The sequence below is a fragment of the Clupea harengus genome, unplaced genomic scaffold (genome assembly GCF_900700415.2).
Source record: "Clupea harengus unplaced genomic scaffold, Ch_v2.0.2, whole genome shotgun sequence".
Taxonomy (NCBI): domain Eukaryota; kingdom Metazoa; phylum Chordata; class Actinopteri; order Clupeiformes; family Clupeidae; genus Clupea; species Clupea harengus.
Window position 1 is genome coordinate 97,651 of NW_024879603.1, and position 62,021 is coordinate 159,671.

General features: G+C 41.5%; 4 protein-coding genes and 1 long non-coding RNA gene across 7 annotated transcripts; 3 read left to right on the forward strand and 2 right to left on the reverse strand.

The window, feature by feature from the left end:
* Positions 1-6,570: 6,570 nt before the first annotated feature.
* On the forward strand, positions 6,571-20,000 carry LOC122129162. 3 transcript variants are annotated; one of them, XM_042704213.1, is made up of 8 exons: positions 6,571-6,640; positions 6,809-6,888; positions 13,546-13,617; positions 13,836-13,885; positions 17,463-17,848; positions 18,513-18,647; positions 18,745-18,803; positions 19,156-20,000. In XM_042704213.1, the coding sequence occupies exons 3-8, from the start codon at positions 13,604-13,606 to the stop codon at positions 19,418-19,420; spliced, it is 909 nt and encodes a 302-aa protein (XP_042560147.1). In that variant the 5' UTR covers positions 6,571-6,640; positions 6,809-6,888; positions 13,546-13,603; the 3' UTR covers positions 19,421-20,000. The 3 variants fall into 3 exon arrangements, with proteins under 3 accessions (XP_042560147.1, XP_042560148.1, XP_042560149.1); XM_042704214.1 differs by having other exon boundaries at positions 13,839-13,885; XM_042704215.1 differs by having other exon boundaries at positions 18,513-18,633; positions 19,156-19,311.
* A 1,993-nt stretch (positions 20,001-21,993) lies between these two features.
* On the forward strand, positions 21,994-24,461 carry LOC122129165. The gene is made up of 3 exons (XM_042704217.1): positions 21,994-22,856; positions 23,219-23,392; positions 23,508-24,461. Exons 1-3 carry the CDS (start codon positions 22,635-22,637, stop codon positions 24,075-24,077), a joined length of 966 nt encoding a protein of 321 aa, XP_042560151.1. The 5' UTR covers positions 21,994-22,634; the 3' UTR covers positions 24,078-24,461.
* Positions 24,462-29,667: 5,206 nt separating this feature from the next.
* LOC122129166 (tetraspanin-18-like) lies at positions 29,668-44,980 on the reverse strand. The gene is made up of 6 exons (XM_042704218.1): positions 44,888-44,980; positions 32,780-32,846; positions 32,009-32,164; positions 31,610-31,681; positions 31,222-31,323; positions 29,668-30,529 (listed from the first exon to the last, which is right to left on the reverse strand). Exons 2-6 carry the CDS (start codon positions 32,822-32,824, stop codon positions 30,482-30,484), a joined length of 423 nt encoding a protein of 140 aa, XP_042560152.1. The 5' UTR covers positions 32,825-32,846; positions 44,888-44,980; the 3' UTR covers positions 29,668-30,481.
* Positions 44,981-51,001: 6,021 nt separating this feature from the next.
* LOC122129167 lies at positions 51,002-54,309 on the reverse strand. Its single transcript, XR_006151749.1, has 3 exons — positions 54,258-54,309; positions 52,309-52,468; positions 51,002-51,185 (listed from the first exon to the last, which is right to left on the reverse strand). It is a non-coding gene; the product is annotated as an uncharacterized LOC122129167 (long non-coding RNA).
* A 2,027-nt stretch (positions 54,310-56,336) lies between these two features.
* LOC122129163 lies at positions 56,337-60,525 on the forward strand. The gene is made up of 2 exons (XM_042704216.1): positions 56,337-57,423; positions 57,591-60,525. Exon 2 carries the CDS (start codon positions 57,600-57,602, stop codon positions 59,688-59,690), a length of 2,091 nt encoding a protein of 696 aa, XP_042560150.1. The 5' UTR covers positions 56,337-57,423; positions 57,591-57,599; the 3' UTR covers positions 59,691-60,525.
* Positions 60,526-62,021: the final 1,496 nt, after the last annotated feature.

Genomic DNA, 62,021 nt, shown 5'->3' on the forward strand with positions numbered 1-62,021 from the left:
GTCTGGCCATATCTTATAATAGTCAGCTGCAGTACTAGTTGTTCCACAGTAAAAGTGCAAGGGGAACCATAAACATGGTGGTAACCATGGCAAGAGTAGAGGATGCTATTACAGATTCCCTCTTTAGAGGCTTTCAGGTCTGCTGAGAGCAAACGTCATGTGTGTTCCTTGAACTCTTGATGATTCGCCGAAAAAGACACACGTACTCACAGGTCACCATGGCGCCTTTGATGTGAGTTCACTTCAGTGTCCTCCATTTAGAGCTAATTCTGTTTGGACAACAGCTGAAACAGACTTGTTGATCAGGTGCATCAAAGCTAGGAGAGCAAGCAGTAGTTCCCCCCCCCTCCGGGGCACCAGTGCTGTCTGAGGCTTTGGCCAGAGAGAGAGAGAGAGAGAGAGAGCTGCTCAGAGAGGGACAATTGGGAGAGTAGAAGAGGGGGGGATGTAGACAGGCAAGACTTGAAAACCCTTGAAAAGCCCTGAAAAGCTTTGACAGGCTCAAGGCAGTGTGTGTGTGTGTGTGTGTGTGTGTGTGTGTGTGTGTGTGTGTGTGTGTGTGTGTGTGTGTGTGTGTGTGTGTGTGTGTGCGTGTGTGTGCGTGTGTGCGTGTGTGCGCGCGGGTGTGTGTGTGTGTGTGTGTGTGTGTGAACATCATATTTAGTAGCAGTCCTGGCTCGCCCTGTTCCCACTAGGCAAACAATATTGTGTGCCCTCTCCACTCCCCTGAATGTGTTCCAAAGGGGATTGGTGCTTTTTTGTGTGCCTTACCGGATAGGTTGCTCATTCCAAAAACATAATGATTTGTACTCAATTTGTATTTTTAAATAATTATCTCAGTGCTGAAGCTTCATCTGAGCTGGTCAGCCGAAGGTAATGTTGCCCATTAACTCCAGATAGGCACAAAAAGGCCAAGGAGAACCGAATCATTCCACCATCATTATGGAGCAATAAGTAGACCACTCATATATATATATATATATATATATATATATATATATATATACCGCATGTATATTCATAAGAGCAGTTGCCAGGCGCTCCATTAAAGCACTGCAATTACTTCTCACGTGATGTACATTTTACTGCGCATGAAAGACTGCTATGGGGACCTGTCACATGAATTCCGTATACTTTATGATGGCTTTAAACGGAATAGACTCTCACACTGTATAGTAGAGTATAATATGGAAGCCATATGTAGTACACACTGTTGGATTGCATTTGAGTTGAGTTGTAATGTATATTTTACATGTCTCTGCCCTCGTCACAAACAGCGTTCTCGTTTCCTTTTCACCTGCTTTTCACCCTGGTTTATTGTGGCATTATTTACTCCCCCTAAGTGTGGAGCTGGGTTGTTGGCCTTTTTTCTCCTCGCTGTGAGCTTTGTGTTCTCTCTGCCTCATTACACTGCATTACGGAGCTGAGGTCGCTACTGAACCGCGAGGTTAATGATTGCCTGCGGATAGAACCTGGGGGCTGGGTTCGTATATCGGTGAAACGGGATCTAAATAGCGCTATTCACGTCTTATGTTTCTCCAGGACTCACCATCTTCAGGAGCCTCAATGGAAAAAAAAACGTTTGGTCACATCCACAGATGTGACACTAACCTGGGTGCAATTTTACAGAGTAGTGGAAAGAGGAGAGTTGCTATGGACATCATGTACCTCTGTGTGATACCCATTAACAAAAAGGCTGTCTGGGTGATGGACTCGATGGACACAGCTATCTCCTTGATGCATCTCCTGTCACCCTTGGTTGTCTCTACACAATATGAGGCCATTGACAATGTAAAGAGGTCTGTTCCCTTCTCTGGAAGGATCTTGGCCTAATTGTATCTTACCCGTAAAAAGTAAATGTTTTCAGAAACACACTTTATTTTTGATACCCTTGTTGTTGTTACATTGTAATTGTCAGGGATAAGACCCTCAACAGTTAGTTAGCAGATTAAAAACACTAACCCAGCATGTAAGTGAACTGGACGGTTTTCGAACGGGCCCCGACGGAGACAGACACCTTAAGTCTGTCTGACGTGCCATGCTGAAAACAAGTCCTTTTATTCAAACAATGTTTACACAGTATGACAGTCAAGACGCTGGGATGCACTTAGGATACCTTCAGCTCAGCTGAATTTCTACTTCTGCTTAGCAACAAGTCATTTCACAACCCGCTCTCTCCTTCTTATCTTATGTAAACATATACGTGAGGTTTCTGGGTTAACATTCTTGACTCTTCTAATTGTCTTCCAAAGTCCAATCTACATGGAGAACGCAGGGCACACAGCATTTTGGAACAAACCTTAAAACAAAAAGACATTCATGATAAAATATACTAATACTTTCTTTAACATTTCCCTCCTGTTTATCATGAAAATAACACTAGTATGATGGTTCATCTTGATGGTTCAAGACAGCAGTAGACAGTGAGACAGCAGTACACCCTATACAGATGTTCGTACAAGACTAGACATGATAACTTTGACACATGTAGAAATACACATCATAAAAATACAAAAAGTATACAAATTGCTACAATAGAGAGCAGACTTTTCAACATCATTTACCACCATGTACCAGATGTAAACCAAGCAACCAGATTTCACCACGGAACATTAACCACTTTGTCTTGTAATAAAGCATCACATAACAACCTTCATTTGCTGTAAGGCTTCAGTCACAGAGACACTATGAATATAATCCAATATCCAAATATAACAGATATCAGTCACAAAACTCCCCCACTAGCAGCAGTGAGTCTAACACTAATCTATTTTTCAGCACCATCAGCCGAATCTGCGAGACCTCATCATTAAGGCCGTCCATGCTGACTAAGGTGGCATTAACAAACAATTCTAACTTATAATTAAGGGTTGCCATTCTTAACATGACTTTTCCTACTCCTAGGGCCTGAAACAGAAACAAAATAACCTTGGAGCTGGTGGTCCAAATCTTTTTAGTCATCAGGCAGTCAGTCCCCCATACGCTGTCATGCTTCTCAACAGCAAATCTCTTCTTACGAGATTACTCTGCTGCGAGATAGCACTGACAACACAAAAATGGTCCATGACCTGGGCGGGGGCGCTTACGCCACCCCAGTGTGGAGGGAGGTGACTGTACAATTTACTACCACACACCCACAATACCTCTCTCAACGTCGGAGTACCCCTGCCAGAGGGGGCAATACCCTGGATTCCATTCCCAACATAAGGAAGGGTGTCCCCATGGACAGGGTACATCGTTGACTGAGGGAGCGATGTTTGAGGTCACTATAGTAGCAGGGATGACAGTTTCGCTACACTGTTTCCGTCTCAGAGAGCCTAATCTAGTTGTTCCACTAATAGAAAAAATACATTAGGAATATGGAATGAACTGCCACTTAAGGTGACAGCTAGGTTGTGGCATGTTTTTTAGTTCTGCTAGTGGGTGGGTATTGTTACACGGATCCTGCACCCGGGTACCGTCTGTATCATAAAATGGCTTACTGTAGCCCCAGTTGTCTGGGGCACACTTCTCTCCAACACAGATCGTTGCTTGGAATGAGAGTAGCCTTGATTTAAGTCTAGGGTGAAAGTAGGATGTTGGCATTAAGGTACATACATAGCAATTAGTCCTATCAAGTCTGCTCGCTTGCAAAGATGCATATCTATATCATGAATTAGTAGAATACAGGTGAGTAACATTCCCCAGGACCTCATGTTCCCCATATGAAATCCACCTCTTATGGATTCTCACATTTACACTTGTGGAGGACCAGAGACCCATTATTACTCCTGAAGTAACCACTAATAGCAGCAGCTTAGACATTGTTATAACGGAGTGATATGATGTATACAGAAAAACAATAAACACAAATAAACAAGAAAAACAAAAAACACAGATACACCTCTACTATGTTGAGCAGCATCTCTAACCCTCAGGGCCCTCCCTGGAAGTTAGGTGACGTTCAAACGACCAAGATTTATACACTTAGCCCCCTGCTGGCGCCACAAAACGCTACTCAACGCTAGTGGTGGATCCTGGTAATGTTCTGAATGTTCTGAATGTTCTGAATGTTCTGAATGTTGCAGGGTGACAGGTGAATCCAGGTGGAGCGTTCAGCGATCTTGACGGCCGTTGGGGTGGCAAGTAATACTTGGTATGGCCCCTCCCACCTGTCGTCAGACCAGCTCTTTCTTTTGATGACTTTGATGAACACCCAGTTTCCCACCTTCACCTGGAATGTCAGGGCTTCTAGACGAAATCAGTCTTTCTGCCTAGAGCCTCTTGGGATATCATTTTGACACTGATAGCTGCCATTGTGAACTCTAGTCAGCTCCTATAGTTTGTCCGAGTTAGCAACAGTAACTAAGGGGGGCGGGGCTTAGCGATAGGTCAATTGAGAAATGTAAGTTTGTCTTTCACTTATATTGTTATAATAAAAAAATAAAAACAAAATTAAGAATTTCTTCCCAACAACACCACCCAGTCCAATCGCAACCGCCCAAAACAACGTGGGGTGACCGCCCGGTCCCTCACATTTGGTGGCAGTGGTGGGATGGTGACACTGACGGAGACACTGGGGGGAAGAAGGAAGGACCGCACGACCCGCCCGGCAGGAGTTGGACAACCGGCAGCTCAGCTGGAGCTGCAGCAGGAGCTGGAGCGGCAGCAGGAGCTGGTGCCAGAAGCGTGGTGGCCGACTTGTCTTGCCACCGTGTTGCGAGACTCCAGAAGGGGAAGGAAGTGTGAGAAGGTGAAATTTTCTTCCCCTTCTCACTGTCTCAGGAGGAGTTTGGCTCTGGTGTGGGGTGGACTCCCCCACCACAATGGTTCGATCCGGGCTCCCCCACCATAGTGGCTGGCTGAGCTGGCTGCCCCTATTTAAAGGGCGCCTCATGTTCATGGAGGGAGACTTTTCTGGAGATGGCCATGAGAGAACTTTGCAGAGAGCTTTTGAACAGAAAGCATTGAGAAGGCATTTGTGAGCAACCCTTACCTGTTGTGAGGTGGAGGGGAAGCTGTGTCTAGCTGTGATGACACCTTGTGCCTTGTTATGTGTGCTCTGCTGAACTGTGATCAGTAATAATTGTGCTCAGTGAGAATCTGTGACTATAGTTAACATATAACATAACGTAGTGAATTGTGCCTAGTTTGAGTCTGCGTAGTGAATTGTGTCTCATTTAAGTCTGCGTAGTGAATTGTGCCTAGTTAAGTCTGCGTTGTTAATTGTGCATAGTCTGATTCTGCTAAGTGAATTGTGCCTAGTTAAATGTAGCACTGTGAGTGCGTTTTGTCTCTGTGATTTATGTTTGTTTATTTTGTGTGCAATGGTTTGGGGTTTATGTAGAGAATCCCCCGGTTAATAAAAACAAAATATATTTTTATATGAACTCCACCATCGCCTGCTTCCTTCTTCCCCACAACACCACCCAGTCCAGTCGCAACCACCCCAAAACAACGTGGGGTGACCGCCCGGTCCCTCACACCTACAGTATTTAGTAGTTATGGACGCTAGCTATGAGGCACACACACACACACCCACACACACACCATAAGCAGATATATATTTTACCAACAATGTGTTGGATTTTACGGTCAAAATGTGTTACGTTGGCTTTTATATTAGCTATCTTACCATAATAATGTATAGGCTGCCTATCCACCTGATAGCGACCACAATTTACCCAACTTGTAGCCTAGTCAGCCTACCAAAATGTATGTAGGCTATAACTTAGTTAGTTCTGATTGGCCTTGGGGTACAGCCAAACACAAGAGAGTGGGAGGGACTAGGTTCCTTTAAAAAGTCTGACCAGACATTCATACATTGAGATCGAGCTAATCCATGGACCATCTCCTTTTTGTGGCTTAATGACTATAATAAACCTCAGATCAACACATGTGGCCTCTTGACTATTGATTGTGGAATTGAGAGAGAGTGGCTGGTTTTTTCCGCGACAAAAAAAAAAGATTAATTTCATTGAATAGTTTTTTAATAGTTTCTATAGTTATTGTAGGATAAGCATATCATTTGTTATAGATTGCTATTGACTATTTTCCCCCAAAAAGAATGCATACCATGACGGAGTAGTGTACCTGCCTTTGTGCCAAAAGCAAAAAGTAAGAAGCAGGCCTCTTCCAGTAGGTGCTCTTCATGTGGTATTTTGAGGCCTAGACCACGTGCTTATGAAATAACCTAAGCGGGGGTGGAGGTTTCATATTCGTCTGTGTGCGTGTGCGCGTGTGCGCGTGCTCATTGCATATCTGTATATGACAAAAATACCAAAGAAATACGAAATTATTAATTGAATTGAATCGTTTTTAATAACTTCTATAGTTTATGTAGGATAAGCATGTCATGTTGTTATAGTTATACTGAATATTTTCCCCAAAAAATTATGATTACCATGATGAAGATAGGTTTGCCATTATGAGGGAATATATACCAGAGGGCAACCGGATCTTTGCAAGACATGTTGTTATGTTTGAAACGGATGAAGGCGAGGGGTTGCACGTCTGATGTAAACCACAAAGCCTTTTGCAGTAAATAAGTCACCCTTTCCAAGAAGTATATACCCGTCACAGTTTTCTCCTCTAGGTAGAGGTTTCGCACTGAGTGAGTTCTTTGTTCCGTCTCCGCGTCTTTTGTTGCTGTATCAAAGACGTAAGTTTATATGGCTATATGGCTTCCTAATATATTAACGTCTTTTGTGATTGTGTATCATCCTTTTGTATGTCAGAAGCATATTTTTTAGCATGGACATTTGTGCGTTGACTGTATCAATGCGTTTTAAAACCAGCGCAGTTTTAATTTCATTCGTTTTCTTTAAAGGTTTGCACTGATCTCAACATTCCTCGACGACTTCAGAGCAGTAGTGTGTGATTCTTCCGTCAGCACGCTCTTTACCGAAGGTAGGTTGCAATTTTATGAACACATAGGCCAGGGCCCAGGGGTATTTAATTAAAATTCAAAGAGGTCCAGTTGGAGAAAATGTCATCAAGCAGGCGCATAACTATAGACAGCGATTGCACTGGTGGGGAGGAGGGCCTGTAACAACTGCGACAATACGTTCCTCGGCAGATGACCGTCCTAGGCAGGCACGTGCACAGATAGACTCCTAGTGGTGCTCAGGCACCTGCCCGTTTGCCCTGGATGAGAAAAGTGCCCCTTCTGCTGGAGCCAAATTTGTTCTTCATTCATCAATATTTAAGAATGAAAATGACTCTCTCTGTCATCAATGCCCCCCAAATGTGTTTTGATATATGACGGGGCATTTATTTGAGTTCTTCTGAGAATTTCGCCCCGACATGCTACCCGGCGCTCACAAGCCCCACGCGCCCCTCCCTCCTCCTCCTCCACTTAGTGCTCATGCAGTGCTGAGCGCCAGGCCAAACGGCTGCACCCTACTTCTTCTCTGACCCGCAGCATCAGACAAACAGGTAATGACGGTGTTTGTGCAATCCCCCGACGTTGTTTGGTGATAAATTAACCACAACATTAGCGCCGCTGAAAACATTATGTCGCAACTGGTCCGACGTTTCCTAAAAAAATAAACAAACACAAAACGAAATCCATGATTTCAAAGCCTTGTCCAGCTGTTTACTGACGTTTGTCATGTTTAATGAAGAGAGAGAGATACAGGCAGACAGACAGGCAGGCAAGCAGGCAGGCAGAGAATTTAAAGGCAGTAGCAATATATAACACAATCTATAACACAATGATATGGTTATCCTACATAAACTATAGAAACTATTAAATAAACCGATTAAATTATTTAAATAATTTCTTATTTTCTTATGTATATTCATATGTATCTTGTTGTTCAATGTCAAGTCTTTATTTGATCATGTGAAGAAAAAAACGTCGGGGTACGTAGTTGGAGATTGAATGTCTGAAGGGGTACGGGACTGTAAAACGTTTGGGAATCACTGGCGTAGGCTTCTTGACTGTGCTCTATTTGGCCCATTACCTCCTCTTAATGCTGCTTCCAGCGGTGAATCCAAACATGAATACAGGTGATGTAGTTAAGTGACACGTACATTCCACTGTGCTCTATTTGGGTGTATTTTACTTTCCAACCGTGGAAACTGCAGTGACTCACATGCGCACTACGCACGGGCATAAAAGGTTTTGTCGCACGCAATGACCAACCAATCCATCAACCATTCCGGCCCCTTTGAGACGTGCGTCTCACTCAGTTTCATCAGCAAAGTGTGAAACGTGTCACATGGCCCTGCCATTGAAGTTAATGCCTTTTCGCCTGTGTTTAGGCCTATGTTTACAGTATTGTGGAGCACTCAGGGACGCGAATCTCAACTACTTCACACATTTTATTTAATGTTTTGAGTGTCCTGAACATATTCCACCCCCCTTTCATTGAGACACAATCTTTAGTTTTATCAGCAAAGTGTGATACGTGTCACATGGCCCTGCCATTGAAGTTAATACATTAGATATTTCCACAGAAGTGTAATGTTTCTTAATTCCAAGAAACAAACTAGTTCCTTTAAGTACCTTTTAATTACAAAGTCATTGTCATGCAGTTACATTGCGAACTTCTTCATATCTACCCCTGGCTGGTCACTGATACATATGTCATGCTGCCACCTAGTGGCATATCTAATGAACTACCTATCAGTACAAAAAGTAGTCCTCCGTGTTATTTCCTCCCCTTTAGGAAGCCCTGCCTAACCCCTAAACTCTCTCTGACAAAAATAAACAAATAAATAATGAAATGAAGGGAGAACAAAAAATATATAACTGAATCAAGATTTGTGTGTGGTGTTAATTTTGTAGGTTGTCCTTCCACCTTACAACCAGCCATGTCTGGAAGTCACTTGAATACATAACAATGTTGGTGCTTAAAGATGCTGGAGTGAAAATCAAATCTACAAATACATAACAGGGCATTTTGTCATAATTATTATCTAAATTACTCTTACTGTAATACAACCAGCAATGTTTTAGTTTATTCAATCACGTCAGGGTTGTGACTTAGTGACAAGTAGTGAGTCAGTGGACACACACACACAGCTCCTCTTTGCCAGTTCAACCAAGTGATATAGTATACAGTTGTAATCATAACCCTGTGTGATTCTAATCTGTCATCCAACAAACAAAAATGCAGTATCTCGCAAATATAAGGACAGCTCAAAACAGTATTGCCTACAATAAACATGACTGCAAATGCCTTGGACGAAAGCATAGATTTATTCTGGTCGTCTCGTCTGGTGTTCAACCAACCGAAGAGGGCACACGTCACCCCTCTACTCATTGAGCTCCACTGGCTGCCGGTAGCTGCTCGCATTAAGTTCAAGTCACTTATGCTTGCCTACAGAGTGCTTGCTGGTTCTGCTCCCACCTACCTAAATGCGCTTGTAAGGGCAAATGTTACACCCAGAACGTCTAGTGAGCATCGTTTGGCACAGACTATTCTCATTTGTAGTTCCACGTTGATGGAACGAACTGCCTAGTAGTACCAGAGCAGGGGCGTCCCTCTCTACCTTCAAGAAGCTTTTGAAGACCCAACTCTTCAGAGAGCACCTCCCTTCCTAAACTGGCACCTTGACTAGCGCTTAACTTGCACTTCAGCAGTTACATTCCTGCACTTATTTTTCTTTCTATGTCGTTTTTCTATTTTCTTATGTAAAGTAGTATTTATTGTTAAACCAGGTTTCTATTGCTCTTAGCTTGACTGTTCTCTGCCTTGTACGTCGCTTTGGACAAAAGCGTCTGCTAAATGACTAAATGTAAATGTAAATGTTTCCAGAAGAGATGGAAAGATGTTATGTTGACTGGCAGACATAACATCGGTACTATGCTTCGTCTCAGTTGCATGTGTGTATCCAAACACAGGCAGCACATTCTATTAAACATTGTATGAAATATTCACTTTTTTAGTGCTTCTACGTGTTAATTTGGGTATCTGGCATGTCTACCAACCCAAAAATGTTGAAAAAAACCAACCCGGGCGGTTTGTTAGGGTTCCTCTATGTCAGAAACGATACGCTTGAGCGAGCACTTTTGATCTTCCGGCCTGGTTTTAGTCAGAACGGGCGCTTTCACAGGGAGTCTCTCTACATAGCCTTGGCCCGCTCCGACCCCACTCGACCCACCCACGGGATAGATACTACATTTGCAAACGGAAGACGGATCAGTGCCATTTATCCATCGCAGTACTGCTGACGAGGGAAATGTAAGTATTTTTTTTTTTATAACAATGTGTTGGATTTTACTGTCGAATTAGTTACTTCGGCTATTGTATTGGGAAAGTAGACAGGTCAACGAGAAAGCGATCAGAAACATGGATAGTCCTTTGACTCACGGTAACGTAAACAGACGGTCAAAGTGCTAAAACATTCTTAAAACACTGATGCAAGGCATTATTTGGTACAGCAACACACACAGCAGCTTTACCCACATCTGAAAAACACATACAGTGCCCTCCACAATTATTGGCACCCCTAGTGAATATGAGCAAAACAGGCTATAAAAAAATATGTCTTTGCTGTTTATCCTCTTGGTCTTTCACTCAAAATATTCACAAAAATCTTACCTTTTCATTGAAGTAAAATGATTGAAAGAAAAAAAAACTGTTGACATTAAATAAATATTTTTCCCCAAAACCTGTGTGCCTTCATGGCATGTTAAATGCTCAAGAACTTAGAGACTCATCTGCAGTTACAAAAACAGTTTGCCACTGTGGGGCATTTTAGCGTTTTGCACATATTACAGCACAAGTTAAATATATTTTTGAGAAAAATGCAAGTAGGGCATGCATAGTATGCCAATGTTATTGTACCTGTACTTCTGTGTTGTGGAAAATGATAGTAGGTCTAATGGGACACTACATTTCTTCAAACGCTTATGAGAGATTTATTAGCTTTTAGCTGATGTTGTATGCATGGCAGCGCAAGGATAATGGTCAGTCAGATGATTTTTTATTTGTTTTGTTTTTATTTACAATATGAAGTGTTATGCTTTTTGTGACATTCAGGAAAAAAACATCCATAACATACTGCTGCTGTTTGTGTTTAGGCAAGCACAACTGAACAGTGTCCTGAAGCAACAACTTCAGCTGGTGAGCCGCTATTCAGAGTGAACTTCCTAAAGTAGAAGAGAAGGGAATGCACAACATGGCCAGTGAAAGAACCTTCCGTGAGTGTCACAGGTTTTATTGAAAATTCCACAAAGTCAAACAATGTACAGACAACCATTATACAACAAGTGAAACATAAAGAACATATAAATGAACTGCTGTCTTAAAATTACCTTCATAATAAATATAATTATAATATAATTAGAAAATAACTATAGATACTTAAAAGTGCAAAATGTGCAACATTGTAACAGGGTTGGATTATAAAAAACTGTACAATCTGTACTACCTGTGGTATCTCCCTGCAGCATACATTCTCAGGCTCTGTAGACATTTCTTCACACTTGGCACAAATACACCTGTATCAAGAAAAAAAACCAATAAATCCCCTTTGTATGCTGGGCTTCTGTTACGGTTGGCCCACTTTGTGAAACAGCAAAGAAAGATGATCTTTATTCCTCTGCCTCAGCCCTGGACAGACTTACTCATTTGCAGTGTGTTAGATGTATCCAGGTGGCTCTCTCAGCTATCTTGACATGCAGTAGGCGTTGACAGTAGCACTTGATATGGTCCCACCCACTTGGGCGAGTGCCAATGTTTTCTTTTGAGGCTCTTAATTAGGATGCAATCTACTGATCCAACCTTGGTTTTAGCCTCACAGGTTCCAGAGGTGCCACATATATCACTAGAAAAGTTTGTCTCAACCAACCAGGAGTGAGGTCGAAATAGATCAGAATATACCTCTCTTGTATATCCTTAGCGCTACCTAGTGCTAGTGCACACAAGGACAAACAAACAAACAAACAATATACTCACACACAGCTCGGAGACCACCACCCCCCCCCCTGGCAGGCCCTGGCCTCCTTCCAATTCAAGGCAGAGTCCCCTACTCCCCTGTGCACAGTTTAGGTCCTGATGATTAGCCCAGCGTGAAAAGTCGATCGGGTTGGAATCCCGGATAAAGCCCCCAATTATGTTATCTGAAAATTCACTCAAGTTACCTCAGGACTCCAGAGTTGCATATAAGTATATTTATTCAACAACAAAAAGCTTGTCAGGCTCACCCACGTCCTGGCAAGCCAGACAGAGGTACGGGCCCACTCTTACAGTTTCCCAGGCAAAAAAAATGATGTACTTAATTTAAGTATACTCAGTAGACTTCCATGCTAAATATATTTAAGTACATCTTTTTGTACTTTAAAAAATGTACTTTGTTTCAACTTAGAGTATATTTTAATCCACCTTTAGAGTGTTAACTGTTAATATACTTGAGTTGAATTGAAATGTACTTTTTAGAATAATGTTTGACTACTGCTTGACTGCTTGACTAGTTTTGAGTACTGTTTGAGTACTTATTTATTTATGTTTGTTTGTTTTGTATATATGTTTGGGGCCGTTGGAGAGATTCCCCCAGCAAAATAAATAATCATATATTTTCTAAGAAAGATATTTCCTGCACCGTGTTTTTTTTCCATCTTCACCACTAACTCCAGTCAGCCCACATCCCAAAACGTCTCGGTCCCTCGCAATTATATACATACTTGTATTCATATATATGTACATATAGATTTTTACATCTATATATGTACATGTTTATGTATGTATGTGTGTATGTATGTACATATATTATTATACGGTTCTTCAGAATGTTCCAAAAAGTTCTGTTGATTTGAATGGGCCACCCCAACGTTCGCAGGTCTAATATTTCTTTATATTCATTGCTGCGAAAAATTAATGACCGCTGTCATTCGCAATGGGTTTTGTGCTTCTAATTCACGTCTTTCATATCATTCCGCAAGTAGTCAGGTCATTTAACGTAAGGGAAAGTCATTGTAACTTGAACTCAGCAAGTAATGGGTTGGTACGCCTTAAACTTTAAAGTTCTATTTGCGTTAAGAACTATTCTTAGTGGAAATCACAAAACGGCAACAAAATCATTAAAAAGTGCTATTTTGGAGGAATGTCTTCAATCGTTTTGGCAAGTAACCATATAATAAGCGGCATACAGTATAGTCCGGCAGTCATTATCGCAAAATAAATTCCTTCAGGACAAAACAAGACCTCGACACTGTCCTGTTCGTCCCGTCAGGATTTATTTTACGATAATGCCTGCCGGAGTACATTATCCCTTACATAAAGCAGCCTAATATTTTCATATATCTAGGCTAGAGGGATCTAACCCAGGTCAAGCTGTGTAATTCATTCTTTTTTCTAAATCTGCTACATTTTAAATTAAATGCATTTAATAATTGTATCTTTCAGGACTGGTGGTGGGTCTAATATGGTATTAATAACTGCCATGGGAATATGAAATAGGTTTAATATTTCAGCCCACATTTTATTGCAATATCATTATGCTGGCAAAGTATTTCCATATCCAGTTTAGTTGTCCCAATTACATGATATAGAACATTTAACCAATGACATTCATTATTATACTGTGTTCTTTTCCTCAATAATGTTATTGTAGGACTGGTGTCCAAGGGATACTCAAGAGTTCCATTGTAACCTATGTGCAAGTCAACAAAATGAACTCAGACAGGTAAGATAATAATGTATAGCTTCATAATTCTACATGACCATGGCTTGCATATACATTAAGTCTCTCAGCCTATACATAGCAAATATCCAGGATTACTACACAGGACACATAAAACCTTCCATTGTTTTTGTTTAAACTGTCTATGAATGATGCAATATTAATGGCATTTGTTTCCATGTGATCTTGTCACATACTAATACACTTATCTGCTCCAACAGCAGTTATGAGAAGATCAAACTAAGTTTTCTCTCTGTTAATCAGGAACAAGGTAATTAGTCTGTCAAATAGTTGGGTCTGTGGTACTACTGTTATTTTCATCTGAATTTACAATATGTCAAAACCTCTCTTTTCATACCAATGGTTTCAGGGTCTGTTGATCTGGGTGCTATGGATGTAATTGTTACATAGCAAACACAATACAACAAAAAAAAGCCTACTATGCGGAAACAGAACTGACATAAAAATAATTTGTAGTTGGTTGTTTAGGTTTCTTGTTCCCACATTAATTGTTTTAATCCCCACCCCACACTTGGAATCACTGACCAAATTTGCAGTCTTTAGTCCCATAGCAACTCAGCAGTGATGCGGTGATGTTAATAAAAAATAGGTGGTTGAAGCTCTCCTTTCATACTAATGGTTCCTTATCGAATGGATAATTAAACGTATCAGGCGATAAAACTCTGATTACTGGCCGCGCCAGCTACACCCCCGCCAATGAATTGATTGTAGCTGTTGAGGTTGTGTGATTGTTCCTGGTGAAACGTGATAAAAGACACCCTGAATCTGGGTGCAAGAGAGAGCACCTTGGGGTGGCCCGACTCGGAACACTCGGCAGCACTGGACTAACACAGGACTAACACAGCTGGACTAAACCAATACTTCTTGGGGGCCTGTATTGGTGAAGGGACTCATACAGCTTGCTCACATTAGCATAGTCCGAGTGGGACAAGCTGAAGAGAAGAAGCCATAAGCTTATGTGGACTTTCTTGGACGTGTGCTTGTATGCAGGGTGAATTAGCCCCCAGCTGGGGTTAATGGCCAATTCCCCTAGCACAACCTTTATATAGAATTTACCTTATAAATGTTGAGGTGGTCAAAATAAAGTGATAATAATAATAACAATGTATAAAGTAATAATACGTTATTTATGGAATATTATTATTATAAACAATAATAATAATATAATAATTGTTTATTCATTGATTATTATTATTAATAATAATGTACATAGTAATAATGAGTTATTCATTGTTGAAGTTCTCTACAGTGTCTTGGACAGATTAATAACAATCTGAAAAAAAGCCAGTTCCTTATCGCAGTTCACTGCGATATAACAGTATGGTACATGAGCCATGGGCCTAAATAACAGTATGGTACACTAGTCATGAGCCTAAATCGAAGCATTTATCCATTCAGGCCTGAAAGGCAGCGAGATCTGTCAGCGCGCACTCCTGAGCCCGCCCCCTCAGGAGTCTATATCTTGAATCGCGCACCGGATCTCTGTCTCTTTGAAAACTTCGCAAGAACGAAGTGCCAGCTCCGAGTACATCCTCTACGCTACCAAAAGTCAAAGAGTTTTGTGTGCTTTTGCTCTCTACGGGTTGGTGAGTTATTCGGGTTCTTTAACCCTCACTAGCTCAGGGCGCTGCAAAATTCATTGACTCAACTTAATTTTGGAAGTAGTAGCCGCAATCCTAGCTGCCTAGCTGGCTAGGTGCCTGACTAGCCTGCTAGCTTGCTAACAACATGTTCGTTGCTGATAGTGTGCTTGTGTATTAACACTTTCTTCTGCTTTCAGATTAAAAGATGTCCAGACACTACCCCGACTGCGGACACACCCGTGTTAAGGGTGACCGCCACCGTCGGTGCGTGACCTGCCTCGGCAGGACCCACGCAGAGGTCGCGCTCTCAGGCGCTGACCCTGTCTGTGTCATCTGTGCTAGCCTCACGCTAGCCAAGGCTACCAGGCGCCTTGCGCTATGGGAGCGCAAGGACGCCGAGGGGGCTGCACCGGCTCCATCCGGGGTTAACTCCCCTGTAGGACCGAGTGCGCCTCCAGCCGTGGGCTCTGTGAGTGTGAGCAGCTCCACTCTTTGGCCTCTCCCCGTCACCGCCACCTGCTAGCCCAAGGGCCGCGGGCAGCGAGGCAGATGAGCTACCACTGGGTGGTGTCCTGCCCGAACTGGAGCTGGACATCGGCCTAGATGATGATAGTCTGCTGGACTACTCCGATGAGCACAGCTCAATCGCAGAGGCAATGCAGACAAGCCAGGACGTTAAGCCGCGGGTGGATACAGACCCTACTTCGTCACGGATTCTGAGATTATTCCAGTTCTCAGCAGGAGATAGACGTATGTGTTGCGCTGTTGAACTGACAAATGTGTTTTGCATGTGTTACAGTAAACATCACTTAATAAATATATGTGGATCAAGATCAATCCAACTCTCAATCTTTGAGGGTGTTACATATTTGTAATATATTTCCGTTCGAGCCCCTGGAGACGGTGGACATAAAGTTTGTCTCTTTAAAGACCGCGCTGCTACTGGCGTTAACGTCAGCAAAGCGCGTTGGTGACATGCAAGCCCTGTCAGTCAGCCCATCGTGCCTTCAGTTCTCGATCGCTGGTGACAGAGTGGTTATGCGACCTAATGCTGCTTACACACCTAAAGTGGTGGTAATCCCATTCCGCAATCAGGTGATTGAATTAGCAGTTTTCTCACCTCCTCCTTTTGCGTCTGCAGAGGAGGAACGTTTGAATAAGCTCTGTCCAGTGCGCGCTCTCCGATGTTACGTGGAGCGCACTAGAGCTTTCAGACAGTCAGACCAGCTATTTGTGTGCTTTGGTGCACGTGCAAAAGGCAGACCTCTATCAAAACCGAGCCTCTCCCGTTGGATAGTAGAGGCTATCGTGTTGTCTTATAAGACACTCTAAGCGGGGGGTCTCGTCTTCCTGGGCGTTACTAAAGGGCGTCTCAGTGAAAGATATTTGCAAAGCTGCAAGCTGGAGTTCTCGACACACTTTCATTAGATTCTATATGTTAGATGTGGCTGAACCTAGTTTTCTACATGGCGTTCTGCAGGCGAGCGATCTCTGAATCCCCTGGCCTGAGAACGATATATATGATAAGTGTGTTCATTGGTGTCTACATGTTATGTTGCACATGGAACATTCCAGGGTGGTTTCCTACAGGCGCAGGATCACGGATCCATGCCGCCTATGATAAAGGTTGCCCTGTTAATATGTTCACCGCCAGCTGCCGTATTAACCTCTTTGAGGGCAAAGGCATCAATAAAGCTGGTGTGTGTGATTGGCTGCCACTGTATTATCACGTGGGAATGTATAGGGTCCCATACTGTTATATCGCAGTGAACTGCGATAAGGAACGTCTCGGTTACTTACATAACCTCGGTTCCTTAAGCAGGAACCAGATATAACAAAGTTGGCGTGTGCAGTGTTACCTTGGATTGATTGTCTTGCTCAGTTTTCTTTCCAAGGCTGATCTGTGGGGCGCGATTCAAGATATAGACTCCTGAGGGGGCGGGCTCAGGAGTGCGCGCTGACAGATCTCGCAGCCTTTCAGGCGTGAATGGATAAATGCTTCGATTTAGGCCCATGACTAGTGTCATGTACCATACTGTTATATCTGGTTCCTGCTTAAGGAACCGAGGTTACGTAAGTAACCGAGACGTTTCCAGGGTTCCAGGGTCTGTGATCTGGGAGCTACTGATGGAATTGTTACTTAAATAACAATAATAATATATTGTCATTCAATTTCTAAAACCAAAGGTGAAACCATTACTGTATTACACTGTATATCATTTTGATAGTTTTTTCTCATTGTAGGAGACTCCCTCACATATCTTAAAGGTATTGAGGATTGTGTGGGGCTCTATCGCCATGATGAAATAAGGGTGAAAGAAGAGTTCACGTGGACAATTGGACCCTTCGAAGACACCATCTTTAAAGATAACAGAAAGATATTGGAGAACTGGCAGATGCGGTACCTCCCTGATCACATGATGATGCAGGTGTTAGGAACCATCAAAAATAACAGCTGTGAACTAGGGTGCCTTCAAGTAGTCCTCATGGTTTGTGAAGACATGAAGCTCTACGCTTATCGTGAAATGGAGATGCACCTGGTGGCAGACAACCTACAGGAGCTGTTTGATGAAGGGATCTCTTTCCCTGGAAAGAAAATGTTTTATCATGGCCAACGTTTTGATAAGATGGTAAATACAATTTTCTTTTAAAGCAATAGCTTCCTGTTACCTGACCAGTAGCTGGATCACAGCCGAATGGGTAGCCAGCTATGTGTCTTTAACTGTTGTATGAGCTGCTATGATAACTTACATTTGACTCATCTAACCCAACTAGACCAGAACCAATACACAACCAATCTATCTCTAATTCTCGTCAAGTGAACCTTAGTTTAAGCTAAATAAATCCATTAAAGCAACAGAACAGTTATTATGTATAACTATATTTTATGCAGAAATGTAACTTGTAACCCATACCCATCGCCAGTGGTGATCATCTGAATACAAATCAAGCCTTCTTAACTGACTGGTCAACATTAACAGAAGTCTCTTTCTGAAGTCCCAGTCACACTGCTTGTGAGAGTAAATATGATGTGTCTAATTCAAAAGTGAATGTTACAATTCTCATTCTACAAAAGACCCTTATAATAGGAATTTGACAGATCGAAATATCTGACAATCAATGAATGATTCAAAGGATTCCCGATTCAGCAGAAATGCTTATTATGAAAGGCTAATTTACATAGTGTTCATATGACATATATTTATTGTAAGTCATGATATCATCATGATATTACATCATTACATCATGATATCATCACTTTTGTAATGTATGACGTAGTGTGATGTTTTATAGACAGAGGCGGACTTGAAAGCCGCGAAGAAGTCTGATGCAAGGAAGACACTAAATGAAAAACACAAGAAACTGCTGGAGTCACTGCTTCCTGAATTTAAGGCATCGATGGCAGCTTTCAAACGTAAAGAATCTGAAGTATGCATCACTATTGATCTGAGGTAAATGTAAGCATTGTTGCATGCCAAAGAAAGATATATGTTAAAACGCTCTTCTCTTGATTCACTGTCCTCAGATTGCACCTGCTGAAGGAAGAGCAAAGGGCCAAAGCCCAGGTGCGGAATCAACAAAGAGGTAAGTAGGGTGATGACCAATCCTCACTGTTGACATAAGCCATCGTGAGCCTGCAGGGCTGGAACCTTGCAGCACACTCTGAAGGAGTTCTAGTTCCAATTCAACCAAATATCAAACACAGAAGGTGCCCATTTCAAGGGATAATTTGCACACCTATGACGTAGTCAAGTCACTACTTCCCCTCCCCCCATAGCACACTTGCATGTCAACTCAGACTTTGATGAAGTTTAAATTAACTGTTGCTTTGTGACACATAACGGAACAATGGAGAACATTAAAAACAGTATGTTTGATATTTCTTTACCAGATGAAGAAGTTCATATGAATTGACTCAAAAATATTTTTGCCATAGAACTCTCCGAAGAAGTACAAGGAAGTTACCACTGGCCAGCAAGTCCCGGGATCTTAAGAGGCAAAAGCCAAGTGCACCCCACCAGGGACGTGCACAGGGGGGGCGTAAGGTTGCAACTGCCCGTATGCCCTGCTCGACTCAAGAAAAGGCAAAAAGGGAAAAAAGAAAGTATCAGGAGAGAGATAAGCAGCTAAAGGAGGCAGGAAAGGGGTGCACACCTTTGTATGATTATTTTCCAAAAAAAAAAAAGCTAAGCAGCAGGTGAGACAGAGACATTGCATTGTGATAAAGATGACAATGTGTAACAGGCTCATATTTTCAGACTAATATTTGAAGCCTACTAATGGAAATATATTATAATTACATTACATTTAAGATGAGGAGCCACCACAAGCCTCCGGAACCAGAAAAACATGTGGACCAGGAACAACATAGAACAGGTGGACCTAAGTGCTAATCAGCAAATATGAGATGAAAGGACAATGCTAGAAAGTGCAGGGATAAAGAGCCATATGCTAAATTGTAATGCTAATACAATTGCTACAATTGCTAATACAATGCTAATTGTAATCTTAAAAAAAAGTATACGCTATTTTAGAGATTCTTTCAAAGACCTTGCCTGAACAAAACATAAATAACATACCACTGCTTCTAGTGGGCCTTATAATAGTAATGATAATGGTAATAACAATAATATATTGTAGCGTAGCTCGGATTCCGCTACACGGACTGGTGTTGTTGTTATGCCGCGGTGTATTGTGGGAGTACTACACCGCAGCTGTTAGCTTAGCCACAGTGCTATCTGTTGTGTATGTCCCATTGTTGTGTGTGTGGTTGATGTAGAATTGTTCCTGTTCTGTATTGATGTGTTTTGTATATATAACTGAAGTGTCAACCGTGTTTATGTGTTATAGATGTTGTGAATATAATCCTGTGTATTTAGTGTTAATCTTTGTACGAGTATGAATGAGTGTTCGAGAACCAGTAAAAAGTTCTAAAACCATTCAACGTCTCGAGCCCATTCTTATCTTCGCCACATTGGTGTCAGAAGTGGGATTGACGGAGATCAAGAATGTACACGCCATGGGGAGCGGGATGGAGGAGTCACCGCTGGACGCACCACCACGACGCCTCTTCGAGGGAACAGACGGCGCCAGCGGCCTGCGGCAGAGGAGCGACACGAAGGGGGACGACATCGCCTTGCCCGCCGTGGACCAGCTGCCCGCCCTGGAGCCGCTATATCCGGGACAGCTGCAGGATCGACGGCTCCCGATGCCCACCCTGGACGCCGGACCCATCTACAACCCGCCCCGGCGAGCGACCATGAAGCTGCCGAAGTACCATGGAGAGGGACTGCTGGAGACCTACTTCGTCCAGGTGCAGCTGGCGGCTAATTTCAACGGCTGGTCGAGCGAAGAGACCGGCGTGCAAGTCGCACTCGCCCTGGACAGATTGATGAGCCAAGTACATCAACTGCAGACAAAGACAAAGAGCCAGAGCCAGACCCAGATGAGAACAGAACAGACTTGGAAAACAGGGAAAGGAGAGACGACACAGAAAGTCAGGACAGGATGCCAACAAGGGAGGATATTGAGATGGAGAGTGAGGCAGAATCCATGAATACAGATTTTGAATTTTTGCTGAGATTGAGTAATCCAACAGATCCGGCTCTTGTACAGAGTAATAATCTTAAATTCAATCAGGCCTTTATCAAATTTTCACATTCAGCATCCTTGCCGTCCTAATGTGAAGTTCCCAAAAAATGCTGAAGGGTGCTCTTTAAATGTGATGTTTATGTTGTAGTCATTGTCCACTGGCTCCTTACTCTAACGCTGTGGGATTTTGTTGTATTTGTGTTCGGTTGTGTTGTCCATTTATTATACTGCTGACTGTAAAACAAATTGCCTTCAATAAAGACATTCTTGATCTTTGATGAATATTCCATCCTGGTGATATCCCCTGTTACATACCCACCCACATGCAATGCAATGGCCAATCTACAGTTCTTGTTTTAAAGGTCTACACAGTGGCAGTCATCAGTTTGATCTCATGTTATTTTTCACAATGTAGCTCTTATGGCTCTGTTGGTTTTTGGTTTTATCTCTGAATGTTCACATTTGATTTTTTTAATGATTTTTGCAGAATAAACCAGGTCCATAGGCCCATATATAGTAAACAGTACAGTCTCAACAAGTAAGTCATGTTAGTGAATACTATTATAAGTATTTCATGGGCATACATGGCCATAGTTTTCCTCAACCATGCTCCTACTCATAATTATAATACCACTTTTAGATGCAGGGAGTGTGAGCCAAATGTCACTTCCTATCTTTCATATTAAATGTTCGACAGTGAGAGAGAACAGTGTTCAGCCCTTCGCCCTCTTTGGGATACTAAGCCTTTTCACCAGACCAACTAGGCCGGCAAGAGGTCTTACAGTATTGATACAGTTTACATTGTTATCCTTATAGCACTGGAATGACTGAAAAAGTTGGGGAGCCATTTGAGCGATGACATTTAACCAATTCATTATTATGCTCTGTGTTCTCTTCTCTTCCTCAATATTGTTGTAGGACTGGATTCCAAGGGATATTCAAGAGTTCCACTGTAACCTGTGAGCCCCGCCTCACACGCCCCCGGAGCCCCGCCTCACACGCCCCCGGAGCAGGTATAAAGAGATGGTTCAAAGCAGTAGCTATCATTTCACAGTCTATGCTCACTGATATGTACACATATATATATATACTTTTAGTCATATATATGTACACATATATGATATATATATATATATATACCTTTCTTTTAATATATGTACACATACAGTATATACATATACATAGCAACGTAATTCAAATATAGACTAGAGGGATCAGCCTATCTAGCCCAGGTCAAGCTGCTTAATTCATTCTTTGTTTCAAAATAAATAGCATATAGTCTCTATTAGGCTATATTTAATTAATTGTAATTGTATTTTCAGGACTAGTGTGTCTAATGAGTCATGGTATTAATAAGTAGCTTTAAAGTAACGTTGTATCCAGTTCTGTAGATTTGTTTGACAGTTCCATGTTACTGATTTTTCTTGTGTTTTCTTGTTACTGAAGGCTTCTGTGTTTTAAGGGCTACTACTGATAAATTGACATCCACACAAAGTCTATTGCATCCTACATGACCCTGTTAAATATACGTCTTTTAGAGCAGCTTGGCATGAGTGAGACTATTGGTCTGATAGCCTGCCGGTGTATTTGTGAAAGTGGGACAAGACGTGAAAAACAATTGTGATTGCTGATGTGTCATGTGCTGATATGACTCCTGTTATATTGTGACTGTATTGTATATTTTACAGTAATTTATCCTAGATTGTCTTTTGCTTTGATTGAACCTGGGTCAGTAGGTAACAGCAAAATGTTGCTTTCTTTCTTCATTACAGCTTCTATAACATATTATTTCTCAAACACTACAAAAAAAAAACAGTCTGTAGAATGTGTGCTGAACGTGTGCAAGAGATTATCGAAAACGGGTTGGTAAAATGCACTTTTTATTTTCTCATGACTATAACTTTTCTTTCTGGGATAATTTATTCTTGGTTCTGTGTTAGGTTGGCAAATTGGGAGCAGGAATATATGTCTAATGCAGCTCAGTTCATCCTAAAAGCCCTTGGGCTGTTGGCTTGTGATCCCAATTTACGGACACTCTTTGATGAGGTTGGTTTCTTAATATGACATACACATAACAGGATAACATAGATAGACATATGGGAGTTCAACATATGTGATGCCATGTTCATGCTCAAGCTTAGATCTACCATAAAGAACAAAAATAAAACAATGAACCATGCTTAAAACGATTTCCAAATTCACTAAAAAAGGGTGACATTTCTCTCTCTTCATTTATGGTTCATTGTGTTCACTACAGTCAAATGCTAGGAAGGCTTGAAGATGCGACATGTTTCTGGTGTGCAGTTTTTAAGCTTCAGGGTAATTTACTGTACATTATGACTTGAATGATCAAGGTGTCAAAAACCTTATGATTTTTAAGAGCAATGATGTGACTTGCTGTCTCCTAGATGCTGCATAGTATCTTATTTTTGGGATACTGTCTTGAATTCCGAGCAACTCCTGAAGAAACCCTGGGTGAAGACATGTGTGAACTGCTCAGGGATTCTGGCTTTAGTAGAGCATTGATGGAGTATGTCAACAAATTACCTCGACGATCACCGTTTTCCTGTCTGCTTGATATGGTCAGTGCTTTAATCACAGCCACGTCTGAAATATCCAAACAAACTTGTGTAAGCATTAAGATACGTTCAAAAATAATTTCTCATGAGTTTTTGCTATCAACTGTATTTATTACAGATTGTGACAATTGTGGGGAGAGACAATGCTGATCGAGTACGTGAGGAATTGAGAGACTTCATCAACAACTTAGACGTGAAGGGGAGTGAGACGCTTATTGGTAAAACCATATGCATCACTTCTGATCTGATTACCAACGAGGTCTTGACTTATGGGGCTTCCCTTTCTCACACCCTGAAGAGGAATAAGAAAATCATTCTGGCCGTGTCCTGTTTGCACACATGGCATCCTCTAGTGTCATATGCTGTTATGTGCCAAACCCAAGGTGTAGCTAAAGTCAGCATTAATCTCCAAAACATATCTGCTAGCTGCACTGCATACGATGTCAACACCTTGGAAGAAAAACCTCCATGTCATTTTTGCCAAGAGATGTTCCCCCTTGAGGGAAATGTCCCAATTCATGGTCCCAGCCATCTCCCTGGCAACTGTGCTGAGCCAGAGGCCATAAGCAAACTGCTACGGATCAAAAATATCAACATGAATCAAACAAATATTGAACTTATTGCAAATCTGGGGCATCAATATCCAAGGCATGTGTCATTGGAATCAATATACATGCCTCTGGAGTGAGAGACCTTGTTCCAATAGATGGTGACAAAGACTTAGAGTACAGTCAGGCGTACAGATTTCATATTGTGATGAATAGCAGGAAAGCATAGGGTTGGACTGACCTGAGATCAGAACTGAAGTTAGATAGACAAAGAGTTCAGATTGCCTCATTTAATTAAAGGTAGAGTCTGCCATTTTAATCCAGTACACTTCTTTTTTATCAAAGTCAGTGAATGGTCCCTTTACGATGGTTCTGTGTGTAAACTAAACAAAAAAAAACTCTTGACAATTAGTTACAGTTCTGTTTTTGAGAATTAGGCATGGCTGTGTTAGTGACGAATGTGTGAGAATTGTAAATCTGTGCTGTACACGTGTGCAAACTTATTAATAAAGATGGAGGGTAAACACTGGCTCATCCTATATAATAAAGATGGAGACACTGGCTCATCCTATATAATAAAGATGGAGACACTGGCTCATCCTATATAATACAGATGGAGGGTAAACACTCTCATCCTATATAATAAAGATGGAGGGTAAACACTGGCTCATCCTATATAATAAAGATGGAGGGTAAACACTGGCTCATCCTATATAATAAAGATGGAAGGTAAACACTGGCTCATCCTATATAATAAAGATGGAGGGTAAACACTGGCTCATCCTATATAATAAAGATGGAGGGTAAACACTGGCTCATCCTATATAATAAAGATGGAGGGTAAACACTGGCTCATCCTATATAATAAAGATGGAGGGTAAACACTGGCTCATCCTATATAATACAGATGGAGTGTAAACACTGGCTCATCCTATATAATAAAGATGGAGACACTGGCTCATCCTATATAATACAGATGGAGTGTAAACACTGGCTCATCCTATATAATAAAGATGGAGACACTGGCTCATCCTATATAATAAAGATGGAAGGTAAACACTGGCTCATCCTATATAATAAAGATGGAGGGTAAACACTGGCTCATCCTATATAATAAAGATGGAGGCACTGGCTCATCCTATATAATAAAGATGGAGGGTAAACACTGGCTCATCCTATATAATAAAGATGGAGGGTAAACACTGGCTCATCCTATATAATAAAGATGGAGGGTAAACACTGGCTCATCCTATATAATAAAGATGGAGGCACTGGCTCATCCTATATAATAAAGATGGAGGGTAAACACTCTCATCCTATATAATAAAGATGGAGGGTAAACACTCTCATCCTATATAATAAAGATGGAGGGTAAACACTGGCTCATCCTATATAATAAAGATGGAGGGTAAACACTGGCTCATCCTGTGTGTGTTTGTCCTCATTCCATCTCACTATTAGTATTTCATCTCTTGATATACTTTCTCATGGCTTCATCAAAGCCCCAGTGTTACCCTGCCTCCCCTCGTCTCCCCTCTTCTCTCCCCTGCCTCCCCCTGCCTCCTCCCTGTCTCCCCAGCAGCGGTGCTCCTATCTGGGCTTCACTCCGCAGCTCTGCCCCCTGCTGGTGTGGAGGAGGAGGATCGGTACCACTTTACAATAAGGTTCCCTTTATAAAGGTTTATAAATGGTTTATAAATAGGTTATTAATTAGGTTGTAAACCCTTTGTAAGTCATTAATAAGCCATTATAAATGAGTTATAACACAGTTCTTAACACATCGATGCCGGCTCACTATTTGGTAAGATCCCCATTTTGGCAACCCACTGTCTATCCCTTAACTGGCTATACTAGCCCATTGCACACTCCCTACCATTCTTGTATCTGTTACTACCAGCACGTAGAGATTACTCCCCCCCCCCCCACAATTTTTGTTTTTTTTCAATTTGAATTACATGGGATGCACACTATGTCCTTATTGTCTTGTCTGTGTTTCCAGAGTTGATATAGAAATAAAGAAAAATATATTTAATTGTGCTTTCAAATAGGGAGCTTGAGTTTTGATATCTTGCCTATATGTGGGGGGGCTCTCGTGTTTCCGTTACGGTACTGGTTACTACCCCACTCCTTTTGAACGTGTTCTCCCTATGCAGTGGCGGCGCCAGACATTTTTTTCTGCAGGTGCTATGGGGGAGCTCGGCGTTTTAGCGAGGGTGCTATGAAATGAGGGTGATGGCCTGTGTGTCACATGGTTCTCTACTACTACAACAACTCCCCACCATATCGTCTATCATGTGTTTACATGGTTGCTCTCTGAAGCGTCTTTGGGGTCCATGAAAAGCGCTAAACAAACCGATTTTATTATTATTATCTAGGCTACTTCCGACGGACGCCCACATCCGTGACGGTCACTGACAAAAGGCATACAGCATGTTATAGAGTCCGCAATCCCAAATACTTAACTTACTTTAAAAAACTTCTGGTAGTGAGGGTTAAAGTTGGGCGCCAGGTGACCACTACCATGTCAGACAGAGTGAAATTAATTAAAACAGTCAAGGAGTCAGAAATGCGTTTAAAAGTTATATATTATTTCAGTTCACAATCATCCATAATCACATAGAACCTTATGTATAGCACACAGACAGACTGCTTGCCCTAGGGTAAAGAGTCTCTGTTTTTTTAAGGCGGCTCCAAAAAAATTACAAAAAAGAGGAAAAAGGCAAAAAGTTCAAATCTTCGGCAAAAAAAGGGCATCTTCGCTGCTAATCAACAGAAACGAGTCTTTAGCGACACAGGGCAATCAAAGCATGCAACAGATCAGACAGCTTTCATTAATGTTATACAGCAAACAATACCTTAGTTACATTGTACTCCAACCACGCAAATTGTTCCAACCAGCTTTTACAAAAACTCCTTTGTTGGACTCCAAACATGCGAGGTGGATATTTTGGGAGTTTTGGTCTTCTCGGACCATCCTGAGCGTTCATGCTAATGTCACTGATGCTGCTATCACCATGGTTAGCACCCTCAGTAGTGGTGGAGGGTTGACCTCCTTGACCACAACGTTCCTCTCCTTAAGAATCCACACCAGATACCCCTGGCATTTCTTCTTCTTCTACGTCACTCTCGTTTTTTTAATCGTTCTTCCAAACGTGGACATTTAGGTAGCAAAAACCGATGCATTGTTGATGTTAACTTGAAACTACCAGGCACTAGCTCGCTTTTTCCTTCAACTGTCCAGTAACGTCAACTTTCACGCGTGCGACGTGAAAATTGGGTCAAAGGTTATGACAGAATGATTGCTCTGTGTCTAAAACAATCTGTTAATTTCAATCTGTTATTATTTTCTTTTGTGAGTGAAATATTATTATCACACAATAAATAACGCAGAATGAAATTAAATAACAATAATAAATAAACCATTATTTTCTTGGGGGTGCTATGGGGGTGCTATGGCTAATCCAGGGGGAGCTAGAGCACCCCCTAGCCCCCCCCTGGCGCCGCCCCTGTCCCTATGTGTATGTGATTTGTGTATGTTGTGTCTGGATGCTACTGGATGGCCTAAAATTTCCCTCGGGATTAATAAAGTATCCATCCATCCATCCAAGATCAAGTTACTGCTTACTACTCATTAATCTTATGAGTTACTAACATGTATAACTGGCAAAAGGGAGCCTTATTGTAAAGTGTGAAACAAATCATCATCTATTAATCAGTTACTATCATTTATAACTGGCAAAAGGGAGCCTGAAGGTTGTTCAAGGATATACGAAAAGCCTTTCCAGTCTGAATCTCATTGTTTCTTTCAAAGTGTTTTATTGATGTCTGCGTAAAGCTTTTATGTCTAAATATAAGCATCACTTGTACTCAACAGTTTAATCATTTTGACTGTTGATTTTTAACATGTGTGAATACATTATTTTTGCTTGTATCTGTTGCATCTTACTTTCCATTCCATGTGAAAAACTTATATTAGGTAAATGTGAATGTTAGTTACTCATTTATCAATGGTGATGTGTTTCATACTTTACAATAAGGCTCCCTTTTGCCAGTTATACATGTTAGTAGCTGATTAATAGATGATGATGTGTTTCACACTTTACAATAAGGTTCCCTTTGCCAGTTATAAATTATAGTAGCTGATTAATAGATGATAATTTGTTTCACACTTTACAATAAGGTTCCCTTTGCCAGTTATAAATGATAGTAGCTGATTAATAGATGATGATTTGTTTCACACTTTACAATAAGGCTCCCTTTGCCAGTTATACATGTTAGTAGCTGATTAATAGATGATGATTTGTTTCACACTTTACAATAAAGCTCCCTTTTGCCAGTTATACATGTTAGTAGCTGATTAATAGATGATGATGTGTTTCACACTTTACAATAAGGCTCCCTTTGCCAGTTATAAATTATAGTAACTGATTAATAGATGATGATTTGTTTCACACTTTACAATAAAATAGTATGCACTAAAATGATCTAGTTATGCCCTGGGCTAATCATCAGGATCTGAACCTGCACGGGGGAGTACGGGACTCCTTTTTCTAAAGACATCTGCCTTGAATTGGAAGAAGGCCAAGGCTTGCCAGCGAGGAGAGCTGAGGGTGAAGGAATCAACAGGACCAGGGTCGTGGACTCCGAGCTGTGTGTGAGTATATTGTTTGTTTGTTTGTTTGTTTGTTCAGTGGGTAGCGCTAAGGATATTCAAGAGAGGTATATTCATGTTATCCTGGTTTGTAAAACCAAGTTCCTACTCCAGCGCTTCAAGCACTGTTCGGTAGGTTGATGGGTTTTAGTTGATAGTTGATTTATTGCAACAAAAAAGATGAAGAATTATGTACCTGAATTGAGATGATGGTACAACCTGGAGGTGCGAAACAGCAGAGGTTCAACGATTTCCATATTTCCAATTTGTTGTGCTTTCTGCGGTCAAAAAACCTTTTGGCTGCATGCCTGCCAACTTGTCTCTGGGGTGACGCGTCCAGACTGCTTTAATTGTCTCCACGAGGTCAGGTGCTGCAGTCACCTGACGAAGTGGGCCGTGGCCAACGCAATTTCACACCTCCAGGTTGTTCAACAGTACACAAAGCAAATCCAAATACCAACAAAATATTATTTAATTAAATTATGATGAATGCAAAACACTTATCCTTATACTTCATAACTATAAATAATAACAATAAACAAAACCCATTCTGGCTCCAACATGGTTGGTTGAGACAAACTTTTTTAGTGATATATGTGACGGTTGTGGTGCAACCGCACATGAACGGCACACTCCTATCACATATTTTTGCGACCACTAACCCAAACACACACGGTTTTGCACACACGCGTACATACAAACAAACATACAACTGATTACACGAACTACACGAAAAATCATTTATTTCAGTGGACAAGGTTGGTGCACCAACTGTGTGCCACTGATAAAAAATAAAAATGGATTAACGTGGCCTCAGCTAGCTGGTCAGTCCGACACACATGTAAAATAAATACCCCCCCCCCCCCAATCCAGTCTGTTCATAAATGAGTGCAGGCTTTATATTTATATATTTATATTTTGTGAAAGCTTGCTTAAATATTGAAATATGTGTGGCATGTGTGTGTGGAATATGAAAACCAGAGGGTGGCCATGAGTCAATGCACACACACCTCTGATCATTTATAGCAAACATAGATAGCATCCAAATAACCACACAAAACACCACAATAATGCACAGATTGATGAAGAAAAACGTAACGATTTATTCATTTATATTGGTCAAAATAATTTAAATCACTGCATCAGAAAGTAAAGGAAAAAACTCAGCCCACCAACGACATCCAACGTCATTGGAAATGACTTTTCAGATTATTAAACCGATTTGATCTGCACACATAGAATGTAAACAAACAAAGCAATGAACCAAGACACGCTGTGTTTAAATGAGGATGTGCTGTGTGCCTTGGCACTGGGGTAGACAGAACAAAGGTGCAGGTGGCTCACTGTGAATCTGAGGAGCGTTCAAAATAGTAAATAAAGGCAAATGTTTTCAAACTGTTTGCCATTTGCATTTTAGTTCAGTGCGAACGTTTGCGAACACACACAAACGCTCTGAGGACGAGCATGGATGCTGGATTCTATTTGTTTCTTTTCATATTCTATTTTGATTATTAAATTGAGCAATTTGGAATGTTTTCACAAAGTAAGAGGAAACGCATTAACCTTGAATGTTACCCTGTTTGCCGAAATTGAACGCACCTCAGATGTGACAATCCTGAGAGCTGCAGACATTGGGCCAGATCCTATTTCAGCCCAAATGTGAGATTCCAGATGTTTAATAGAGTCGGCCATTCTCTGGGGGACAGAAGCGTGAGTGTGTGTACGTGCGATGTGTGATCAGGGTGGGGTGAAGAATGATTGGCTGTCAGGCCAAACCCAGGCGATTCTGATTGGCTGATGCAGGTGGCTCTTGACATTGGGCCAGATCCTGTTTCTGCCCAAATGTGAGATTCCAGATGTTGATGCAGGTGGGTCTTGACCTGGCTGGCGATGCTAGTCTGCTTTCTGGTACAAAATCATGACGCCAACCATGGCAGCAACCTGTGTGTTAAAACAATGCATGAGAACAACAACACAACCAACACCTAAACCTCTACTACTACCACCACTATTAATACTACTACTACTACTACTACTAATACTACTACTGCTACTGCTACTACTAGTAATACTACTACTACTACTGCTACTACTACTACTACTACTACTACTACTACTACTACTACTACTACTACTGCTAGTAATACTACTGCTACTACTACTACTACTACTACTACTACTACTACTACTACTGCTGCTACTACTACTACTACTGCTACTACTACTACTACTGCTACTACTACTACTACTACTGCTACTACTACTACTATTACTGCTACTACTACTACTGTTACTACTACTGCTACTACTACTACTACTACTACTACTACTACTACTACTACTACTACTACTGCTGCTACTACTACTACTACTGCTACTACTACTACTACTACTGCTACTACTGCTACTACTACTGCTACTACTACTACTACTACTACTACTGCTACTACTACTACTACTACTACTACTACTACTACTACTTCTACTACTACTACTACTACTGCTACTACTACTACTACTACTGCTACTACTACTACTATTACTGCTACTACTACAACTGTTACTACTACTACTACTACTACTAAGAAGAAGAAGAAATAACACAGACGTGTCTGTCAGTGCTGAGGCCGTACCTCCACTGCAAAGACGGCCCCAGCCGTGGCTCCCGCAACACCAGCGTTATCCCGGATCATGGCCACTATCTTTTGAAAGGGACTGACAGGGACTTTTGTGGTCTGCGAGGACAAGAAAGCGGTCATGAGGGCTGGCAGGGTTAGGGTTAGGGTTATGGATGTGGACTTAGATATGGGCCTGGGCCGAGAGGGAGAGGGTCAGTCTAGACTCTAGAGACTTAGCCATACACACACACACACACACACACACACAATTCTACACAAACACAAACACACACACACACACACACACATGGTTTTACACTCACCCAAACACTTGCATACACACATTTCTTGCACAGACCCATGTATTAATGATCATTTTTTAAAGAACTAGCCGTGATCTTACCGAGGGCTGGGATATAATCGCTATGCCTCCAGCCACCTCAGCGATGAAGATGATGAGGACAATGATGAAGTACTACAGAATGGGAGAAATGCAGGGGGTTGAGTTTAGTTAACTAGGATGACTGTTTTATCCTTAATCAAAGAACAAGAATGTGATTAAAAAAGAATAACAATTCAAATGAAATTGAAATAATTTAGGGAGTACATGTATTTGTCAAAATAAGAAATATAATATAAAATGACACGAGTGAGAGTGGGGTTGGTAAAGGATATCCCCATGGCTATGACTCTCGTGACCCCAGGGCTGTGACCCCCCCCTGTGACAGGCCCTGTCCTCCACCAGCTAAACACCATGTGCCCATACAGAGAAGTCAGAAGTCGAAGGTCATAGGTCACTCACGGTGAGCAGCATACAGCGGCTCTTCTTGACGGGCCCGCAGTTTCCCAGGAAGCCCATGAGTATGAGCGCGGCACTCAGCCCGATGAGCAGGTAGCACAGCTCTTTCGAGTCCCTCATCACCGATACGCCCAAGCCCAGGAGGGCAGCGCCCACCAGCTGAGGACAGATAGCAGAGGGTCAGCATTGACCTTTAACCCTTCAACCTTTAACCCTTCAACCTTTAACCCTTCAACCTTTAGCAGCGCCCACCAGCTGAGGACAGATAGCAGAGGGTCAGCATTGACCTTTAACCCTTCAACCTTTAACCCTCCAACCTTTAACCCTTAGGGGCTGTTTACACAGAATCCGGAAAGAAAACACGAAACCCGGCGGATTGGGTCACTGAATCCGCAACCTTTTGAATCCGGTCTCCAGAGGGAGTAGATTCGAACCTGCTAGCGGATCCGTGTTTGTGTAAACACCGACACTTTCTAACCTGATGGTGTAATTGCCCAATGTGAATGAACACAGAAACTGGTCGGTTGCCGTTTCTCAGACTACATCCACACTAAGACTACGTCCACGCTAAGGCTACGTCCACACTAAGACTACGTCATACGGCTATTTCCAGAAGTCTCCATCTTTAGGGGCTCAAAAACTCTGGACGTGAGGCGTAAACGTAGCAAAAGTGCTGCGCTAGAAAACTAAAACCTTTTTTCTTTTGTCACAGTGCTACTTCTCTTATCTGAGGCTGAGTGGTCTGGGTTACTGAGGCAGATGGGCAGTACTTACAAAGATGGCGCCGTTGATGATCTTCAGTATCTCCGAGCAACACATCTTCGCTGCTTTGGTGTGCGAGCTGGAGACGAGACAAAGACACACGTTAGACATCAAGAGGTAACATCTGAACAACAACGGGCCTATGAAGTCTTAAATCTAGGGTTTTCATGCACAGACACACGCACAGGTCCAGCTCTACACAACAAACAAAGCTAATACAATACACACTCATACATGGTTTTTAAACTTCTTTACAGGTAACTTTTCATATGTTCAGTATAGATCAGTAGAGATTTCAAACTGGAGAGGGAAGTTCAAACTCGTTCCTTTGAACCAGAGCTGCTGAACTGACTACACATAGGGGGAACATGTTCACAGGGAGTGGGGTGTTTACAGATACAGGAATGGATCTGACCCTATGGTACATTGTGCATAGATTGGTAAAGTGTTGATGTCCACAAGGAAAGTGTTCTTGTGCTGCAAGTGAGGATAGTGCAAGAGATAGTGTTCATGTGCTTGTGTGGATAGTGCAACGTTCTTGTGCTTGTGTGTGTGTGTGTGTGTGGATAGTGCAAAGAGATATAAGTTGTTCAGTCTGTGCAAGGGGCTATGTTAAAAAGGGCTGTCTCACCAGTTGCATCCAGCTGTGCACCCCACTGTGCAAGCCACCACGGGACCTGGGGTCCAGGCAGAGGTCAGCCTATCTGTTGATCCCAGAATCCTGTGGTGGCTCGTAAACAGTGAGATTCACTGGCCATATGGGCACCCCATGCTGGGTTTCTCAGAGCTAGCCTGGACTTGTTTTCACTCCCCCTCTCCACTATATAAGGCCGACCCTCCTCATGGCCATTTTGTAGGTCAAGTAAGCAGAGTTGGAGAGGAGCTGCAAGCAGTACATTGGACAATTCAGTTCATTCAGAGGCATTCAATTTCATCATTGCCGTGCTTCTATAAGACAGTGAGGGCCTCATTTACTAACATTGCGACCGCAGCTCAATCTACGCTTTTGCTATACCGCATATACCGCACGGTATTTTTCCGTGGTATTTAGAACCTTGTCGTAATCAGCGCCTAACACCGCCCATTAGTGTTATTTAGCGCTCCGCTAAAATAGGGAAGAAAGAGCCTGCGTGTTCCTGCCACCATGGATGATGAATTAGAATTAGAGCTTTTGGTTCACGAGGTTACAGCAAACTAACCAGGGTAAATATAGAAACTCATAAATATTTATCCGTTTAGCAATTCCGTCCACACTAAAAGTTGTGATCACTTTGAATTCAAGACTGTCTTTTATTGGTGAGCTGATTTGGGGAAATTAATCTTTTCAGCGAACATTGAGTTTCTGGGTTGCTATGGTTACCCCCAGGGTGCCTGTGCAGTTTCATATTAACGAGTTTATGTTCACAAGTTCATATTCACACATATTAGTTAATCACACACAGGCAACTGCAAACTGTTAAGATGGTTCCCTAAGCTAGAGATAGCTAGGATACTTAATAGCCAGGTTAACTGCTCCATAGCATCCCGTTAAATAGTCTTGTAGGAATACACAACACCCCTTACTTTAAAACGGCGTATTCCAGCACTGAAAACCATGCTTTTCAAAAACGCTGCCCTAGGCGGATACATTTGAAAACTGGAGTTGTAGCGTGGACAGGGGAAACTGAAGTTTTCAGACGTTTGGTTGCCATGGCACTGGGGGTAGCTTGCGCTCGAGAGGCTATAACGTCAAAATAAACATGGAAGGTGAAATGAATATGCTGCTCTGTCTCTACAATTTACTTACCGGTAGTTTAGTTAGTGTACTTCGAGTACAAGTACTTTTCCTGAATAGATACCCGTTACTCCTACGCAGAAGGTGTGCACTGTACTCGGTGTGCTTGAAAATGAAGTGAAAATACGGTTTAAACCATACAATGACCGGTGATTCTGGGTAACAGCTAGCTGGTGGGACAGTTTGTATATGCCTATAATAAATTATATATCAAAAATAAACAAAAAAAAAATGTATTTTTCAAATTTCTCGCAGGCATATAGTTTTCATTTAGCAGCTGATATGTCATGCTAAAACACCTCTTGTTTCGTTACTAATACACAATTAGGTGCACTTTACGCATCTCCTCCCATCTCTTTGAGACGAACACCCACTTTCCCTTATACCCTCCCAGCAGCGGTAATCTGCGCTTTTACTCAGGTGCGCCTCCTTTGGAAATACGGTTTTATGTCTTTACCATCTATTTTACGCCTGAAATGGGCGCAATCCTGTTAGTAAATGAGGCCTTGAGTGTTCTGTTGTCATATGTGTGTTTAGTAGCGGTCTGTTTCATGTCAGTGTAGATCATATATGTAAGTTTATTTGTGTAGGAATCATTCACTGTCATATCTCATTCATGGTACTGTTATACCAACGAGTTACTGTCGGTAACGGAGGAGTGGAATGTTCACCGTTACGCGGCACGGTGTTAAAGGAACATATCCATATTCATGTCATAGCCGTCATATTCATCATGTGTGTAATATAGTCTTGCTTGTTGTACATCATTGTTATTATCTGTGTCTTGTTATTCATGTCATTCCATAGAAACCACGGTCATTCAAGGATTCATGTCTATCATTACACGGAGTCTATCAGTCAGTTCACGGATCATTGTTTCAAGGTTCACGGTCTTCAGTAACATCCAGTTGGATATAAGTCCCTTACAAGGATAATTGTATTCACGGATTCATGAGTGATAGAAGTCTTTTACACCGATAATTCTATCATTCATTACACAGTCATCGTTCAGTTCATGTTCACCATCCCTTCATGTCTTGCGAGTGTGTGTGTTTTCAATAAAGCTCTCCTGTGACCTGAACCGCCGTGATGGTAGGGGAAAGGGGGGGGGGGCTCTGTGTGGTTGCCTGAGGGAGGGGTGCAGCTGTGGAGAATGGCAGAGGGCTGGAAGCTGGAGGGAGTGGGGCCACACTGGCTGTGGTCAGAGCAGGGGGGAGGGGTGTGGTCAGGGGCGGACTGGGGGAAAAAAGTGGCCCGGGAGTTACTGTCAGACCGGCCCACTCAATACACAGCGCGCGGCCCACTCAGTACACGGCGCGCTGCCCACTCAATACACGGCGCGTTGCCCATTCAATGCATCGCACGTATAGACCAGTCAGTGGCCTACTTGGAAAAATACCCATACACTTAACATTATTTTGAAAGATTACAAAGAAATTACATCATATATGTTTTATTTTTAAATAACATTTGGATCCACCAATTTGCCTGGGTGGACACATGGAATAAAATTATACTAGCTATTGTAACCCTCCAAGGTAGGTATAGTTTGCTAGATGAATAGGCTTAACTCTGGGCTAATATCAGATGGTTATACGTATAACTACAGAACATTAAGGAATGAATATCCACACAATAAAGAAACTGGAATCAGAGGGTAGAATTAGTATGAACTATATTGTAGAAATGAACAGAATAGAACATACGATGGGGTGTGAACATCAGTGGTATCAGTAGTGTTGCATGCTGGGTGTGTGATTGTGTGTGTGTAGGGGTGTTGAAGGTGCATAACAAAACAATAAGTTAAGTAACAGAACCTAAACTAACTCTGCTGGCCCGGGTGCATTATAGTCACATGATAATAAAAAACAATATCAGTATACGCATGTGTTATTATGACCTCACTATCTAATCTAGATAACATATTAACACGGTGATTTTAGCATAACAAGCTAGCTGGTTAACTTATTTTACATAAATTATTAGAAATTATAAGATTGCCCTCTTTACAACTACCACCATGGATAGCTTGCTCATCGATTGTAAACAAGTGACTACGGCTAACATGTGAAAGTAGATCATCTCGATGATGACAACAGCGCCAGCTTGCTTATTTTACCAGATCATAACGGTCTCAATTTTGGACATTTATCTACCTAACGTTAGCTAGGCTAGTTGGTAGTGAACGTTACCTCATCTGTGAAAAGCAAGCTAACATTGGCCAAGTCAACGCCACAACTTACCTTGTATCACTGTCACTGTCACGCGAAATAACAGTCGTAAATGGCCCAGAGTTAAATGCAATTCCTCAAAACTACCAGATGCCCCACGGGCCGCTCCGTGTTAGAAGGGCTGACGGCACACGTCACTACGGTTGCGTGCCCTGGCGGGGCGTGTATGCAAATCCAGGTGCGTTCAATTTAAGAATCCTTATCCTCAATCCGCACAGCTGAGAACACTTTGACTGTGTAAGAACCCATTTTCAGGTGTTCATTAATAAGGTGGAGATCGTTTCTTACGTTGAATTTCTGAAGTCCGTAAGAACACATTTCAGAAGACACTTCAGAACATTTTCGAAAAATAGGCACCATGAGTGTGAATACATATCGCGAGGAGGAGTATAAAACTCAGTCAGTGATTCAATTTTTATAGTTAATAGAGGAAACTATACGTGTTCAGAGTAGTATGGAAAATAGTTGAAGGCGCCGGCGGTGTGACAGGGAGGGCCGGTTGGTGATGGAAGTGGGCCGGTATTTTGGACCATCCCAACCTCGTCGGCCCACCGGGGATTCCCCCGGTATCCCCGATGGCCAGTCCGCCCCTGGGTGTGGTGGTTGTGTCATGCAGTGAGCAGTTAGCAGCAGTTGATGGGGGGGATGCAGGAATAGGTGTTAGACAGTCACTAACACCTGGAGCAGGGTTGTCAATCCTGTTGCAGAAGTGGTTAAACTGGTTTGCCCTCACCACATCCCCCTCTACAGTGCTGCTGCTCTTCTTGCAGCCTGTGATGGTTTTCATGCCATCCCACACCTCTCTCATGTTGTTCTCCTGCAGCTTCTGCTGCACCTTCCTTCTGTATGAGTCCGGCAGAGTTGAGTCCAGGGTAACATGATTAAAGTCCCCAGGGTAACATGATTAAAGTCCCCCGAAATTGCAATGAAGGCCTCAGGATGTTAAGTTTGGAGCCCAGCGATAACGGAGTAGTTGGTGTCACACGCGACTTCGACCGTAGCTCGTGGAGGGATGTAAACACAAACAACAATGGCGTGCAAGTATTCCCTGGGCATGTAATACGGACGGAGGCTAACGGCTAACACTTCGATGTCTGGGCAACAAATGGTCTCTTTTACAGTCACATGCCCTGGGTTGCACCACCTAATGTTGACATAAAGTGCAAGCCCCCCACCTTTCCGTTTGCCACTTAGCTTAAGGTCTCTGTCCGCTCTCACCGTAGTAAAGCCGGGTAGCTCCACAGTAAGGTCCGGGATGTTGCTGGTTAGCCAGGTTTCTGTGAGTCAAAGTAAGCTGCACTCTCTGTACAGCTTCACGTTCGCCACCAAGGCTGCCAGCTCATCTGTCTTGTTGGCCAGCGAGTTTACGTTCCCCATCACACACCGCTTCTCCAGGCGCCTAGCCTTCACCAACGCACCAGCTCTGGTTCCACGGTAGCGTCTCACCAGCTCCTCTGGTATGGGGTAAACTTTGCCGGCATGATTCCTCGGCCGCAGTGCGATCAGCTGATCCCTCGAGTAAACAAAGTTCTGACTGCCCTGTTGCAGTCGATTATTGGGTGTATCCATAGGATATAAAGATATCTACGCAGTGTGTAGATATCTCTACGCAGCAAAGTGTAAACAGGACAAACAAACTTAAAAAAGCTAAAAAAGATACGTGACAACGGAGCTACTTGGAAAGGCTGTCACTCGCGTAGGCGCCGGAAGTCTTTATAGCACCCGTCTCTCTCTCTTTACTTCATAGTAGTACTGGTCTAAAGTGTGAAGTATTTACTGGAATCTTTTTAGGGCCTCTATAATTAATATTATTATGGTCCCCAGTGAGTGCCAGGTCACTGCTGAGCAATCGCCATGGTGACTAAAGGTAAGAGTGTGATAGTTTATCACTTAACACTTCCAACACTAAGGCCTGTTTTTGACTCTGTTAGGTAGATTGTACACTCCCATGGGTTCTCTTAACGTTGCTATGCAGAGATGACTCTCTGACCTACTTGTCCTTTCCACCCAGATGACTATCAATTTCGTCTCCAATCTCAGTGTATATTTCAGTATGGATGAAGGATCCAGCACCTTAAGCTCAATGTTTTAAAGATTGAGCTCCTGGTATTTTAGGACCAATCTAGAAATTCAACATAATATAAGTGTCCAGTTTGACCTCAACTAAAGCTTCAAGAAACCTGGGTGACAGGATTGATGACCAACTTCGTTTTTCTGAGCATGGCTTGTTCAAACTTATTGCAATAATAAAATGAGAGTAAAAGGAATATAGTAAAAAAAGTTTTTTATTAAAATTAAATCTAAACATACTAAAGTGTTTCAGATGTGCTCAGACTTTGTACAAAAACAAATAAAAAATATTTTGGAACTTTTCTTCTTTACTCTGAACCTTGTAAACATAGGTGTTATCTCCACATAGGTGAGTTTAGCATTCAGAAAGTGTGTGTGGTTTCTATACTAATTATAAGTCATTTAGAAAGTGACACATTCTTCACCTAAACCACAATGAATATTGATGAGTTAGGTCTGAATGTACCTGCGATTGCCACTCCCCATTGTCGCGTCTGTCAAAGACAATGGCTTGTGAACATGGATGACGTTATTTAAGGGAGCGTAATTACTTCACGGGAGCCTAATATTAAATTCTGCGCAGACAACAAACTCCAAACACCGACGTATGTAGCCTAATAAAATTAACTCTGAGCATGATATGTTTTTTACTGTAGAATGTCTTAGCGACATGAAGTAATTTATATGATTAAAAATCGCCTTGCAGAGTTGACGGTATTAGCCTAAACCCAGAACTCCAAGCATAATATGACATGCGTTTTACTCCCTATGAGTTAATCAAAAGCATTCATTACAAGAGCTAGACAAACGAATATAACTAACTCATCACAAATATCCTTGGCTGGGTCAAGGCGAAGCTCAAAGTGGATACGTTTCCTTCATCGTGTTCAGTTGTATGTATGAAGTAAACGTGGACTTCTTTACAGGTGAAACGGGGTGTTTTCTCAGTCGCTGTGGCCACGTCACGACCCAATAGCGATCACCGATTTACCATGCATTTATCATTTGAATAGCCATAATTTGCTAATGGGTGGGCCATTACCGGTTGCAGAGAGAGATATGTGCAAGGCTTTAGCTCTATTCTCCTTACAAAGTGCCCATGTATTTCTTAGTTTCGAACTGCATATATTTGAAAAGGAGAAGATTCAAGATTTCTCGGGGTGTTATTTTTTATCTCTGTAGGACAAAAACTTGCAGAGCAAATGCAATTCCTAAAAATACCACCAACTGCCCCATAGGGCAGCTCCGTGTTGGAAGTGTTAATGAAAACACCTCCCCCCACCCCCCCAGACCGTGACCCCCCAGACTGTGACCCCCCAGACTGTGACCCCCCAGACCGTGACCCCCCAGACCGTGACCCCCCAGACCGTGACCTGACACCTAAAGTGCAGATGGATCAAGCCCAGAATCGGTAGCTGTTTGAGGAGTGTGTGCGTGAGTGTGTGTGTGTGTCTGTGTGTGTGTGTGTGTGTGTGTGTGTGTGTGTGTGTCTGTGTGTGTGTCTGTGCATGAGTGTGTGTGTGTGTCTGTGTGTGTGTGTGTGTGTGTGTCTGTGCATGAGTGTGTGTGTGTGTGTGTGTGTGTGTCTGTGCATGAGTGTGTGTGTGTGTGTGTGTGTGTGTGCGTGAGTGTGTGTGTGTGTGTGTGTGTGTCTGTCTGTGTGTGTGTGTGTGTGTGTGTGAGTGTGTGTGTGTGTGTGTGTGTGTGTGTGAGTGTGTGTGTGTGTGTCTGTGTGTGTGTGTGTCTGTGTGTGTGCGTGTGTGTGTGTGTGTGTGTGTTAGGGTGACCAGATTTGAGTTTGTGAAAAAGAGGACACTTTGTCGCGGGGTAGTGTGTAGACAGATGACCCCGCCCCCTCCCCTGCGACAAAGTTTTGACATATTTTTCACATGCAGATATCATGTGCTGTTGTAAACAATGCACCTAGTGGGGCCGGCAAGGTGCTCAGTGTTGCCAGATTGGAAATGACGAAGTATCGTGCCAAATGCTCAAAATGATCGTATTTGCAGGATAATCATCGTGCATCTGGCAACACTGGCGGTCGACCTATGACAGTTCTCTCTACAGTCAGAGCTCGTGCAAGAAGGTGGAACATAAGGGAGATACCCTTTCCAACACTAGTTTGTGAAAGACCCAGAGAAACACAAATATCCGACGAGGCAAAATCCCGGACAATTTTGGAATCCCTGCCGGACGCATTTTTTAGGCCTCGAAAAGAGGACATGTCCGGGTAAAAGAGGATGTCTGATCATCCTAGTGTGTGTGTGTGTGTGCGTGCGTGCGTGCGTGCGTGCATGCTTGTGTCAGAGGCTACTGACCTAAGGTAGGCTGAAGATCATTGAAACATCACTGTTTCAATTGCCAACACATTAGACCGACCTGTGTGTGTGCAGTACATCATATCTTTTTACTCCATGTAGCACATTTGAGGACTAGCTTTGCTGTTAGCTGTTAGCCTTGCTGTTAGCTTTGCTTTTAGATTTGCTGTAAGCTGTTAGCTTTCCTGTTAGCTGTTGGCGCTGTTGGCGCTGATGCCCTGACTACCAATCTAGGTGGGTGAAGCCTCATGAGAGGACAGAAAACCTAAAGATGGACTAGGAGACAGGACTCAGTAGCAGTAGCAAACAGCCTCCTTGGGCAACCAAATCACAGGCTGGACAATTCTGTCAGAAATTAATTTAAATAAACAAACCACTAAGTAAATAAATAAATAACAACCACAACTAAATCCAGCATCATAAGACAATAAAATGAGCTGTTCATTTATAAACCATAAAACATAAAACAATGTTTCCTTCTGGTGAGTTTGATGATGAACTTTACATTTTAACATACTGCCTTGGTAACACCTGTACAGAACAAATGGCAGAATACAGTATAACTGCATTCTGTGGGATGTTTTTTTTGTGAGTCTGTGTTTTTCCCACAGGCTCCACTTGTTTCTCTTATGTCAGTAATGTTAATAATTGATGTGGATCATCTAAAACAAGGTATTTGGCTATATGTGTACCAAATTTCACACTTTCTTCACAAAGTGCCCAATTCTTGTGAACTTTCAAGCTAAGCCGGCCCTCTACAAGCGTAAAAAACAAACTGAAATAAATGTGAACAGGCCAACGTACAAGTACAAAGATGACAGAGAGTGAAACAGGATGCACTTGTGATACGCTGCAGTGATACGCAGTCACCACAGGCAAATAAAGCACCCTGCATGACAACATCCACATCTCCCTAACTTACCGTCAGTGGTGACAGCCAAGTAACAACACTCTGCCCTAAGTTTGTCACCGTTGTGAAATTAAATGACTATAAAAATGTCTTGATGCAGACTGCAATGGGCCAATTGAACTTTGAACAACTTTGAACTTTGAATGGGCCATTGAACTTAAGAATAAAAAAGTCTTGCCTTGCCTTTTTTTGGGTATTGTTTTTAGAGAAGGCCTGCTTGCCTCGTGGCCGGTGGCCTTTTTGTCTTACTGTTACTTTTGTCTCTCCGGATGTCCAGCAATTCCATATTACATTAATTGGTCATTAAAAATACAACATAACACATAGGATCATTTTAAAAGGCAAATAGTATAAACACAAACATATTTCAATAATACATTTCATGTCAGACTTTCCTTACCCGACAGCTTGATCAGCATTAAACTCATTTTCAACGGTGTTTCATATCAACTTTGCTGTTGTATTTAAGATCTATTTTGATCAGCATTAACCTACTTTTCAGCGGTGTTCAGGGGCGTAACTATAGGGGGTGCAGCAGGTGCGGGTGCACCTGGGCCCGTGGGGTGTCGGGGCCCGTAGCCGGGCCCAAAGATATACACGCGTCACTCGACGGGCCCCCTCCATCCAAGTACAGCAACAGGAGTCGCTTAGCGGGCCCACCCTCAATCTCAGTACAGCATCAAATTTTCTCGGATATGCTTATGTTCAAATAAGCGCTGTTAGCAAACTGTTGGCAGTGTCAAATGCTATATATACACTTGAAAGGGCAAACTTATCTCAGTCGTGGTGGTTATAATTTTTTGGGGAAAAGTAGCAATTTATAACAAAATCATATGCTTAACCTTCATACACTATATACACTATCAAAACACTATTCAATTAAATGAATAAGTTCTTGTTTTCTTTGGTATTTTTGTGATTAGCAATGATGATTGCTGGGTAATATGTATGTTGTTGTCCAATGTCAAGTCTCTCTATGTCATTTGATCATGTGACAATACAATACACTATAGTTAAACCAATTCTGATAACCTAGGTCTGAAGGTCTGATAACCTAGTTCATTGAGCACTGCACAGCACAACTTTACTCGTAAGTCGTAACAATGCCTTTTAAGCACAAGAGTGGAAGTAGAAAAGGGCAAGAGACAAAAGAACAGGAGGAGAAGGCGGCAAAGCTGCCTAAATTAGATTATTTTGGCTTTTTAACTAGCCCGTCAACTAGTCGCCAGCCCACGGAGTCAGCAGTGCAGCAGTTCAGCTGGGATCAGAATCGCTGCTTCTGCCCTCAGTGGTGTGTCAGCAACCATGCAACAGTTAACTATTTTTACGGTAAGAAATGTTCCTGCTGAGAGTCAAACAAGACTTAGTTCATTGTGTACACACCCATCGCTTCTGAAATATGTAAGGTTGATTAATTAAACACTATTTATATCGATAACAAACACCTTTGATAAGCGTTTTTTTTAGACGCTATTGTGGATGTAGGGAACGCTACGTTTTTTTTTTTTTTTTAAGCGTTCACTAGGGGAGCCTGTCATAATATCTTGCACCTGGGCCCCTCGTTACTACGTTACGCCACTGGCGTAATGCTGTTCCATTTCACATCTATTTTGATGTAAAGGCAGATTCTGATTCAGATCACGATTCTGATGACAGATTATTGATATCTGAGCTCAACAGCTAATCAGATTATACCCCTATCTTCCATGCTCCAGTATGGAATACTGTCTGAGCCACTATGTTTGTGTCCCATTTAAAGAGCCAGGACTGTTTACAAACACCAGAGGGTTTTTTTTATGAGCACACACACACCCAGAACAGACTGCTAGGGGATTTTTCAAAAGGTGTATTGGATCAAAAATGCAATATCCACAGTAGTGTGAAAATAGCCAAAGCCTGTCTTAAATGTGTCTGTTTGTTAGCCGTTCATAAGCAAGAGCCTCATGTCAGAGTCAGACGTGTCTCAAAGCCTCTATGTGTTCATGCATTTAATATTCTCTTGCTTTTATTGGGCAGCAGAATGGAGCGTCATGGTTTTAGATTTAAAATGTTTCCAGAAAGATGTTAAAAATGTCAACTGTACAGCCATGTCTACATTTTAACAGTTAATTAACAGTTGAACTGGAAAACCAGTTAGGCTTTAGAAATGCTTCAGCAGGATGATAGTCTCATTATTGATTTCATTGAAGGCCACCAAGAAGTAAATATTAAAATGCTTATGACATGAACAACTTCAGAAGCACCAAGCAACACTTAATTGCAGATGGATGTGTAAATACTTTGGACACTAACATTTGCACAAGCACATTCACAATCTTTTTCTCTCTCTGTCTCTCTCTGTCTCTCTCTCCGTGTCTCTCTCTCACACACACACACACACACACACACACACACACACACACAGCCCAGTAAGAACATTGCATGTTGCTGTGCAAGCTCAAAAGGTAAAGCGGTTCACACATTCACCCCGTAGCCAGGGTATCCTGACAACAGACCCTTTTCACAGGCAATCCTCTCTGTTGAGGCGACAACATTTTGTCGGTTGCCTTTCAGTATACAGAATTAAATTACCCTGCTTGTCATTGTATGCATATATTGCATGTATTGCCTAAATTATTAAAGTATTCAAACCCTTGCAACTAAATTCTCAAATTAGAGTATTTAACACAATGCACAATGATGCCCTTACTTTAACAGGTTTGCCAACTTTTTTAGATATCTTGTAAGAAATACCACTGCCTCTTGTAAATGTTTGTCATTCAGTACATACTGTTTTACAACAAGTGTCTGAAATAGATTGAAATGTTGTTGTCTTACTTCAGTTTCCAGTGTTGTAGAGTACGAGGTTCAGGACGCGTGTCAAAACTTCACAGACCACTTATGGGAAATGTGTTGACAGGCCAACAGATAAGTCCAAAAATAACAAAGAGTGAAAAAGGATGCACCTGTGATACGCTGCAGTGATACCCAGTCATGCACGCACAAAAATCACCCTGCATAACAAGACTGCTACAGGATTTGACAAGAGGTATATTGGATCAGAAATGCAGACTCCAAAATAGTGTGAAAGTAGCCAAAGCCTGTCTTAAATGTGTCTGTTTGTTAGCCGTTCATAAGCAAGAGCCTCATGTCAGAGTCAGACGTGTCTCAAAGCCTCTATGTGTTCATGAATTTAATATTCTCTTGCTTTTCTTGGGCAGCAGAATGGAGCGTCATGGTTTTAGAGTTTTCATTTTTTCAGAAAGATGTGTAAGAATGACAAATGTACAGCCATGTCAATTTATTAACAGTTAATTAACAGTTGAACTGGAAAACCAGTTAGGCTTTAGACATGCTTCAACAGGACGATTGTCTTATTGTTGATTTCATTAAAGCCACAAGGCCTCCAAGAAGTCAATATTAAGATGGTTACGACATGAACACCTTCAGAAGCACCAAGCAACACTTAATTGCAGATGAATGTGTAAATACTGTGTACACTAACATTTGCACAAGCACATTCACACTCTCTTTCTCTCTCTCTCTCTCTCTCTCTCTCTCTCTGTCTCTCTCTCTCACACACACACACACACAGCCCAGTAAGAACATTGCATGTTGCTGTGCAAGCTCAAAAGGTAAAGCGGTTTACACATTCACCCCGTAGCCAGGGTATCCTGACAACAGGCCCTTTTCACAGGCAATCCTCTCTGTTGAGGCGACAACATTTTGTCTGTTGCCTTTCAGTCTATGGAGTAAAATGACCCTGCATGTCATTGTATATGCATGTATTGCATGTATTGCCTAAATAGTTAAAGTATTTAACCCCCTGTAACTTAATTCTCAAATTAAGAGTATTTGACACAATGCACAATGATGCCCTTACTTTTTTAGATATCTTGTAAGTAATACCACTGCCTCTTATACTACTGTGTATGTTTGTCATTAAGTACATATTTTTTACAAGTATCTGAAATAGATTGAAATGTTGTTGTCTTACTTCAGTGTCGAGTGTTGTCGATTCCAAGGTTCAAGATGTGTGTCAAACTTTCAGAGAACATTTATGTGTGAGAGGAAACACCCAGACATGTCCTATCAACAGTCAAGAGGAGGGGCAATTTGTTGACCCAAACTTTTTCCACTAAACAAATAGTTATTCAGCAAGTATGGTTATGGTCTGATACCATTTCTTACTTAAACAGTGGGGATATGAAGTCTTCTTAAGCACACATGTGTTTTTTTTAATATGTGCTTCAGTCTTCTTGAATATGTTATATAGAGAAGCCACTGCTGGCCCAGAGAGATATGGTTATCTAGCGGCAGAAGGTGATCTCTCAGCAACAATGTCATCCACTTAGGCCGTCTATCTAAGATGAGCCTAAGCTCTCTCTTGACCAATCTGCCTCCAATTAGTTTTATTATCAACCACTACAGATACGCTTGTGGCTTGTAGTTACCAAATGGTAATCAGTAATATTATAGTATTAATAATAATTAAAAATATTATGTCTCTGAGAGTTTACTCATTTACCAAGTACTAATCTGTGTTCACACAGGAGTCACATACTGATACATCCACGCTATTCTGCCAGCAGTCTGTAAAGTAGTTCAGGGACCGACTTTACGGTATAACTTTTACAGTTAGTAGCCTGACACAAGCAGTAACATTTTGTGTCAGGCTACTAACTGTATCTGCCTCGATCTAGGACGGCCACCTAGGACTGTTCTCTGCCTCTCCCATTTGCTGCCCACAGACTTCTGTGGTTGACTGTCAGTCAGACTGAGAGGAGGAGGCACGTAACCCACATATCAGACTGTGCTTCTTAGTTTGTGTCACAGAGTTTGTGTTTTATAATCATGGAGGCCTTTCAGTACACAGCCCTTGAACTGAGTCTGATTCAGTTAATATATTCATATTTGAATAAGTGATATCACACATCTGAATATCATTATGTGAACAGTTCCCCCAACTCTCTCAATTCAAAATCAAATTCAAATTCAAAAGAAGCTTCATTGGCATGACCATAACATTCTACAGTATTGCCAAATATTTGGGTTGGATATATAATAAGTGATTATAATAAACAACACATACATCTATACACAAGGTACATCAGAAGGGGAAAGGGAGAAGTGGGAACAATAATACAAATACAAATATTACAAATATATACAAATATTCTCTCTCCCTCCCTCTCTCCATTGCTCTCTTGCGCTCTCTCTCTCTTCCTCTCTCTCTCTCATCCTCTCTCTCCCCTCTCTCCGCTCTCTCTCTCACCCTTCCACCCTCCCTCCTCTCTCTCTTTCTCCGCTCCCTCTCTCCGCTCGCTCTCTCTCCCTCCCCCTCTCTCTCTCTCTCTCTCGGCTATCTCTCTCTCTTCCTCCCTCCCCCTGTCTCTCTCTCTTCTTCCCACTGTCTATCTCTCTTTCTCTCCGTCCCTCCCTCCCTCTCCCCTCCCTCTCTATCTCTCTCTCTCCCTCCCCTCTCCCTCTCTCTCTTCCCTCTCTCTCTCTCTCTCTCTCTCTCTCTCTCTCTCTCCGCTATCTCTCTCTCTTCCTCCCTCCCCCTGTCTCTCTCCCTACCTCCCTCTGTCTCTCTCTCTTTCTCTCTCTCTCTCCCTTGCTCCCTTGTTCTCTTGCGCTCTCTCTCTTCCTCTCTCTCTCCCTCTGCTCTCTCTCTCTCTTTCTCTCTTTCTCTCTCTCTGCTCTCTCTCCCTCTCTCCCTCCCTCTCTCTCTCTCTCTCCTCTCTCTCTCTTTCTCCCTCTGCTCTCTCTCTCTCTTTCTCTCTTTCTCCCTCTGCTCTCTCTCTCTCTTTCTCTCTTTCTCTCTCTCTGCTCTCTCTCCCTCTCTCCCTCCCTCTCTCTCTTTCTCTCCGTCCCTCCCTCCCTCTCCCCTCCCACTCTATCTCTCTCTCTCCCTCCCCTCTCCCTCTCTCTCTTCCCTCACTCTCTCTCTCTCTCTCTCTCTCTCCGCTATCTCTCTCTCTTCCTCCCTCCCCCTGTCTCTCTCCCTTCCTCCCTCTGTCTCTCTCTTTTTCTCTCTCTCTGCTCCCTCTCCCTCTCTCCCAGAATTCTCTAATACTAATATGATCTGGACATATTTAGCATAGTAGGAGGATTCAACAAATTATTCAACAAATTAATTCAAAAGTGACAATAGATCTGCAGCTGATCAAATTCATTTTAGAAGGAAAATATACTAGGCATTTTGAACACAAGGTTTCTGACATACATTAAATATTCCCTGAGAACTTCAAGTATGTGTCTTCACAGGAAACTGACAGCCCTAAGCCTTTGTCTCCACCTACAGGCAGAGTGAGAAATAGACTCGAACTGAGATTGACCCACTGTGTGTGTAGAGTTGGGCGATGAAATAGACTCAAACTGAGATTGATCCACTGTATGTGTCGAGTTGGGTGATGAAATAGACTCAAACTGTATGTGTAGAGTTGGGTGATGAAATAGACTCGAACTGAGATTGATCCCCTGTATGCGTCGAGTATGTGTAGAGACTCAAACTTGACAAATAAGGTGAAACATTCTGTTTGAGATTGGAGTGTGTTAAGGTTATAATGCTTATTAATTCATATTAGTATTACGATATAACACATCTGATAGAACTTTAATTGCTGGATTAATTCACTTATTATAATTTATAAATTAGCTTCACTAATAAGAATGCAATGCTTTTGTAATGTTTTACCCTATAGTTTTATATCTCAGGAATAGGATGTAGTAATTCATAGTTCAAGTCCACATTTATAATTATATATCACTCGAAGTGGGGATAAGTTGGGATAAGGGGTGTTCTTGAAAGCCAGACTATGCAACCATTTTACACTTTTTGAGGTATGGTTGTATAAGCAACTAGTTTGGTACCATGCTCAAATTAATTTTGATAGCATCTGTTCGTGTGAAGGACAGATAAACACTTGTGCCTTTCCCACTAGCCATCCAGGATATGCACTATGTACAGTGCCCTCCAGAATTATTGGCACCCTTAGTGAACATGAGCAAAACAGGCTATGGAAAAATGTCTTTGCTGTTTATCCTCTTGGTCTTTCACTCATTTATTCACAAAAATCTTACCTTTTCATTGAAATAAAATTATTAAAAAAAAGAAAAAAATGTTGACATTAACTAAATATTTTTCTCCAAAACATGTGTGCCACAATTATTGGCACCCCTAGTAAATCTTATAATTAATATCTAACTGAAGTATATTTACAGTCAAGTTTTACATTTTTAAGTTCACCTGTTTCATTAGGAACTCTTAAGTGGTCAACCATGACTTGCTGTTTCACTGGGCTTAAATATGAGGTGACACAAGCCAAATTCCCGTAGTCATTCATCACTATGGGAACGACCCAAGAACACATTGAAGATGTGCGTCGAAAAGTTGTTGAGCTGCACAAATCAGGAAATGGACATAAGAAAATCTCTAAATAGTTGAAAATACCCATTTCCACTATCATGGCAATAATTAAGAAGTTTAAAGCGACAGGAGATGTTAAGAATCAGCCTGGAAGAGGACGTGTGTACATTGACCCCACGCACCGTGAGGAGGGTGGTTTGACTGGCAAAATAATCTCCAAGGATTCCAGAGCTGGAGAATTTCAGAAGTTAGTAGAGTCTTGGGGTCAGAAAGCCTCCAAAACTACCATATATCACCACAAGTTGTATGGGAGGGTTGCCAGAAAAAAGCCTCTGCTGTCAATCAACAACAAACTAAAGCGCCTACAGTTTGCCAGAACCCACTCCCTTGTTCATGTTCTGTGTCTTACATCTGACCAGAGGCACTCATGCCTTATAGCCGTTGTTTCTCTCCCTCTCTTTAACTTTCCTCTCCCCATCATCCCCCTGTCTTTCTCTCCCTCCTCCTCCCTGTCTCTGTCAGACTGTCTCTCCCTCTCTCCCCAGAAGGGGGCGCTATCTCATCCCTCCCCTCTCAGGCTCCCTCCTTCCTGGCCCAGCAGAGGCTCCTCCTCCTCCACACCAGGAGGGGGCAGAGCGGCGCAGCGAAGCCCAGATAGGAGCACCGCTGCTGGGGAGACACGCAGGGAGAAGAGGGGAGAGGAGGCAGGCCATCTTTATTATATATACAAATCAGGATCAAATATGTAACGTATGATTTGTATATACTTAATCTTGTTATTTGAACACACTGAGTATGTAAACTTGTATTGCCCCTTTAAGTTTAGTTGGCATCTCTCCTTTTAGTCTTCAGTCTGAAGTTGCTGATCTGAAGAGAGGTATGTCAAAGAAACTAAACTTATATTTATAAGTGATAAACCCTCAAAGATATGGTATAATGATGACATAACGGTGTATATACTAAAAGATTGGGAACTACAACATGTGATACATACGATGTGATATTTAATGCATTTATCTTGTTTTGTCTTATGCCATACGGTTTCCCTCTGCTAACAGGCTAATATCCAGTGTGTTTGACGATGTTGATGTTAATGTGTACAGTGTACGGAGCTCCACTTCGCTGGAACAAAGCATCAGAACTTCAGTGCGTGGCATCTGGCATCAAGGTATGTGAGACCTCCTAAAAAAGTCAAACAGCCCTCGGCCCCCTAAGGGTTAATGCATAACGAGTCATTTTTATATAACTGGGTCGGTTTCGAGACCTCCTAATGGAAGCTGTACAGGTGTATTTGTTGACAAGCTGAAGGATATGGAAACGGCAAAGACAACGGCAGAAGCGAAATAAGCTAGACTGACAAGGTAGAGTAGTATCACAAAATTTGTATTTATTGTGACAACACCCATGGTGAAAATACTGTCATTATCACATTTACATTACATTTACATTTAGTCATTTATCAACGTCAAATTTAAGGCACTGCTATGGTATGCTTCTTTTACAAGAAGGAAAATATGTTTTTTTTGGTTACAACACAGATTAAGAACATTCACAGTATTTGTAATGAAGCAAGCGTCCACTTTTCTGAAATGTCAAAGATAAGAGAACATTAAAGTAAATACTGACAGGTTCCAAATGCAAATACAGGGCCGACCTACGGGGTCTTTGGCCCCACCGGGACCATTTCTTCAAGGACATATTTCTCCTTCTGTGCTGGAAGCTGTAGCAGGCCCCGATCCTATTTCTTCTGCTTTGCCATCTGGACTGGAAACACATTTCATATTCCTTTTAGTACTCTGGTATTCTGCTGACTACTTTGACTAACAGGAGAGAGGGTGCTTGCAGATATTTAGCATAACAATAACATGTTGTATTACATATATCTAGATAATGTTACATTTTGACTATAATAGTGATATGCAATAGATGTGTGTGTTTCATTTGTGTTTGTGTGTGTGTGTGTGTGTGTGTGTGTGTTTGTGTGTGGTGAACTGTGGTGAAATATTTAATCTCTGATAAAAGACCTAAATGGCGGATCCCACTTTTCCAAGCTTCCTATATCCCTCCTATTATGTTCAATTTGACCCCAGCAATTTTAACCTCCAAAAAATTATTATAATTTTTTTTTTTTACCCAAGTTTATGTGTCAGGTACTTTAGGTTTGTTTGTTGACTACCTAAATAGCCCTTAAAAATAAAACAAAAAAACCCCACCCACTCCCTTTATACATCCAGAATACATGTTACGCGACTATGGAGAAATATGCAGATCACCATAAAATCTCACTGATTGACCTAAAATTGGAAAGAGATATCCTTCTCGTGTTTTTATGGCTTCATATTATTTCTAAGTACACATTGTTGTTATCTATAACATTTGGAATACAAAACAAGTTATGTTATCAAGAATATTAACAATGTAATGAAAAAAGTTGATATTTCTTATATATTTGATACAATTAATACAGCCTGGGGTCAAATTGACCCCAAACAACACCTATGCATAAAGCATGTGTACAGGACATTGAAAACATATCATCATGTTCATTTTGTGTTTACCCAGTTTTCCCCATTAAATTATGAAAAGTCATCAAATATGTAGCAAAAAAAAATATGTCAATCATTTATTTAGAGACGTTAAACATTGAATAGGGTCAAATTGACCCCAAACATAATAGGAGGGATATCAAGTGCAGGGGTGTGTCCGGTGCAGTTCTGGGACTGATCAGGGTCAGGTTTGCCCCAGACTAAGCTACTCTCTTTAGTTGTGTTGTTGGGGTCGGAGTAAGATCCTCTGCAGATAAGCCTTGACCTGCTCTCACCATATCATAGCAGGACTGGGCAGCATTGGCAATAGGCCAACCACTACTTAGACATTTCACACATACCTCTGTACTTCAGGAAATGAATGATGAGAGGAGCACAGATATTGGCTAGTGGCAGGATGACTTTCTCGAAGATCCCTGGCTTAGGCTCTTGAATCTGCTGCTTCTCCTCCAGGCGCCTAATGCGCTCCTCCAGGCTGTGACGCTCATCCTCCATGGCGCGCTGGGGGGCAGAAGTATGCATCAGAGGGGGGGGGGGGGGGGGGGGGGGGGAGGGGAGGTCAGAGGGGCTCAGTTATAATGGCTGAAAGTCATCTCTTCAATGAAGGAATCACATTTCCATCAGTCTACCATTCATTTCAGTTAATGATGAATGGCTCAAATATAATACACAGTTGATAATACATCAAATTCACTCAGACTATTTCAATACATGTTGTGGACCATGTAACTCAAGTACAAATTGACTGATGTTGTTGGTTGTAGATATAGAAGGAGTTGATACATTTACATTCAGTCATTTAGCACACGGTTTTATCCAAAGCGAACTACAAAGGAGCGAACAATCAATCAACGAGCAATAAAGACCTAGTGTAACAATAACTACTACTTTACAAAAGAAATAAAGCCAATAAATACTATCTTACAAAAGAAATAAAAGAGTGCAGGAATGTAACTACTGTAAGTGCGAGTTAAATACTTGCAGACAATATATTATAACTAGTATATATTTATTATTATTGTTATTATTAAATATTCCCTGACAATTTCACAGGAAACTGTCAGCCCTAAGCCTTTGTCTCCTACAGGTACAATGAGGAACAGACACAAACTGTATGTGTAGAGTTGGGTGATGAAATAGACTCAAACTGAGATTGATCTATGTGTAGAGTTGGGTGGTGAGCTTGACACAAACTGAGATTAACCCACTGTATGTGTAGAGTTGTATGATGAAATAGACTCAAAGTGAGATTGACATACGTGTAAATTTAGTTGGTACAACTTTCCTCTCCCCACCATCCCCCTGTCTTTCTCTCCCTCCTCCTCCTTCCTGTCTCTGTCAGACTCTGTCTCTCTCTCTCTCCCCAGGAGGGGGCGCTATCTCATCCCTCCCCTCTCAGGCTCCCTCCTTCCTGGCCCAGCAGAGGCTCCTCCTCCTCCACACCAGGAGACATGCGGCGAGAAGAGGGGAGACACGTGTAAGATACATATAAAAAATATTAGATGCAAGCAGCATATAAAGCAGTGTTAGATGTAACTGTCAGAGGGAAAATGCCCAAGCAGTCGGCAGATCAGTCAATGTACTTTGCCAAAGGCAGTTAGACAGTCGAAATGTGGAAATCACCTAAATCGCAAAGAAAATATGTTGACAGCAGAAATATGAAAATACAGAAGTTCTGTTAACGGACAAAAGGCCAGATTTTGCAATAAATCATGTGTTACTACTGAGTACAAAGTGGACAGACGATCAGGACATTGGCTCGTAGCCACACACCTCGTGGGCACCTCGTGGACTCAAAGTGACATCACCACTGGGCCGATAAAAGATTGAACATTTCTAAAGCTGACAGAACGCGCGTTCTCCAGCCCAGACTGCTAGACTGCACTGCATTGACTGCTGTATTGTATTGCTATTTGTCAGTAAAAGCGTATCTTGTAACAACAAAATGCTTCTTATGGTGGTTCCTCTCTAAACCAACACGCAAGAGAAAAATACTCTAACACACGCGACGAGAAGAGGGAAGAAGAGGGGAGAAGAGGGAGAAGACGGGTAGTCAGGGAGGAGGCAATGCAACACTGGGGCTTTGATGACCTGGGCTAGATAGGCTGATCCCTGTAGTCTATATATGAATTAGGCTACTACGTATATGTATATGTATATGCTGTATGTGTACATATATATGAATAAAGGTATATAAATATATATACTATAATATGGGTACATATATGTGAATAAAAGTATATATATATAATATATGTGTGCGTATATATGAATAAAAGATAAGGCTTACCTGCACAGATACTTGCTTTGTGTCCACCAGGTAATGTTTCAGAAGAGAGACGAATGAGCATAGACTGTGAAATGATAGCTACTGCTTTGAACTTTATATCTGCCCATCAGGCTCTGACACGCCTTAAATCATCACTCCTCCTCATATTAGTGATTCCCAAAGTGTGGGGCGGGGCCCCGGGGGGGTGAGGGGTGGGGATGAGCAAGGGGGGTGTGGCTTGAGGACAAGAAACCTAAGCAACCAACTTCAGATTTTTGTTGATTTGCACACAGGTTACAGTGGAACTCTTGGAATCCAGTCCAACAACAATATTAAGGAAGAGAACACAGAGCATAATAATGAATGTCGTTGGTTAAATGTCGTCGCTCAAAGATTCCCCACATTTGCAGTCATTCCAGTGCTATAAGGATTACAGTGATTAAAAGTGGTATGATTGAGGGAAACTATGGCCAGGTATGCCCATGAAATACTTAAAATAAAATAGTATGCACTAACATGACTTACTTGTTGAGACTGCAGTGTCTACTATATATGGGCCTGGGGACCTGTTTTTTTCCACAAGAAAAAAAACATTTAAAAATAAATGTTTTAAAGTAACACTATGGAGCAATTTGACCTTAAAATAACAGCTTAAAAAATGGAGAGAGAGGAGAGTATTACTATTTATACACAATTATTTTGGTGGCCCTGTGAGGCTGGTACCTATTGTAGCGACCTGTATGTGTTGATGTTTTAATGTTAATGTTCATTGTGATGTCTGTGTGCCTGTGTGCCTGTGTCCTTGCTCTCTGTCAGCCGCGGCAGCTCATGTGTGGGTTGCTATGCGCTGCGGGGGGCTGGCAGAGTAGCCGGGGGGCGGGGACACCTGGATAAGATAACGTGTTTCTTGTTGTTGAGCCTCTTCGTGCTCGCGGTTTAGTGATGAGCAGTCACAGTGATTAAAGTTCCCATGGATGTAAACAATGAAGTAATCATTTACAGAAACCCCTCTCTGAGTAGTGCCTGAGATCGCTACACTATTGTACCGACAGGACCATGAGGAGAAAAATGGCCGAATTTGACCAAAAATGTACAACTTTAGAATGGCAGACTGTGCCATTGCTAAGTTTTTAAAAAATCCATTGTTCCATTGCCTGTGTCCTTTAACTGGCAGGTTTCAACGTCATGTCTTAGTGTTCCAGAGAAAGATAACACACCCCTACTGGTCTTGATTAGCCGGTTGGAATTTAATCTCTTTATCTTCACATTCAGTGAATATGGGTTCAGGTGTTTGGTGATCATTCCGTGTAAAATTATTTTCTTTTTACAAAATTACACCTCAGATGTCACAATCATGCTAACCCAAGGCTTCTTTGCATATCTCAATAAGATAGAATGTCAAGCTTTAAAAAATAATGACGTCATACACCAAGAGGAAAGGTCTGCATGATTCGGTTCAACTTCATCAAGAGAAACATCACAGATTGCCTCAATTTTGATTAGGAAGCAGATGAATTGTAGGCCCACCAGCAGTTGCAGTGTAAGTAGCAAAACCGAAAAAAATACTGTTTGAATGCTGAATGTGTTTGTGTATCAATGGCGAAACCCAGTGAAGCTAAATGATGTAACTGTATGTGCTATCAGGTTAAACAGGTTCAGTACCTTCGGTGATAGTCTAAGTCGATGAATGATAAGGTGTACTCTAGAAATTGCATAGCGTTGACACACTTAACACTGAGAAATAATTTCATATTAATTTCTATCGACGTATTGAAGTTCATATACATGTTGTATTTCTTGTAGTTTTCCCTACTTCCAGTCAACATTAAACAGAGTTGAACTAAGCAGCGTTGAACCTCTCCAGCGTGTTGATTGGAGGAGGAGGTGAACTAAGCACCCTCTTCAGCGTGGTGATTGGAGGAAGAGTTGAACTAAGCACCCTCTTCAGCGTGGTGATTGGAGGAGGAGTTGTCTATCTGCCGACTTATGCAGGGCGTACAGGGGTGGCAGAATAGTGTTGTCAATGTTAGACATTTGCAGTTTGTGCCAATAAACACAAGCATCACAAATGCTGAGGGATTCTTTTCAGTTTGTCGCTACCCTAGAATAATAAGGTTCTATCTGACATTTTTGTCAAAATTGAGTTATTTACATATTCCTATTCTGGCATAACTTGTGAACATTATTTAAGGTGTTTTAAAAAAAAAAAATACATTTTGGGTGTTTTTTTTCTGAAAACAAAAAGGTTCTATCTACAAAGTTATTCTCAGACTTGGTGTTATAAGGTTCTATGTGTGGCCCAATCATCTTTTGGAATATTCATAGAAGGACCAATCAAATACTGTCTTTTTATTGTGCCAGGAGGCTGTCTATTTCCCTCCAGTAGGCTAGGCTATTTAGAACTAAGCTGGAAAACTGGAAAAATGTCTCGCAAAACTGAAGCCAAATTTAATCGTAATTTAAGGGTTCATGATTTCCTGGATGATCTAACAAATAACAGGTGAGTTATCTTCTTAAAAACACTTTTGTTTCAATTTTAGTTGAGGAAATTGTCTAGTTGAGGGAATTGTCATTGTCATTGTCATTAAAACCTGACAAATTATTATTATTCCTGTGCAGTATTAGCTGAGGACATAATCACTAGCTACCAAATAGGATAGCGCTAGCTAGCAGTAACTAGTCTTAGAACATGATACTTATTAATCAAGTTGGAAATGATGTTTGTTAGAAATGTATTGGATATGACTGAATTAACAGTTGCATTATAGGCTTTCGATTTTGCTGAGGTCAACTTTTAGAATTAGGTCATGTTAGCGAATGCTAGCGCTAGCTAACGCTAGCTAGCAGTAACTAGTCCTAGAACATGATCCTTACTAATCAAGTTGGATATTATGTTTGGCTAAGAAAATGATTGTATATGACTGAATTTCCATTTATAGTTGCATTATAGGTTTTCTTTTTTTCTGAGGTCAACTTTTAGAATTAGGGCATGTTAGCTAATGCTAGCTAACGTTAGCTAGCGCTAGGCTCAGCATAATAAAAATCTGATGTTTGACAAGGCATTGTTTGTATGTGACTATTTTTTGCCCTAATGGTGTTGTAATGTGTTTGTAGAGAGGAAAATGCCAGGCGGGGGAAAAAGAAAAGAAAGAGATCACCTGCTGGAGGGACTGGAGCTTGTAAAAAGGTAATCGTGTGTGTGAGTGTGTGCGTGCGTGGTGCGTGTGTGTGTTTGGGGGGGCATTAGAGAAATATTACAATTGATTGTGAAGCTGGGAGGTGGTAAACTGATAATGGAGGAATACATCAAGTGGGCCTATAATGCTTTAAATTGTATACTTGATTCTCTCACAGGCTTGTGACATGGAGCCAGATGCTGGGCCAGCTAAAGATGGAGTGAGGGCAAAATTTGCAACCCCGGACCATGGATCTACATCTGAAGAGCTGGGGACTGTGGAGGACATTTCTGGGATGCTGGTGGAGGTAGCAGCAGTTGAGCAGGAGTTGGGGTCTGCAGACAACTTGCATGTGATTGTAAAAGAAGAGCTGGGGGCTACAGACATCATGTTTGGGACTGTAAAGGAGGATTTGGTTGCGGCAGACATTCTGGTTGGGACTGTGGAGGAGGAGTTGGGGGCTACAGACATTCTGGTTGGGACTGTGGAGGAGGAGCTTGTAGCTGCAGAGGAGTCAGGCATGGCAGGAGAGGAGCTAGGGGGCACACTTACCAACTCAGAACCAAAGAAAAAGACCAGAAAAAGAGCATTAAATCCATCTACATGGAAAGCAAATATTCGCAAGAGGCTACATCAAGAGGGCAAAGAATACACTAATGCAAGCAATGCAAAAGTTCCAGCCAAAAAAGTAAGGTCACAAAAAAACTGTGCTCTCTCTTGTAAATTTAAATGTGCACAGAAGGTAACCCCTACTGAAAGGGAACAATGTTTCTTAGACTACTATAAATTGACACAAAACAGGAAACATGACTACATTGCAATGACAACAGAATGTGCGATGAAAGAAAGGCAAACATGCTGCGAATCACAAAGAAAACGCACATTCTCATTTAAATACTTCCTGAATGTTGAGAGTGAGAGGATTAGAGTGTGCAAATCATTTTACCTGGGCACACTGGCAATTAGTCAGAAGCCAATTTACAACACACATTTTAAAAAAAACCAAACGACTGGCATGCCAAAACCTGATTCTAGAGGGAAACATGCAAAACGTGGGATAGATCTCCAACTGAAAGAGCAGGTCCGGGATCACATCAGGTCTTTCCCTGTTGTTGAATCTCATTACTGCAGGGCTAGGACAGAGAGGCAGTATCTGGAATCTACGCTCAATCTGTCCCGAATGTATGATCTTTACAAACGTAAATGTCTGGAAGAAGTTAGTACACCTGTAAAGGAGTCTTTCTATAGATTCATTTTCAACTCCGAGTTCAACATCAGTTTTCACATTCCTAAATCAGATAGGTGTGATCGGTGTGAATCTTATCAGACAGCTCTTGACCAGAATCTTCTTAGCCAAGATGCTGAGAGCACACAGAAGAAACACATTGCCGACAAAACTGCCATGCGCCAAGAGCGTCAGGCAGATAGGGATGCTAAAAACACATTAGTAGTGTGTTTTGACCTTCAGAATGTTATAAACTGTCCACGTGCAGAGATCAGTTCTTTTTTCTACAAACGAAAACTGAACTTGTACAATCTTACAGCTCATAGCTCTCTATCAAAGAAAGGCTATTGTGCGATATGGACAGAGGGGATGTCAGGCAGGGGGGCTAACGACATTGCAAGTGCCTTTGTTAAAATTTTAGACCAAATTATTCTTGATCACCCAGATGCCACAAGCATAATTACATGGAGTGACAGCTGCGTGCCCCAAAACAGAAACTCAATAATGGCATTTGCTATGGCAGAATACTTGACACGCAATACTAAGATACATCAGATCACAATGAAATATTCTACCCCGGGTCATTCTGCTGTACAGGAGGTAGACAATATGCATAGCCAAATTGAGAAGGCAATGGCGCTCTCTGAATTTTACTCTCCCGTCTCATTCTTGAGATTGTTACTGAAAGTCAACAGGAACAACCCGTACCGAGTAATACAGATGAGAGAATCAGATTTCTTTGACTTTCACGCATGTTCCAAAATGTTCAAGTACAAACAGGTGCCATTTTCGGAAGTGTGTCAGCTCGGATTTGATCAGTGCCCATATAAACTTAGCTATAAAAAATCACATGCTGCCCATGCTTCAGAGGTAACATTAGACATTAGGGGGCCGAGTAAAACTAGAAAGTTGGCACCTACATGTACGCTACCAAAGCCAAGAAGGCTTCCTAAACAGGGCTGTATTCCAGAGTCAAAGATGAAAGATTTAGAGTCAATGTTCAGATTCATGCCCCAAACAGACAGAGAGTATTACTGTGCTATGATTAAATGATTTTCCTTTTTAACTGTGGATGAATAAGTGAATAGTGATGTATGTGAATAGTAATTGATACTATATCTATTTTTATTGCATGAAATGATTTACAAATGAGCTCCTTAGTGTTGATGAATAAGTGAATAGAATGTGATGTAAGTATGTGATGCATATTAATTGTAAGTGATACTATGTATATTTTTATTGCATGAAATCAATTTCAAATGAGTTCCTTTTGAGGTGTTGATGAATAGGTGAATAGTATGTGATGTAAGTATGTGATGCATATTAATTGTAAGTGATACTATGTATATTTTTATTGCATGAAATCAATTTCAAATGAGTTCCTTTTGAGGTGTTGATGAATAGGTGAATAGTATGTGATGTAAGTATGTGATGCATATTAATTGTAAGTGATACTATGTATATTTTTATGGCATGAAATCAATTTAAAATGAGTTCCTTTTGAGGTGTTGATGAATAGGTGATTAGTATGTGATGCATATTAATTGTAAGTGATACTATGTATATTTTTATTGCATGAAATCAATTTCAAATGAGTTCCTTTTGAGGTGTTGATGAATAGGTGAATAGTATGTGATGTTTGTATGTGATGCATATGAATTGCAAGTGATATTTATATTGCATGAAAATGGTTTTCAAATTAGCTTCTTTTTACAGTAAGTAGCCTGGGTTTGAAATACAGTGTTCATAAGCAAAACATCTGAATGAGTACTCGTGTTCTTCTGGCAGTATTGATATACTGTAGGTGTATTGTTGTATGACGTGTTTCACATTTAAATTGTTTAAAAAATATTTGATAAACTATCAATAAAGACTGATTGTAAATATTCATATCAGACCATGCATTTTTTTTAATTATTCTTTTACATGCAACTTACTGTTATCTTGAATAAGAAAGATGAAAGGAAAAATTACGCATTGGAAAAATGTTGTGTTACAGCAGTAAGTGCATGAATGAATGAAGATTTAACATAAAATACACTTTTTATTATATAAATTGAACATTCAAACAGTATGTATAAGTAAATTGTTTATATTCTTTTATAATCATGGTTCCTCTTTCTGTTTTTGAAGATAGAACCTTATAATTCCAAGGCGGCTGTTCGTTTTTAGAGCTATAAGGTTCTATCTACAATTGACCTGTTTCAAAATCCCTAATTTACAATTCATCTAGAATTTTGATATCTCAGATGTAGAATACATGTATGGTGTGTGTAACTTTGGTGCTATAAAGAAATGTGCTCCATTTGTCAGTTTTGCTATTTGCAATGCTAAAACTTTAAACCTCAATATCTCAAAACTGACCTGAACGCAGATAGAACCTTATTATTCTGAGGTAGCGTTGTGTCAAATTGGAATGCAGAATGTTTTTTATATAAATTAGTTCCATAGCTTCCATACACAAGAGCTATATTGTGTAAACTGCAGGAGGTTAAACTGAAAACAGAGTTAACATGCACAATCAACAAGATCATCAGATCTGCATGCAGAGGAAAGAACAGCTGAAGGGACAGGACTGAAACCCCTTTAGAGTCATAGTGGGACGGAAGAAAGATTTTTGTTCAGGCTGAGAGATGGAACAGTGTAGGGAGGGACAACAAGAGAGGAAGTCTCACTAGGTTTTGTCCCGACCTTGCTATTTGGGCTGTGCAAATATTTAGGCACCCTAATCATTTTGCTGTTTTGAATACCTGTAACTACTCAATACTGAATAATTGCAACACATAATTAGTCTGATTAGCTTGTTAAGCCTTCATTTCTATAGAAAGGTGCATCCAATCATTAGAAAAAAGTATTTAAGGTAGCCAATTGCAAGTTGTGCTTCTCTTTGAATCTCCTCTGAAGAGTGGCATCATGGGGGCCTCAAAACAACTGTCAAATGATCTGAAAACAAAGATTGTTTAGCTTTGTGTTTTAGGGGAAGGCTACAAAAAGTTATCCCAGAGGTTTCAGTTGTCAGTTTCCACTGTGAGGAATGTAATCAAGAAATGGAAGGCCACAGGCACAGTTCTTGTTAAGGCCGGACAAGAAAAATATCGGAGGCAAAGGCAAAGGATGGTCAGAATGATCAAAGACTACCATGAGACCACCTCCAAAGTGCATCGCTCAACAATTCAGCGCACCTTGCACAAAGAACAGCTGTATGAGAGAGTGATGCGGAAGAAGCCATTTCTAGACACACGCCACAAACAAGCTCCCTTGAGCTATACAAAAGCACATTTGAACAAGCTAGAATCATTTTAAAACAAAGTGCTGTGGACTGATGAGACAGAGATTGAGCTATTTGGTCACAACAAGGTGTTATGCATGGCGGCAAAAGAACAC

Bases quoted from the DNA above. Each gene is read 5' to 3' on its own strand.
- LOC122129162 (XM_042704213.1), top strand. The intron at 13,886-17,462 runs GTAATTAGTCTG...TTCTCATTGTAG, and splicing joins CTCTGTTAATCAGGAACAAG to GAGACTCCCTCACATATCTT. The intron at 18,648-18,744 runs GTATGCATCACT...CACTGTCCTCAG, and splicing joins TCAAACGTAAAGAATCTGAA to ATTGCACCTGCTGAAGGAAG.
- LOC122129165 (XM_042704217.1), top strand. From the start codon at position 22,635: ATGTGTGCTGAACGTGTGCAAGAGATTATCGAAAACGGGTTGGTAAAA. The intron at 22,857-23,218 runs GTTGGTTTCTTA...GCTGTCTCCTAG, and splicing joins TACGGACACTCTTTGATGAG to ATGCTGCATAGTATCTTATT. The intron at 23,393-23,507 runs GTCAGTGCTTTA...TATTTATTACAG, and splicing joins TTTCCTGTCTGCTTGATATG to ATTGTGACAATTGTGGGGAG.
- LOC122129166 (XM_042704218.1), bottom strand. From the start codon at position 32,824: ATGTGTTGCTCGGAGATACTGAAGATCATCAACGGCGCCATCTTT. The intron at 31,682-32,008 runs GTGAGTGACCTA...CCCATTCTGTAG, and splicing joins GCCGCTGTATGCTGCTCACC to TACTTCATCATTGTCCTCAT. The intron at 30,530-31,221 runs GTACGGCCTCAG...TTTAACACACAG, and splicing joins GGGCCGTCTTTGCAGTGGAG to GTTGCTGCCATGGTTGGCGT.
- LOC122129163 (XM_042704216.1), top strand. From the start codon at position 57,600: ATGGAGCCAGATGCTGGGCCAGCTAAAGATGGAGTGAGGGCAAAATTT.